Raw genomic sequence first — 61028 nt, 5'->3', positions numbered from 1 at the left:
ACAACAATCATCATCATCATAATAATAACAACGATAATAATAATAATAATAACAATAATAATAATAATAATAATAATAACAATAATAATAATAATAATAATAATAACAATAATAATAATAATAATAATAATAACAATAATAATAATAATAATAATAATAATAATAAGATTCTCATGATTTTGAGATTCTTGAGAATTTGAATAATACCATGTTGGGTGGTATTCAAATTACCTTAAAATGAGGGAAAATGAATCTCATGATAATCACTTTTTTGAGAATTTAAAAATTATAATTCTTGTACTAAATATGATGATATTGAAATGGCGCCACGGGGGAGCACGCTATGCACGCGTATATTTGTGAATCGTGTAGAATTTAATTGCAGGTTTATCTATCTAAAAAAAATGTAGAAGAGAGTATATAGGCCTACTATACTGATAAATACGACTATGTTTACTAGTGTGATGGATTGAATATGAATCATTGCTTAAGATTGGAAAGGATAATGTTAAGTAATGCTGCGCGTTGCTTTTGCTACATTAATGTTGGATTAAATGGATCAAAAAATAATTCAGAACTGTTTGGGATTGTCTTATTTTCATCAAATGGTATATATATAAGGCGCTTTTGAAACGTGAAATATATTTGACTTTGTATTACAATTGATTTGGAAAAAGTAAAAACTAATTATCATGAAATTACAATTATCAGCACGCTTATAAAATCTCCGTTTAGACTTGGCTGTCAGCACATTCATGAAGTCATCTTATTAAGACCTGGACAGTTAGACACGATCAAGAATGTTACCGGACATTGTCAGAGAATTTAAGTGTAGAGGATGAAAAGAATGTTGAAAATAAGAGGGTATAGTTTGTTTTAAGGTTTTATTTGCAATTACTTCTTAAAGTTTATTAATGAGTTTTTATTGTAAATTACTCTTAAGATACAACAAACCCTTGAACACAAAATCTAGTAATAATATTGTGTTTTAGAACATGAATTAAGTCTATAAATTATCTAGAAATTATTAAAAGACAGAAGTATCATTTCTTGAATAAACACATCTTCTTCAAACATCACAACCATTCACATAGAGGTACTTTTTCAATGTAAATGTATCTCTTCATGGATATATATATATATATATATATATATATAGAGAGAGAGAGAGAGAGAGAGAGAGAGGGGGGCAATATATATGCTTTTGCAAGGTAATATATATATGCCCTACATCTTTTGTAACTGAATAAACTGAGAGAGGATGTTCTGCCTAGGTTGCAATTCATCATCTTTCAAATTCGAGAGTGCCTACTTACTATGACAAATATTATAAAGTAAAATATTTCTATTAGATATTCAATTAGTTTTTTTCCCCCTACTTAGGCTATATGTTCAAGCTTCAAACAGATATACATATATATATATATATATATACTGTGTATGTATGTATGTACACTGTGTGTGAGATCAAAACACAAAACTCAGTCCATTTCCACGTACCGATCTTGGTCGCTAACTTTTGATTCGACCTTTACTTTTTTATCTGCATGCATGTACGCATATATCGTCAATAAAGGGAGCAAAATAAACAAATTAACTCACAAAATAATGAAAATAGTTAAAGAGATCATATATATATATATATATGAATATGTTCCAAATTAAAGATATATACTCACCATGATCAGCTGAAAAGAGAGGCAAGAGGAGGAAGACGAGGAGCATAATGAATGTGGCACAACGAATTATGAAATATTTGGCCATGATGGATCAAGTGCATAAATAATCAAAGCATATATATGGACTTGTTAGACTTAATTATAAAACATTCGAGAATAATGACCTTGAATGGGTCATTAATCAAGCAGAATCTTGTTACATTTTATAGAAGTGATTAGGTACCATTAGATATATAGTTGAGAGGTGTAAATTTCTTCACTTTTCTGGTCAGAAAGAAAATATGCATTGGTCATTTGATATTGCCAAGAAGCTAACGTTGAAATTGGTGAGAGACTTCTACCTGCCACTAAATTGAGATGATTAAGATATAGAGAGAAATCGTGTGGTTGTTGTTTTTATTTTCTAGATATAAAAATTCAAAATGAAAGAAAAGATGCTCAATCGGTATACTGGTAGAATACTCGAATGACTTTTGTACATGGAATAGCAAACTATGATTGGTTGACGATTTTATTCGTCGATCAAACCCGCCAACAAAGACACAATCCCTTCTAATACCACCTCCGCATTACGATTTAAGAATTTTGCCCTTTCTTTATCAAAGATCCCCAGTACAACTTGTACATATTAGTCTGATCAACTCGTATATAGCTACTTATCAATCATTGGTTAGCTGGTTAATTATACAGCCTAGAAACGAGTCGGGACCATCCTAATAAGGCAAAATATGGTTATTTTATGATTTTTGAAGATTTAACAGGGATGCGTATTTTTGGGCAAAATGACAGTTGCCTCTTATGGAGCACTAAAAATATAATAAGTCCTGAAATGAAAGCAACTTTCATTTATTAGGCAAACCCAAAAATTCGTATTCGTGAACCAACTTGTGTTTTTCTGTTGGATGACCAAGTTCTGTGTTAATGTAATTTTAACTAGATCAAAATTCAAAAAACATGCATCAGTACTCGATAGTGACCACTAATAAACATCGAAAACAAGTTCAGAGTTGATGTAATTTTACCGGTTCGTTTATCATATTTGAATTGAGAACTTTTTAAAATTTATATAATAGAAAATACTGTATACTCATAAACATCGAAAACCAAGTTCTAAGTTGATGTAATTTTATCCATTCATTTTTCAGGTTTGAGTTGAAGGAACTTAAACTGAAAAGTGAACTTACGTGGAGAAAACACAATAGCACAAAACAAACAAGAACTTTAAAAGTCCAGAAAGGCAACTATTCTCATTGCAGGCAAACGCAAAACTTTGTATTCATGTAACAAGGTTCAGTTTAGTTGTGATTTTAACCAAATCTAAAGTTCTAAACAAATCACTTTATAGTAGAAAGCTTCACGCTCTTGAAACAAGAAGCGGGCTTTCCCAAAACCTTAAAGACTTGTACTACATTTTAAACCAAGAACATGCAACAGAACTCTCAACTTTACTTTAACCATTTTTAGCGTTTTCAATGTCAAAGTTCAGCGACATCAAATATCTGTCCATACGCATTTAACCAATTGGGAGAGGAAAAAAGAACCTCACTCATAAGTAAAGAGAAAAATGAATGAGAGCTCAAAACGAAACATTCTCAATTACTCCAAAAGCAATCCTTCAAAACAGGAAACATGACAAATGGTGTCTAAAAAGAGCTAACATTCTCACATCACAAAACTTGACATAACAGTATTATAGCACGAAACTCAACAAATACTTAAATAAACCAAATAAGCATGGGCACTAAGAAATTTTAGGTGTTCGTTGCTCTTGTGTAGATCTGCTGGCTTGCATGAGCAGACACCAACCTGATCAAGCCTCTAGCCATCAATTCTCTAATTGCCTTCCTTGCGAGAGATCCACTAATCTGTAAAGCGCAATGCAGAAGAAAATAAGAACATGCAGCAAAAATAAAAGAAAAACGCAAAAGAAGCAACAAAGCCAACGTTAAACATAAGGCTAATAATAACAATCTTTAACCCGCTACGTGATAATATTATGTCGTAGAAAAAGTTTAACTGTATGCAAATCTTATTGTCAATAATGGTTCTTCGCAAGGTAGCATTATCAATGGCACTGACCAAACTAAAAACCAAAAGCACATAAAATTTTTGGAAAATACGCCAACCACATGGCGTGGAAGCACAACTCTATACAAATGTGTAAATTTGGCATACATTAAAAGGAGACTTGCCCTCAGCAAAAAGCTTGCCTCAAACATAAGAAGCACGCGCCTCTTGTAATCCTCTTGAGGCTTAAGCCTCGAGGCTTTTTTACTTCATGTCTCCATTGTTGTATAAACAATACTACTCACATAAAATGTTTAAAAATTGAATCCGTGGTACACCTCACTCCGAGTCGAAAAACAAGTCTTGTGTAAGCCCAAGAGAGGGGATTACATGAGGCTCCTGCCTCTTAACAGTGAGGCGGGCCTCAAGGCTTTTTCATGAGGCGTCAAGTCCTTGCCTAGAAAACAGTTTTTACATCAAAATCCATCCGAGAATTTATACAAAACCTACGAAAACCTAGAAAATGTTGCTGCTGCCAAGAACAAAAGGCAGCAGAAGCAAAAGTTATTTCTACTGAAATCAAAACCTAAAACACAATGAGTTATTGGCAACTTAAAAAAGTCTCAGTATTAGCAATTTTAAACAGTGATAATATAAATAAGCCAAAAACACATATCAAGTACTTTATATGTAGTACTAAAGCCCCTAATCTCAAAAGGGACATCGGATATTTTACGAACAAAAGCACCAACGCAGATCAATTAAAGTTCTATATCTCCCTAAAAAAACTTTTATTCTTAAGAAGAAAATTCAGAACTTGAAGCCATCATCACCATTCAACAAAGAAAAAAAGAAAAGAAAAAAAAAACATTTGCAACATTTACATCAAACAAACCCATCAACAAAATATAAATAAAAAAAGGGAAGAGAAAAGAATTACCCTCAAACGATCCGAGAGAATGGAGGGAGTGATGAGCTTGTACTTGGGAGCCTCAGAGAGAAGCTTGTCGTAAGTGGCCGGGTCGAACAGCACCATGTTGTTCACCTTCTCCTTTTGCTTTCCCTTGCTCCACTTCTGCAATTTCCAAAAAAAAAAAAAAAAAAAAAAAAAAAAAAAAAAAAAAAAAAAAAAAAAAAAAAAACCCCAAACAATAAAGGCATTACAATCTTGACCAAAAATACTCCGAAGAACAGCTAAATTTCAGATTTTGCATCGAAAACAAAAAAAGAAGAAACTTTGAGATAATTAAGAAGCGGACCTTCTTCTTCTGCTTGCCGCCGCCGGACTTGGCGGGCTTGGAGGACGGTGGAGGAGCCTTGTCCTTCTTCGGAGCCTGAAAAGAAAACCATGAATATCTCATCAGATCTTTAGAGAGAGAGAGAGAGAGAGAGATATGAAGAGAGGGAGAGAGAGAGAGATATGAAGAGAGGGAGAGAGAGAGAGATATGAAGAAAGTGAAGAGAGGGAGAGAGAGATGGTCGAAGGTTTACCATGGCTGGATCGAAGGAAAAGCTACGAGAGAGACGTAAGGCGAGAGGCTGGAGAAGAGGCAGTCGCCGAAGCAGAGAATGATGAGAAGTGGGAGAGGATGAGAGTATATTAGGGATTTTTACAGCTAGGGTTTCGATGAGACGAACCCACGACACAACGTCGTTGTTTTGGGTTTGGCATCTATCATGGCCTTGGTCATGTTAAATGGGCCTGCCCATATGGAAATTTGATGGCCCATTTTAATAGGGCTGGGATTCCCTTCGAGTCAAAGCCCAATAGGACTTGGAAAGTTCAAAAAAAAAAAAAAACAGAGAGAGAGAGATAATTGCTCTACTAGGGCAAAATTTCATACTTGAATTGAAATTTTATAAAATTTTCAAAATATTAGAAAAATAGCAAAAATAAGAGTAATTATCATAATAAGATCATATTTTGTCCTATATAATGATATAGTTATTATATTAATGATATCAAATTTTGCTATATTTTAACATTACTACTTAAATTTTGTTGTATCTGTAAATAGGCCCCAAAAAAAGTAGGAAATATATCGGCGTAATTATACTACATGATAAAATTTTATAAAATATTATAAATATAGTAAAAATGACATAATCATTATCATAATATGATGTCACATTTTATACTATATAATGATAATAGTCGTTATAATGATATCAAAATTTTACTATGCATTTAAACTCTACTTTTGAAATTTTACTATATGTGTAAAGAGCACATATATCTATGCATCCCTTGACTTACGCTCTTTACACATATATCATTGCGTCCCTTGACTTGCGCTTTTGAGTTATTCTCTTAGAATTTTGTTCTTTTAAGTTATTATTTCAAGAGAGTATGTGAGAAAAAAAAAAAAAAAAAAAAAACCCCTATAGTAATAAAGAAATGGTATAGATCTATATACTCACTAGAGGTGTAAGTTTGGGCCACCCAACCCAAGTTAGGAGGCCTAAAGAGAAATTTCAGGCCGGCCCGGTCCTGCTCAGAATTTTATAATGTATTTTTAAAAAAAACTTAAAACTATAATATTTGAGTCGGCTTTAAAAGAGAGAGGGTCAGCCCAATCCAGCATAGCCCTAACCCTAAAAAGTTTAAAGCTGGACCGGGACCAACAATAGCTCTAATACTCACTCAGTGGAAGAGCATCCATTTAAATTTTCCGTTGAGAAAGTTGGAGAATATAACACTCTTTAATTTCTTTTTTTATTTTATGTAATTTATTTAGAATTTCATAGGTTTTAAGTGAGCATATAAAGAGAGAAAATGAGTACAAAAACCTTATGATATTTAGAAATGACATAAATATTTATGCTCTCCCACTAGAGGCTAGAGGGGCATTCTTTTAGCTGCAAGTCATCTTGTCAATGCTAACTTTAAACTGACGCAAAGATAGGTTTTCATTACTCGATTATTCTTCATGTTTAATTGTATATATTTTTTTAAATAAAAACAGTATGCAGAAGGTTATATATTACGTATAATATTAAAAACTTTTGCATAAAAAATTGAAACATTGTTTTTATTTTTAATTCAAAGTCTTATTTGTGTATGATTATTTATTTATTTTTCATCTTAAAATTACCCAATCAAATAAATGTTGTATCACGAGTTAACAAGGCGAGGATGAAGATTGTTTTCCTATATTTTACTTTTGAAATTTCTTTCTTTTACCAAATAGGAAAAATATAGTATGATTAAATCAAAATACTATAAAAAATAAATGAAAATAAAGAATGTTAGTTCTTTTTTTTTTTTTTACACATCTCCTTAATTTTAAAATTTATTATGACAAAAAAATCTTATTATAAAATAGTAAAAGAGTGCAACCATAATAGTAATTAAAAATTCAAATTACCTTATCTATTATATATTAAAAATGTGTTAAAGTAACTAAGCAAGTAGGTGTCTTTTCATTTTCCTTTCTCAAATTATGTCTCTTCTATTTTTTTGTTTTCACTTTTTTCTCTGATTGACTTTTATTGTATACTATTTGTCCACTTATCTTCATTATTGAATTTATTTGTTTGCCCTCTTTCCTTGTTAATTAAGAAAAAAAAATGATACGATAACTTCTCGGAAAAGATTTAGAGGACTGCCAATTAACTTTTATTGGTGAAAAATTGGCTGATGGTTGTGTTCATAGAGTGGTAGCCGAAACTTGTAAATAATAAAAGCATCTTAAAGCATGTAGTTGTCATGAAATATTTTCTTTTCATTTTTACCTTTAATTTTTTTTTTACTTTTAACTTATTTGTTACTTATTTTTTTCTCTTACTTCGAGTTTAAGAAAAAACGGTTAGCTTTTGTTTCCATTTATGCCATTTACTTTTTATACTTTTTACTTACTAGTTAGCTACTCTTTTCTTTTCTTAGAGTTTAAGAAAAAAGGCGTCTTAAAGCATACATGTGTCATGGAAATATTTTTTTTCACTTATGTCTTTTACCTTTTCTACTTTTTACTTGTTATTTACTCTTTTTTATTACTTCGAGCTTAAGAAAAAACAGTTAATTTTTATTTCTAATCATGTTTGTCACATTTTATACTTTTTACTCACTTATTATTTACTCTTTTCTCTTACTAGACTTTAAAGAAAAACAGTCTAATTTGTATTTCTATTTATACCCTAATCTTTTGTATATATATACTCTTTATCTTTTGTACTTTTACTTGCTTTTTATTTATGGCAGGTCTAGTCTCCGAATTTTTTAAGCTGTGTGGTAGAAGAAAATGAATTAAAAAAATAAGGGAAAAAAAGGCATATAACCCAGGTGAGAAAAATAGATAAAGAAAATGATGATTTTTTTTTTTTTCTTATTGTGTTTGGTACGGGTTCTCACTTATAATCAATACTTTAAAATCCCCTAACTAATGTATTCCCTCCTCTGTTCAAACCCACCAAACAATTATGCATATCAAAATCCTTCCACTAATCCCCTTATCACTCTCCTTTCCACTTTTCAGTTTTCACTCATGTTAAAAATCTCTAAAAATTGTGGCAATTCGATCCCAATTTAATGAATTATATGAAACAAGAAAAATATAGTACGTATAAATTCAATTTTTATAATAAAAAAGTAGACTAGTGACTCATAATCTCAGTACAATCAAAGTAGCAGAAGCATGCAAATCCAATGAATTGATCAAGGTGGCAAGCGCCGAGCTTTGCTTCCTCCACCTTATGCATTTTCTGTGACACTTTGGGCTGCTAAGACACATGCCAGACCACGTCGTGCTTCGCTTGTGGCACAGTTTTGCTTCTGCCATATTTGATATCTCTGTTCGCATATTAGACCATCAAAACTATATATTATATATGAGATTAACATTGTAGATATTGTCTATATGTGTGTATGAACTCATGTCATCAGAAACAAAATCTACCTGAGAGGACTCTTCTTTTAGGACGTTTTTCTAGATGAATGTTGTCCTAACTAAAAATGGGGTACAAACGGACATTGCATTTCAAAACTTTATGAGGATATTTAACAACGATTTGTTAGAAACACTATCTACATTAGGGAAAAAACTCCTCTACTTAGAAGAAAAAATAAATATATAAAAAAAAACAACTCTACCCCTTTCAATTTTAGTGATATTTAGTATATGAGTTCTGCAACAATGTAAATCCATAATTTTAATTCTGTTACAGTGTTTTTTTCTTATAATTTTAATTTATGGGCTGAGAAAAAAAGTGAATTTTGAGGGTTAGGGTTGAGAAAAAAGATGTTCGGGTCAGAATTGGGTCGACCTGAAATTGACACGAAAAACACGGGGTAATTTCGGGTTGGACCCGCCTAACCCGAACACGACACGAAACTCGTAAAAAACTAAAAAATACATATATTTTTCATTACATATTTTAAATTTTATTATGAACTTGTGATATTGTGATAGTTATACTCAAAATCTTATACTATTATTTGCTTAATTTCAATGGATGTTATTGTAAAATCTTATACTATTAATATGTAAAAAACTAAATAAAAGTATACAATTTTCGTGTCATTTTCGGGTTCACGGGTCAATTTCGTGTCACGGGTCATTTTCAGGTCGTGTCGTGTCAATTCGTAAAGTGGTCGTGTCGTGTTCGTGTTACGGTTTTTAAAAAATTTCGTGTCACGGGTCGTGTTCGGGTTGACTGTAAAATTAAAAATAAACGATCAAAACACGACACGAACACGACACGTGACACGAATTGCCACCCCTACATCAGTCTCGTTCATTTCACCGATTCGAGTTTTCAGTTTTAGGTTTCTACAGTAAAAAGCTCTTAAAAAACGTCACATCTAACTTTTTCTGCTACAGTGAAAAGCTCTCAGAAAATGTCACATCTCAGTTCAAATTAAAAACTCGAATCCGCGAAATAAAAGAGGCATAAATCTCTTCATTTAAATACATATATAAGAAAAAACAATTATCGTGGCTTTCATGTACATTTTACAGAAAAAAAATAATTAATAATTTTCGTATCTTTAAAACTCATTAAACTAAAAAGAAAAATCTCACACACATCAAGAAAATAAAGAAGCATATTAAATAAAATAAAACAAAAACAAATAAAAAGGAGAAAAAGGCATAAATACCATTTAAGGTGATACAAAATATTATTTATGTCACACTCCATTAAAAAATTCAATTAATAAAGAGAAAATAAAAAGCCACAATAACACCAAATTATTTAGAATGAGATAAATAATATATTTGCAAAAGGTTATGACAAAAAAAAAAAGGGAGAAATAGGGAAATAGGCCAAGACTTGAGATGAATTAAAATTAATAGGTCAATATTTTACGTAAGTTAATAAATAGGCCAAATTACTGTTTTCGTCCATAACTTGTCTGGTTATGAACCATAACTTGACAAGTTATTGTCCATAAATCACGGTTTTTGTTCATAACTTGTCTGCCTATAAACCATAATTTGACAAGTTTGTCCATAACTTATATGGTTATGAACCATAACTTGACAAGTTATGGCCTATTAATTTCTATAACTAAAAGTTTGCCTATATACTTTCTTAGGCTTTTCATATTGGCCTATTTTCTACTATTTCTGAAAAAAAAACTCTATGGTTTGGGTTTTTGTGTTTTTAAAAAAAAACAGTAACAAACAAAACATGTAAAAGCATATTTAGTGAAAATGCATAAAAAAGGACATTGTAAAATTACGAGATTTATGATTTATTTATTTATTTTTTACACTTCTTTTCTCCAACATATAACATGACATTAATTATATTGGAGATGATTTATATATTAGAGTGTGAAGGAGAGATAAGAATAAAAGTGAGGGAGAACAATTATAGGTATCGGACTTTTATCTTAAAAGGTTAACATGTTTAAGTGGGAAATCCCAATACCTTATAAAGTGCAATTCTTCTCCTTCATTTTTCTTATCATCTCTCTTAAATACTTTAATAAGTTATCAAAGTCCACTGTTAAAACTAGCTGATGCGATCCATTAATATACAAGATTAGTAACTCCTAACAGAACACAATCTTGCAGGGGCATGTTAAGGGTAAAATACCTGAGTCCTACATTCTCTAAACATAAACATAACTATAGTCATATAATGATATTAGGTAACCTCAATATCATGTTACCCACTTAGACATGTTAAAATTTTAAGATGGAAGCCCAATACCTTATAAAAAAGTAATTTTTTTCCCTCACATTTCTTCTCATCTGTCGTAAAAACTCTTATACTATATATTAACTTATAGGATAAATTTTATTTACCCTTCGAACTTTGATCTGTTGGTCACTTTGCCCCCGAATTTTAAAAATTGGTATGTGCATCCCTGAAATTTAACTTTACCCACTGTTTATTTACTAACGTATTTGATGACGTGACAATTATTGGAGGTGTAATTTAATGAATTATTTACATAAATGTCCCCTAAAGTATGTATGATATTTCAAAAATGCCCATTGATATATCAAAACACATCAAAATGCTCCTAATCTTTGAAAACATAATAAAATAATTTGCTTATGTGACATATCATTAAAAACTAATTAGACATTAGATTCTAATTGAATCATTAAAAGTGATTAAATAGTGAAAACTATAAAAAATATTTTTTTATAAATGCTTCACTTCAAACAATTAAAAAATTTAATAATTTGTTTTTTCAAAAACTAAAAAACCCAAAAGGAAAGAGGAAAAAAATGAAAGACCTTCATTCTCTTCAACTCTCGAAGTGCAGATTAAAACAAATTTTTTCACTTAAAAAGAAGAAGGTTTTTCGATGTTTGAAGAGGAAGAAGGTTTTATTATTTTTTTTTGTTTTCTGATATATTTTTAGTAGTCTTTTGGATTTTATGACTTTATAGTGGCATCCTTTATCAACTAATGTTTTTTTTTTTAAATGAAAAACCCAAAAGACAATTCAAAAATCAAAAAATTCCTTTTAAGGAAAAAAATGTGTTTTGATATGCACTTTGAGCAGAAGAGGAATGAGGTTTTTGAAAAAAAAAATTCTTATTTTCTTTTGGGTTTTAATTTTTGAAAAAAAATTCATTTATTTAATTTTTGAATTTTTTTTGAGGTGAAGAATTTTTATATTTATTTTTATTATTATTTTTCAATATTTAATCACTTTTATTAATTCAATTAGAATTTAATATCTAATTAATTTTTAATGACATCCACATCAGTAAAATTCTTATTTTGTTGTGTTTTCCTTAAATTAGAGACATTTTGATGTGTTTTGATAGATCACGGGGCATTTTGAAATATGATACATATTTCATGGGACATTTATGCAAATAATTCATTGAACTGCCCATCCAATAATTTTCATGTCATCAAATATGCTAGTTAAATAAACAAAAGGGACAAAGCGACTAACGTTTCAATGTTTAGGGGGTGCGTGGACCAATTTTAAAAGTTCGGGAGTAAAATGCCAAAAAGACTAAAGTTCAGGGGCAAAAATAAAATTTATCCTAACTTATAATATGCGAACTTGTCAAAAGTGTACAAGTGAAAGTTTGCATTCGTCCTCATTAACCGATAATCAATGCTAGAAGATTACTAGGAGTGATGTTCATATTTTCTTTTGTTTTGTTTGTTTGTTTTTTTTTTTTTTTTTCAATTCTTTATAATACACGGTCCACAGAGTTATCATTTCTAATAAACACATGATTGAATCATAAAGGGAAACGTTCTTTCTTTTTAACGTTCTTTTCATGTGAAGTAGGTATGCCCCTGTAGTTATTTTTTTTTTATTTTTTATTTTTTTATGGGAGGAAAGACGACAAAGAAGAACAAAAACCTTGCTTGGTATAAACTAGATGGTAAGTAAGGGAATTAGAAAAAAAAATTGATTTGAAAAATTATCAAATTATTCTTAATCAACTGGTTAGTTTAACTAAATATTAAAATGGGATTCAACAAAGTAATTTGACACCGTAGTTAAAATAAAAGGATAAGTTACATTACGTGATTCCCACTACTTAAGAAAGAGGTCAAATAAGTGAATAAGTTACACATCCAGAGTATTCCTCTTAATTTTTATTATCACTTTTCCCTCCGACCAAAAAATCTTCTACCCGCCCTAAATCGACCCTTCTGAGTTCAATGGTGCAGTCAATTTCACCCAATTCGGCCTCTATCTATTCCGGTCAAACCTAAAAATGCTGGTAAAATCTGACAACTTTAATCTTAATTCTCCTGCTATGGGACCTCAAAATTGGTTGAGGGCTTTTGTTACACACTTTCTTCAGAGTCTTTTGACACTAAAATCACGACAATCGAACGGTTAGATCGTCAGAACCACCCCTTACCTCCTCGGATGGCAGCGGCGGCTCCGTTTTCTGGCAAACAGCGGTGGGACCATGAAATTGACATAGGGGTTTTGCTCAGCGTTCTTCTCTGAGTCCATTGACAATGGCGGTGTTGAAAACGGCGACCGGAAATGAGGTGAATGACGGTGGCGGTGGCGGGAACTCCGACCACCATGGACGGTGGTACTCCGGCCAGAATCGAGCTGTGAAAAAGGATGATTTTCTTCGTCTCTTCGTTCTGAATCCATAGGAACTGGAATCACCTTGATTAGATGTCGGACGGAGGTGATATCACGGTCGAAAGCTTTGGTTGTTTTCAGAACTTCGGCCGGCGATTGCAGCTGATTCCGGCGGAGTTGGAGGTCGTGCGACATGTCAACATTCTTAGCTCGTTGTGATCTTTACAACGAGTCGGAAGGTGTCAAAAACGGACACCGGAATCCTAATTGGGGTGTTTGGCCGGCGTGGAGAGAGAGAAGGAAAGAGAGAGTGAGCGTGGAAGAGAAAGAGAAAGAGAGAAAAAGAGAGAGAAAAAGGGACAAAAAAAAGAAAAATAGGCTTGGACTTTCTATGCAAATTTGATAATTAGACTTCAAAGTCCAATTTAAATAGAGTATGGAATGATCCATTATTATTATTTTGAAAAATTAGCTATCGACTCTTTAAAACTGTTCGGGGAACAGCAGTGTCAATTTCAACACAATCCTTTTTAAAAGAAAAGGTCCTTACGTGATAATTATAACTGAAATTCTTTCACTAATCTGAGATTAATTAACACTAATAACCAGATTAGATTAATTAATCTCAATCAATTTAATCGGGTGTTACAATGCACTTATAAATTTATTTTTCACTTGCATACTGCTTGGCTCAACTAATAATAATCAATAATTTGTGAATCCCATTCTATTACTAGAGAAGGCAGAAAGCTAGAAATGGCTCTCCTTGATGATTATCTATATCTATTGCATACATAATAAAAAGAGCCAAAGACTATTGCGAGGTTACATAATAATAAGAGCCAAAAACTCTCTTCTCCTAAAAGCTCTCATTTTTTCTTATTTTTTTAAATCTTTATGTAGCATTCTTTTGTGTTTTCTTTGTTTTAGAACTTTCTTTCATAGGATATCTTTATCGTTGGAATAAGTTTCTAACTAGGATACGGTCAAAATAAAAAAAAAAACCTTTTCTGACTAATCTAATCTAATCTAATAATAATATAATCTATTATCTATTAATCTACTAATCTACTAACTACTAAAAGAGCTAACTTCCTTGCTTCAGAGGCCACGCGTTGGAATCTTTTTTTCTCTTTCTCTTTCTTTTACTCATTTTGTTAGAGCTCACTTATTTGATATACTTAAATTTAAATTATTGATTCTACTATAATATTTTATTCTCATGAGAAATTTAAATTCCAAACGTCAGACTCGATAATCATAATTTGACTATACATTCTAAACGACTCATTAGTTTCTTTATTTTTAGTATTTTTGCCTATTTTCTTTTTAGTTTTTTCTCAAGTGCTTTATGCTCCTAAGCATTGTAATTTTTTTACAACATGTTTTCTTGAAGTTCTTTCTTTTTTCTCCTTTAATTATTTGTATCAATTATTTATCTTACTTATTTTAGTAAAAATAATTCTTTTCAAATATGTTTCTATTTAAGGCTCTTTTTTTCCTTAAAAAAACTCCTAAGCCAAGAATGAATCCGCCCTTAGAGAGGCGATGTGTTCGTCTCATCATTTTTCTTATTTATTTATTTTTTGTTTTTTAGTATTTTTGCTTATTTTATGTTTAACTTTTTTCTCAAGTAGTTTATGCTCTCAAGGATTTTAATTTTTTTTACAATATGGTTTTTTTGAAATATTTTTTTTTCCTTCATTTATTTGTGTTAATTCTTTTTCTATACTTTCCTTTGATAAAAATAATTCTTTTAAAATGTACTTCTACTTTAAGGTTTTTTTCCCCTTAAAAAAAATTCAATGCAAAAGTTTTAACTTTTGGGATATTGTGGTAGTATTTTGAATTTTAAGTAGAAAAATTTCTCCCTCCTTTCACCAGAAACTTCTCTCTCGTTACTTTCTCTTTCCTTCTCTCTCACTCTAAAAGCTCCACTGCCTTTCCCTCAAAAAAAAAAAAAAGGCTCCACCGCCACTAGCCCACTACCTTCGTGAACCACCACCGTCCGGCTGCCAAATTCCGCCACGTGCCGGCAGCCCACGAAGCCTACTGGCTGAAATCGCTGGATCCGGAGTTTCGTCGCCCGTCGCCTCATCGTTTGCCGGAAAGCGCCGGTAAAAGTTTTGAAGCCGTTTTCTTCAACGTCGGATTCCGGTACCATCCGGCCTCCATTTCGCCAGCTAGCAATGCCATTGCGTTATTCTCATTGTGAGGAACAAAACCATGTAGCCACTGCTCCGATCGTCGCCATAAAGATTCCGGTGTGCCTTCGCTACCAAGTTTAGGGTTTTAGGGGAATTTGGTCGTTGATTTCCATAGTCAATGCAAGCTGTAAATTCTTGTATATTAGGCCTTTATTTGTAATTAGTGCTGAATATTGTGTTACCATAAATAGCTCCTAGGTAGACTGTTTTGTAATCTATAAATAGGCTATACAGTTTATAAGAAATATATCAATCAGTTCATCAATTTGTTCAAAGAGCAAATAAAGGTATCTCATTTACAAAACTGGATAAAGCGGTTGATCAAGGAGTTTTTTGGTGCTTGGAAGTTGGAGAAGAGCAAATAAAGGTATCTCATTTGGAATTTGCTGATGACACTCTTTTCTTCATGGATAATGAGGACAATTTTTGATCTTTGATAGCTATCATTGCTACATTTTGTTTGGTTTCTAGACTTAAAGGTTAATTTGGGAAAAAGTGTAAATTTGGGCGTTAAAAGTGAGGCGGAGGATGCGGTAAGTTTGCCTGCCCTTGGAGGTTGTTCGATGGGGGAATGGCTGATTAAGGTGGGAATCCGACTAGATCGTCCTTTTGGATAAAGGTATCTCATTTGGAATTTGCTGATGACACTCTTTTCTTCATGGACAATGAGGACAATTTTTGATCTTTGATAGCTATCATTGCTACATTTTGTTTGGTTTCTAGACTTAAAGGTTAATTTGGGAAAAATTGTAAATTTGGGCGTTAATAGTGAGGCGGAGGATGCGGTAAGTTTGCCTGCCCTTGGAGGTTGTTCGATGGGGGAATGGCTGATTAAATGTCTTGGCCTTCCTTTAGGTGGGAATCCGACTAGATCGTCCTTTTGAAAATTGGTAGTTATGAAGGTGGCTAATTGACGCTAATTAGATCGGTATTGTTATCTTTGCCGACTTATTCTATTGATCTTTAAAATCCCTATAGGAGTTGCAGCGAAGGTTAAAAAGTTGACGCGGGATTTTTCTTTTGGGGGGTTGTGAGGAAATAAAATCAGAGCACTGTGTGGCGTGGGCTGAAATTTGTAAACCTATGGAGAAAGTTGGTTTGGGGATTGGTAACTTGGTCCTTTGCAATAAAGCTCTTTTCTCGGAATGCCTTGTCATGGGAAGAAAATTTGCTATGGTGCAGAGTGATTAGAGTGTAGTTTAGGTCGAGCTTTGGAGAATGGGAATTAGGTGCAGAGTGATTAGAGGCATGTCCTTGGAAGGCCATTCAATCTTTGTTGCATGAGTTTAAGCGAACGTTAAGGTTACATTGGGCGATGGAAGGAGGAGGTTAAGGTTTTGGGAAAGATGTGTAGTTGGGTGAGGAGTCATTTTCTAATTGGTTTCCGTGTGTTTATAGAAATTAATCCCCTCATAATTTAGCTATCCCTCCATTTTACACTGATGGATAGGGGAGTAATTTATTCTGGAATTTTCACTTTAGGAGGGAGCTTAGTGAGGGAGAAATGGGAGAAATTTTGGAGTTATTGGGATGTCTAGAGGGTGTCAGATTGAGTGAGTTTATTCGTGATAGGTGGGTGTGGAACTTGGAGGGGTCGGGACTTTTTTCTTGTAAATCCTTCTTTAAATTTCTCATTGATGATCAGTCCTTTCCTCGTTTGTCCTTCATCCTTTTATTTGGAGTGTTTTGGTTCCTGCTAAAGTACAAATTTTTAATTAGTTGCTTGTGTCAAGTAAACTTAACACTTAGGATTTGTTGCAAAGGAGAAAGCCGTACCTTTATCTTTCGCTCGACTAGTGCGTTGTATGTAGAAATGCTAATGAAAATGTGGATCATCTTTTTCCTCACTGTCCGTTTTGGATTTGTATTTGGGATCATGGCCTGGGAGAGTCTGGCGTTGTTTGGGCAGTCCCTATTACAGTTATATAGCTTTTTGGCAATGACTTTTATTTGGAAGAATTAAGAACATTAAGAGAATGTGGCAAGTTGTTGCCCTTATTGTTATGTGCGCTCTGTGACTAGAAAGGAACAATCAAATTTTTGAGGCCGTTCACAGAAACACTAGCTAAGTTTGGGATAAAATCAATTACTGGGTTGCATTGTGGTTGGCTTGACCGAAAAATTTTAGTGGGGTCTCATTTTCATATTTTCTTAGGGGTTCGGACATTGTTTTGCACTGAGCAGGGATTTTGTTTGTACTTTTAGGCCCTGGGGTTCTTTCTGGTTTTGCTCTTTTTTGGTTGTTGCTTGAAAAGGGGGCTTGGGTATTCGAAATCTGTTGAAGAAAAATCAAGTGCTGTTGGGTAAATGGCCTTGGTGGTTCCTTGTGGTAAATGGCTCTTTTTGGGGTTCCATAAACAGAAGCACGTGATTCAAACCAATGGATAGGAATCTAATATTGTAAGTAGAAGCACTCATGGGAAGCCATCAAAATATATCTCTTGGGGTTTGAATTTGTTACTTGATAGAGAGGGGTGACGTGGGGGATGGTATCAAGATAAGATTTTGGGAGGATAAGTGGTGTGGTGATTTGCATTTTGCAATCACCTTTCTTAGGCTTTACCGTCTAATTCGAGTTAGGGGAGTGAAGATCAAAGAAGTTTCAATCACTGGAGTAGACTCTAGTATTAATTGGGATTTTGGCTTTTGGAGGAATTTAAGTGACAGAGAATTTGGTCAACTTTCTATTTTTCTTGTTGTCTTGTGGACTTTTTCTCTAGACCTCTTAAACCTGAAGAAAGGATTTGGTCTTGAGTACAGAGTTTTTCATGTAATTCATATTTTGTCTCTTTGGTAAAAAATTCAAACCTTTTTCCCTTTCCTACCTTATAGATTCATTTGGAAATCTTGTGCTCTTGTGAGAGTTAAGGTTTTTGCTTGGAGTTAAGAAGGCCCAAACTATTTGGCTCGCTATTGTCTTGGCTATTCTTTGGGTATTCTGGTTGGAGCGTAATAGAAGGATTTTTGAAGACAAGTATATGGCCATTGAAGATTTAATTGAGAAGGCTAAATTCTTAGCTTCATTATAGGCCTCGACTGATCCTTCACTTAAAACACTTTCCTTTATCCTTGATCTTATTTAGTTGGGATGATGTTTTGAGATAGGTTTTCTTTCTGTTATCGCCTTGGTTGTACTGAATTGTTTGTTTTTTCTTTCTTTTTTAGATGGATTCCTCATTTGTAATTCTTCTTGAAAAAAAAGAAAAAAAGAAAAAAAAGGGATCATTGATTTAAGCAGTTGTACATTGGAGGATTGTAGAATGGATTTGTATTGTGATCTGTTGTTCTTGTATGTAAATGTAAATATATATATATATATGTATATATATTATCGGAAGATTAAAAGCTAAGGTTGGGAATAGGCAGCACCGATTGGGAGTTTAGTGATCTTTTGTCCTAGAGGTGACCTTTTAGTTGGCTTAATATTTGAAAGTGTCGCTTTTAAGACTTTAGGCTATATTCCAACGGACCTTAATGGTGATCCTTTGGTTTTGATCTTGGGACTCTGTGTGTTTTACGAGCATGGAATGAAATGCAGAGGATTTTGATGATAACCAAAATCAGTAGGTTGTGGCTATTCCTTTGGGAATGTTGGCGTTTTTGGGAAATTAAGCTTATGATTAACCATTTCACTAAAACTTTTGCCCCTTGGTTTTTGAATTAGACACATTGAAGAGTTGGTGTTGTAATCTATCTTGACCGCTTGTCATCAAATAATGAGACTATGTTAGTCTAGGATTGATTTTGCTTGCTTGACATGAGTTGGCTATTACATATTTCTTGCAAATCATTCATGGTTGTAATATTGGTTGAGGTGATTTTTCTTTTATTAGGAATTATTGATATTGGTTTATGAGTCTTGAGAGAGGTGCTTATTGCCTCCACTTTAATAATCATTTAGTTTGTTTATAGGCTTTGATTCAGGAATAAGTGAATGATTTGGGAATTAGGTCTCATAGGATTGTATTGTTGATGTCTTATGGTATGAGGTCACACACAGAAAAATAGTAGGTTGTTTTTGTGGATATAGGTATAGATTGACGTGATATGAGCCAATGAGACTTATGGGAGATTGGTCCTTAACTTGAGGTTTTACTCATTAATTTTGGTTGTTTAGTCTTTGGGGGAATGTTATTTTGATATACATAGGGTGGTCCAATTCAAGAATGGTTTGAGACCTGACATTTAAGAGAAAAGAGGTAACTACTCAGAACACTTCTCTTGATGTAGTGACAGCCGCTCAGATTGCAGAAATAGTAGTGATGATAAACCAAACCAGGAGAAGGGAAGGGACACAGGAAACAATCTAGAGACAATTAGGGAAGTAGTAGGGGTTTTATTTTTATGTTCTCCGATTTAGAAATTGACTTTCTCGCTTTTTGATATGTTCTTGTTTTGTTTTCAGTTTTATATAAATGTGCTGATAATACGAACCTATTGTGAAATTGATAAAAGCCCCTTGATTTTCTTCAAGCTGTGTATCTTTATTTCAATATTCCTCCTTCCACGTACAAGTTTAAGTATCTTTCTCCTAATCTGACGTTCTGTTAATACTGATTTTTGAAATACTGATTTTTGTGGAGTTTTAGGAGACTTTTCGAGCTTTATTTCAATTTGCCCTCTTAAATTGACTTATGATCAGAGAACTTACGTTTGATTGGTCATTAACCTGATTTCCTTAGTAATACTTCTGGGAGAGGTTGTGGATTCTGTTAGTGACTTGGATATCTATATAGTTAGATTTAGATCAAGAACTTTAATCTGCATTGAAATGTGCTCAATATTAAAAGATGTTAAATGAGTGATGTATGATGAACACTTCATTTCGATATTATGTATTTTGATCTCGTTTGCTTCGTGGATTCGATTTTTTAATTTTAGTTGAGACGTGATATTTTCTGAGAGTTTTTAATTGTAGTAGAAAAAATTAGATGTGACATTATCTGAGAGCTTTTAATTGTAGAAATTTAGAACTGAAAACTCGAATCGGTGAAATGAACGTGACCTTTGTATCTATGTTTGACAGGTGAACAAATCAGTGTGGGTCTTATTAGTTGAATTGAAATAAGAGATTTTATTCCAAAAAAAGCTTTGATGGCGGTGTCGTTGTGGAGAGACGAAGAGGGAGAGGAAGCGGTGTCGTTGCGGCGGTTGGCGAGATTGAGAAGAGAAAATGGGTTGGGACTGAGGCGGCGGTTTTGATGGCAGCTGCTTTTGGTGGGAATATACAGAAATAGGAATTAAGGTTATGATTTTTCATTTTTTTTTTTCTTTTTTCCTTTTCTTTTACACGTAATTCACTTTGATGATTTTTTATCGATTTTTTGGTACTGATATTTTTTTTTGCTTCTTAATTTATTATTTTTTTTAAATTATTTTCATAAATACCCCTTATACTATTTACTCTATTTTAAAATACCCTTTAATTTTTTAAAACCGTTCAAAACACTCCTTAAACCTGCCACTTCCCAAAATCCCCTTTTCTCCTTGATCGAAAACCCAAAACCCAAAACTCCCCTCCATCAAAACCCACAACCCACTCCTCAGTTAGAATTACCATTGACCACGGTTTTGGGTCGTGACAGATTCCATATGGAATATTGGTTGAATTGAAATAAGAGATTTTGTTCCAAACCAATTTCTTATGCAGAAACCCTACTTATCAGAATAGCCATTGGCCTCGGTTTTGGGTCGGGACAAATTCCGTATGGAACAACCCAATCATTTGAATCATATACCATTTTTTTTTTAATGTTTTCGCCATTATGCATATTCCCGCTACTATTTAAAAATGATTAGCACTTCTAGATTGCGGAGTCTTAACATTAGGTGTCAGGGTGTGTTTGGTTGGAAGTAATGGAGTGGAAAGGAAAGGCTATTCTACCCAATTTCATTTTTGGTTCCATTTTTTTGTTTAGAAAGGGCTTTCCTACTGAAAGCCGATTCACTCAATTTGAGTGAATCCTCATTCCCGTTGGGGGGCAATGGAAAGGTCTTTCCATTCAGGCCTCATTTCTTTTTTTTTTCTCCAAAATTTCCCCGATAGAGAGAAGAAACCTTAGCCCGCATTTCCTTTGCGATTGCTACTCCATCGAGCTCCACAAAAGCTTTTCGCTCCTCTCCTTCTCTCTTCCTTTTCTTCCTTCCCCCAAACTGAATCTCTGCGTCTTCTTCCTTTTCGTTTCAATCTCCTCCTCAGATTCCGATTTCCTTTAGAGCTGGTTCTAGCTTCACCAGTGCCTCAATTTCCGACCAAAACGAAGAGGTTCCCGCCGGCGTCCAATCTAATTTCGCTGGCGTGCGATTGGAGGAGATGGTCGCGGCTGATTCCGGCAAGGCCAGGCTCGATTCTTGGATCTCTTCTCGTGTTAGCGGAATCAATAGGGCTCGCGTGCAGTCTAGCATCCGACAAGGAGGCAAATTTCTGCAGCGAAACTTTTTGGAGCTAGCAGAAGTCTCGTAGAGATCATTTTGAGGTACTATTTTGATTTAAGTTCTTATGTGTTGCTAACGATTATAAAACGTTGCATTATGATAGGTTTTGGAGTATGTTCTTATGGAAAAAAATTTACGTTTATATATATTAGAAGACAAGCGGTAAAGTGAAATTGTAGGCTTCTAGTATTTTTGAACTAGTGCTTATTTCAGCTATGTATGTCTCACTAGTGTGCCGTAAGTTTTTGAAAAATCATTTAAGATGATAAGTCTGCAGTAGATTGGAGGCAGCTGGTTCAGTTCTTGTTTTTTGTTTTGTTTTGTTTGTCTATTTTTTTTTTCCAATTGCTTGCTACTGCAATTTCTAATGATCCACGACTTGAAAGGTTGAGTTTATTCTGATAGATAAATAACGTTGAGATTATTGCCTTTCTACTTGTTTTTCTTTTCACTTATTCTTGTGAAAGAAGAAAATTGTCGGACACTGATAAGAAACTAAACAATTTTGTTATTTTTGTCCCTTTTGTTTGTTCCTAGGTGACAGCTATCGGGATATTATTCACAAGAGAGGCAGTCTAAATGTCTTTTTTTTTTTTTTTTTTTGGTTCTCGTTGTTCTGAATAATTTTTGATAGCTTCTTTGTTGCTCGTGATTATACTTTTATGCTTAGTGTTTTAGACAAGAGTTTAAATGTACTAATTTAGTTGTTTTATTGTAGAATAATGGCTCACTTAAGATCAGGCAAAAGTGAAACTTTGAGAAAGAGGAAGATAGTTGCTTTGTTTTTACATTGGTTGAATATTATACATATTGTGCAATAGTTCTTTCAATTAATTGAAAGAGTAGTGATGGAGGATATAGAATCAAACTTTGTACAGAGACAACTTTCTATGCTTGACGTCATATGGGATTTAGACAGGAAAACGGTTACTGCTGAGAAGTCGATGTGGGAAGCATATCTCAAGGTACTTATAATATAATTCAGTAATATGGTTGATAATAATAAAAGTTCATCTAGTTTAATCTTTTTTTGTATAAAATTAAGAGTCACAGGGAATCAATACCATTTAAGACCAAGGCTTTTCCCTACTATGATGACTTGTGTATGGTTTTCGGCAAAGATCGTGCAACCGGTAGGGGTTCCGAGATTGCTGCTGATGTAGTTGAGGAAATTGAAAAAGAAAGGTGACGGCATTAATATTGATGATGATTGTATCAATAGCATTCACAATATGGGTGTGGATGAAGTACAATCAATGTCTTTCTCACAAGCATCAACTATTCCTCAATCTCAAGGGTCTTCTAAAAAAAAAAAAAAGAGCACAAACAATGCAGAGGTTTATGATGCCATTAAGGAGTCATTTAGTTTACTTGTTGGTGTTATTGAAAATGCATCTGAACGTTTAAGTCGCGCTATTGGTGAAGACATGATGAAAAAACATAGCCGGATTAGAGATGAGCTACAAAGGACCACAACCATTAACATAATAGAACGCCATAAGATAGCTCACATGATGATAAAAGATGATGTTTTAGTTTCATACTTTTTTAGTATTCCTGATGATGAAAGAAATGAGTGGGCTAAAGCTCTTCTTGCTAGTGATATTTAGGAGTGGTTTAGGGCTTGTTCTTTTGATGTTTTTGAGTTAGGTAACTTGAGTGTTGATTTTGAGTTGAGTTTGAGTTATAACTTGAGTTGAAGTTGTAATTTGAGTTTGTGTTTGGTTGTGTACATTTGAGATCAGAATCTTTTTAAATTTGTGTTTGAGTGAGTCAAAACTTGAATTTGTATTTAGATAGTATTTTAATAAAAATTCAATGCTAATGAAAAATTTTAATAGGGTATATGGGTCGGGTTTTATTCGTCTTTTCGTTGTCAACGCATAGAAAAAAAATCATCTCAATCAGAATTAAAACGAAAAAGTTATAGTATTTTTAAGAATAGAAAAAATACTGTTCATTAATTTGAGTTCAAGTTTTTGAACTCGAGTTGAAAGAAAAACTTGAACTCGAGTTTTAGTTCCAAACTCGAGTTCAAACTCGAGTTTGAATTCGAGTTCAAACTTAAAAAAATATGAACTCGAATAAAGTTGTAACTCGAGTTGCTTTTTTTGAGTTTTTCACTCAAAAACACCACAGCCGAACAGTCCCTTAGTTTCATGGTTACATTTATCATTTGATATTGTAATGTATGTGATATGCATTTCTTTTTTGATAGTGTAACTAATTAAGATTATGCTTCACTTTATTAAATTATACTAATTAGGATTCTGCTTGATTTGGCAGATGATGGATGTTGTATATAGGTGAATCTACTAGTTATGGTGTTTGACTATATTTTGGAATTAGATGAGCATCTATGTTGTGTATTTTGATGACTTAAATATTTTTATATATGTAGTTTGATGATATATTAGTTCATTTTTACTATTTATAGGGGATTAAAGTAATCATTTTACTCGATGTTTTGTACTAACCTATTTATAGAGTACATGTTTTGTACTAATTTAATTACTTCACACAAGGATATTTTTTTAATCACACTTATTTTGTTTTGATTCATTATGATTCTTTACTAAGTAAGCCACAAAATTAGAATTTGATTCCCTAATAGATTAAAATAATGAATGAAAATTGAATGGTTAGTGTGATAAGTGAAACAAAGTGGTCAAGAATTGATAATATTATGAAATAGTTAGGATAATTTTAAAATAATAAGAATGTGTAAAAAATAAATTTAATCATTTTAAAATCAAGCGGGTGTATTTAGAAGGGAGCTAAAAAGTAAAAAAAATGTGAATAGAATCATTTCTTATTTAATGCTTTCTTAAAATGATTCAAAATGGAATTTTGTAATTTAATTAAGAGGAAAGATTAAGCATTCCTCAATTATATCTTGGACTTTCTATTTTGACAATTATATCTTTTAGGAGTTTCTATGTTTACTTATTCAAAGTTAGGTTTTGTATGCTTACATGTTTCGTATTTTACATTGCGTGTTACGTTGTTGTATTAAGTATTAATAGACCAATTTTTTGTCTCGAAAGCAGTTTAAAAAGTATGAGAAATTGACTTAAAACACCCAGCCTTCATCTTCAAAATAACAAGTATACCAAGTCCACTCCAACACTCCACCAAACACAATCGGTTATATTTAATGCAAACCAACAGTGGGACGGAAAAGTGGGCATAAAATTTTATAGTTATATACCTGTTTATAAACAAGCTTTCCTAAAAATCGAAAGAGATTAAGGGGTTATTTTTTTGTATTTTTTAGTTAGGATAACTTGAGTGATGATTTTGAGTTGAGTTTGAGTTATAACTTAAGTTGAAGTTGTAACCTGAATTTGTGTTTGGATGTGCACATTTGAGTTATGATTTGAATTGAGAATCTTTTTGAGTTTGTATTTGGGTGGGTGGAAACTTAAATTTGTATTTAAATAGTATTTTAATAAAAACTCAATGGTGATGAAAAATTTTAATAGGGTATATGGGTGGAGTTTTATTCGTCTTTTCATTGTGAATGTATAGAAAAAAATCATCTCAATTAGAATTAAAACGAAAAAATTATGACATTTTTAAGAATAAAAAAATATTTTTAATTAATTTAAGTTCGAGTTTATGAACTCGAGTTGAAGGGAAAACTTAAGGGTTGTTCTTTTATATTTTTGAGTTAGAGTGATTTGAGTGATGATCTTGAGTTGAGTTTGAATTATAATTTGAGTTTGTGTTTGGATGTGCACATTTGAGTTATCATTTGAATTGAGAATCTTTTTGAGTTTGTATTTGGGTGGATCAAAACTTAAATTTGTATTTATATAGTATTTTAATAAAAACTCAATGGTGATGAAAAATTTTAATATGGTATATGGGTAGGGTTTTATTCGTCTTTTCGTTGTGAATGCATAAAAAAAATCATCTCAATCAAAATTAAAACGAAAAAGTTGTGATATTTTTAAGAATAGAAAAAATAATGTTCATTAATTTGAGTTTGAGTTTATGAACTCAAGTTGAAGGGGAAACTTGAACTCGAGTTTAACCCCAAACTTGAGTTCAAACTCAAATTTTACAAAAGAACATGAACTTGAATAATGTTGTAACTCGAGTTCAAACTTTGTCTGAGTTTCGTTGCAAAAGAACAACCCCTTAATGTCCGAAGGTATTGTTATGTTTTATGGTATATTATAACTAAAAATTTCTTCTCTGGTTAGTCGATATTTGTGGAGTGCCAACTTAATAAGGTTTTTCTTATTATACGATAAACTTTTTGTTTCGTGTGTAGTTATTGTAGAGAAGACCATTTTGCTTTACCAATAGAAAGTAGAAAATGTTTTAGCAGTTGAGTTAGTTTTATAACTGTCATATTTGGAACATGAACAGTCTTGTGTTATGTGCTGTAAATTTTTAATGTAGACGTTCATAGATCAAACAATTAAAAAACTAATTTAATAGTTTAAAATAACAGTTTTTACAAGTGGAGAAAAACACATGTCTTATCATAAAAGTTCCCTTTAGTTTCATGCTAAAATCTTCTTCTAGGGGAAAAGTAATTACTATATGAGAAATTTTCATTAGCATATTTTGACTGATACGCCATGCACTTTTCATCAATAAAATTGAGGGGGTGTTTCTGTTACTTTTTAAAACTTTTCGAAGAACGGGATAAGACCTTTCAAAATTTGATGAGCAATGTGTTACAAATGCTCAAGGTTGGAGGGAATTTGCAAAAAAATGTCCTAACATCAATCTTCTAAAAATTGAAGCCTAGTTAAATATTATGAGTTTCTATATATAATTCGAAAAAAAATATATTTAAACTAATAATTTCAAGTCCGCTCAGCATATTAACGAAAAAAACGTAACTTTCGTGTCACTTGCAATTTTTTTTTTTAATAGAAAAACCTGAAATAACTTTGATGATAATATGGGAAAACTTTGAAAAGGAGAAGCATATTATTGTGGGAACCGTAATATTTGACTTTGAATTTTGGTAAATCTAAACTAGTGATTAACTTTGGCCTATGCTTACTATGTAATATCCATATGTTGCCGTGAGAGTTGATTGGTTTCACCCATAATGAATTTTTATGAAAGATTGATGTGAGAATACATTAAAGTTAAGAGACTCATATTACTCACCCAAGCAATTTGTGAGGAGGAGAAGGAAAGCAGAAATGAGAGCAATTGTAATGAAACCACCAGAAGACTTTGCCATTTTTTGTAGCTTACTTTAGACAATGCGGAAAAGGCTCTGGCTTAATTAAGGGGGAAACCAAAAAAAAAAAAAAAAGATCATACTTGTAGAATATGAAACTTTGGCTTTACCTCTCGAGTTTTGTGTAAATATCCCGCACAATAACAATAATCAATAGTGTGTGTATATAAATATAATATCTGTGTTTTTTTTTTTTTTTTTTTTTTCACAGGGTGGTTATAAAAATATAATTTTTTTTTTTTTTTTTTTTTTTTTTTTTTCACAATTCGTTAGTATTTAGAGTAATAAATTTATTCCGACAAGTAATCTGGCCACTGAAAGTGCCTCTCAAGAAGCATTTGTGATTTGTTGTATCCTTAAAAATTGACCAATTGATCAAAAGAATGATTTTAAAATCTAATTAATGAAACACGAAAACAGCTAAAAGAGTGAAACTAAAGCATGATTGTTTTTGGTTGATATTCTAATATACACATGTGAGATGATCATTGTATTGTACTTTCAAAACTACCATATACATAACTTTAGATTAACTAAAATAAACACGAAAATTTCTCGAAATCCAATTTTTCATTGATTATTTGCACTATTTACTACGAAGAATGTTGACTATAGATACAAATTATTCCATAAATAATACATGACACCAAAATCTGCCCAAAAACATTTTTTTATTCCTCTCACTAATTTCTCTGCTCAATATATATATATATATATATATTAATAATTACTAGTGAGAATAACTGATATCTAAGGCAACTTGTGCTCACTACTCACAGCTTCAAATTACTTCCAGGTCTATTATCCAAACAAATTAAAGATTCTTCTCTTGCTTAGTTTGGATTGAGACTACTGATCATGATCTCTCCATTCTGAATGAGTCTCCACCATGAACAGGTCGAGAAGCACACCTTCCATATAATCATCAATCAATTGCAAGCCTTGAAGAGCTATCAAGCACTCGAAATTGCAGAACTTTCGAGTTCTAATCGGCGGTTTTTCCCTTCCTTTTTTCCCCTTTCATCCACTTAAGCGAGCAGTAAGATTGATGAAGATGTCTTCTCCGCAAGGAATTGTTAGACCACCCATGGGATGGTTATATCCATATTCTTCTACAGCTTGGCTAAGCAAAACCTTGAACTCTTGGTGGTTCAAATACGACACCGGGATCACGAAACGTTTCTTTTCACTTTCTCCAACGTAAACTGCGCAATACCCCTTTCGAACATCTTTAGAACCAACCGAAGAAGACCTTCGGAGGAACTGCTTAGCGTGAACAACGCCAGGCAAGCGAATCGCCATGATCGATGTTTTTAAGAAACTCAGAGAAATATAATGCTTGCTATTGTGATGGCTGATTTTTTGTGTTTGCTAATGACTAACTCGGAATCATATGATATATATATATATATATATATATATAGATAAATTATATGTGCGTATATAATGGAATGTGGGGTATCCATTAATCCAATTTTAAAATGATGGGGGGCCTAGTTCGTGCAAACGAACGAGTGAAGAACCACATGGAGATGTCTAGGTACAACTCACAATGAAAAATTAAAGATTGATTCAAGGTGTCATTCATAGTGAAAGACAAAAACACTCTGCCCTATCTCTTTTGTAAGGCAGCTATTAAAGGACCCAGTAGTACTTCTTTATGTTGTAAAGAGATGTTTAAAGTTTTGAAAACGGCTTTTTTTTTTTTTTTTTTTTTTTAAAGAAAAGTAAAGGAAATCTAGTCACTTGATTGATCAACTTGCATAAAAATCTCAATGGAAGTGGGGAGCCATGTCATTGCCACATCATCGATCAAAGATGATGATCAATATTCAAAAAGGTGAAATCGGTTTTGTGTTTGGGACGTTATTATATATTGTATAAAAGATAAAAACAATGAAAGTTCAAATAGTCCTTGTGATGTCCAATTCCATCGTATAGAAGATCATCAATGAATTTATCATAAAAGTTTTTGTTTTAGCTTTAGTCCCGTGTTAGAGTACTACCACGATAATCATATTGAATAAAACCTAAGCAAATCCAGAATTTGAATGCCGTCATTTGTTATAAGCAGATAACACTCATAAAACAATATGATAATTATTCGGCGGCAAGCATATATATTAATTAATCTCGTTCTAATGCTTTTGCACGACATTTAGCATATTGCATTTTGCCAACAGTTTTGAATCATACACCATGTTGTGATGATGAGTTCTTATAATTCCATATTCTGATCCTGAGAAAGATATATATATATTATACACACACACACACACACACAAGACATTATTGGATTAATTTCAAAATGGTATATAGAGAAGGAAATTGACCTCTATAATTGGCTTTGCAGGAAGGGGTTAAAATTATAACATGTAAATTAAAACAACATGAATATATGCTAATTGATTAATCAAAAATCTAGGAATAAGAAAAAAATAATAATAATAAACAATATTTGGGAGTGCCGGCTTTTTGCCTTTCGGTGTGTAGATATAGAGAACACAAGATTAAGCTGCTTTATGGTCTGAAAATAATCACCTCAAAATTAAGGATATATACATATATATATATATATATATATGATTTTGCGCAGAGGTATTTATATAAGCTGGAGTCATGGGAATTGGTTGGTAAATATGTCTTGTAGGAATCACAGTCACATGGGTTTGTCTCCCATTTTATATTGGATTGATAGGATATATATGGTAAGCTATCCGTACGTAACTAATTATCTTGGCCTATCTGATCAATAAGAAAAGACATGGATATATATAGTACAGCTAAGTAGTACTATACTTTGGCAAATGTTTTTATTTTTTTTATTTTTTTTGTGTCACTGCTGTATTATTGAGCTTCTCACAAATAATGCATATATGGTGGCTGTTGTCTCATATTATCTCAGATTTCTATATGATTCTATAATTTTCCTTGAAGTATAGCAGAACTGATTCTGTAACATGCGCGCATGCAGTACTCAGATAAAAAAGAAAAATAGTACATTTAAGACCATTTGGAAATTGTGTATGTAAGAATTCTTTTATAGTGAATGGTGATCAGAATTCTATATATATATAATGTTTGGGACACACTTATAAATCTTATTATGCTGCAAGATTTAGGAGTTGTTCTTTTCACGACTCAAGTTGAGAATTTGAATTATGTATGTGAGAGAAAAACATTATAGTAAAAAAATTAATTTTAAATTTGTATAAAAGAAAACACTATAATAATAAAACTTAAGTAGTAAAAAGAACACACCTTACTTTCTATTAATAATATGAACACCACGTTGCACTATTAAAAAAAAAAATTATTTATATATAATCACCTAGCTAGCCAACCATTCATCGTACCTACTTTAAGTTATAGTTGAAGCCCTACTCCGTACGTACGTCAACTAAAACAAAGACCATCACCCACTTGTTATTATATTAAAGTCCTTTAAGTAATTATTATTATTTGTTGGACTTTCAACCATTAATTTGAACAGGAGATATTAGCAATATTTACAAAAAATCAATGTATAGCAGCCCGCGTGACGATGCTTTTTGATAACATAACAAAAACCAACCACGACACGGTTTATGAAGTTTGGCGACTCGATTCGGTAGGTTAATTTGAAGGAAAAGTGGCGCTTATGTATTAGAGCACCAAAGACCAAACTTGTTCTATAATAACCATGAAAATGAAACTGTCGATTTCTCGATAGTCATCATGTCTTATGAGAGTACTGAATTGTAAAGAAACTAGGAAATTTCCTTTGGAAATCTGGCGAGCTCTTCATTGCCCCATACAGTGTTTCTGATTTCATTGGACTGTTTCATATTATATATATATATATATATAATATGTATATATGCCAATCTAATTTGATATAAACCTTATCTTATGTCGGTTGTAAAGTTTGTGTGTTTGGTCGCGTTGATAGAATTTACAAAAGAGGACAGACTTAATTGAAATGTTTATTCTTTAAAGTTGATTATCAGCGTACCTTATTAAAAAGAAGTCTTATATATACGTCGGTTGAATGATGTAAACAATTATCAATTGTTTACAATGGAACGGGTACAAAAAAAAAAAAAAAAAAAAAAAAAAAAAAAAAAAAAAAAAAAAAAAAAAAAAAAGACTACTCTCAAAGTACTATAGCTGCACCCATCTTCGGTCATTTCCACGACATATATAATTATGATTGTTCTTAGGTTAGTGATGAATCCTTCTTTGTGGATCTTTTGACATCATATATAGTGTATGGTCCAAGCATATACGTACATAGAAAGAGTCAATTGGCTTCAAAGAATGCTGTGGGTGGAATTATTTTAGATTTATCACTTCTTTCATATTAGGAATGCATTCAACTAAGGCCTAGCCGAAAGAAGTTCTTTTGATGTCATGAGAATCAAATACGTACCCCAAAAGACATTACGTACTACATAAAACAACTTTAAAATTTAAAAAGTTAGGTAAGGCGTGCGGTTCAGAACCAATTTAGGGCTGAGCGACCACAAGTGAATGTTGTGGAGTTGAGTGGGATTCTGGGGTTCATTTAAATTTGACCAATTGGGTGTGAAATGTAAATGGATGTTCATACATATGGAAAAAAATAATAATAATAAGTGAACTAGTGATAGAACGTCTATATTCTAGAGGAAAAGTTGTACAAACTTTTATGTTGTCTCCATAGACGCCAATCGTTCTATCCGTGGTTATATCATAGAGGCTAAAGTTAGGGGGAAAAAAACTATGTAAGAAGTTCAAGGAATACATTATTTTGCTTATTGACAACAAATTGACAAGGAAATTAAGAATGAACACAAAGAAATCCTTCAATAGAGTTTTGTGCCCCAATTTTGCGGAACCAACAGATAATATGTAAGATTTCATCTCATTTGGTAAATTTTTAAAAGGGTGTTTGGACATAGAAGCTTTATACACGAGATTCGAAGAAGATGCAAATATGAGTGGCACCACTATCTATAATCCATTCAACAGAAATATTATTTAAAGTGAGACGAAACAAATTTGGAGAATACAGACTTGTAACATTTTAATTTCGGCTAAGATTTATCATCATATAGAAGGATGTCACGACCTCAAAGGAGGGACCGTGATCGAAAATAAATACATAAATATCAAAATGTATTGTTTCAGAGTTTTTTTTTTTTTTTTAACAAATAATATTAAAATAATCCACAAAATTTAAAATAATACAACTCTGAGATAATGTCGATCAATACAATATATATACAGAAATACAGTACAACTCAGAATTAAAAATTGTAAATTCAGAATAAAAAGAACCACCTCAAATCTCGAGCCTTCAATCCATTGGCATCAACTTGCCACGCTGCAAATCACTTGCTAACTCTAGAAGGGGGAAAACATTTAAAGCAGGGGTGAGTCAAATGCCTAGTAGGGAGGAAAAGGGACAACGACAATAAAACAAAGAAGGTGAAATAATTATAAAGACTCGAACACCATCAAAAATAAAATGCATAACTCAAATGCAGGAGATGATAATATGTGAAAAACACCTAATCATGACTGATGCAGTCAAATGTAGAGTCAAGCGGATAATCAAGTACTTAAAAACTCTTTCAAAATACTATATCATTTTCAAATCCATTTCAAAAGTGATAAGGTACCCAGTGTCTAAATAGTTTACAAATACTGGGTATTTATAATTCTATTAGACACTAGAATATCCAAAAATTTTCAAAATAAGTAAAGATAAAATTCATATGCCGGTAGTTTGAAATACTCTTTCAAAATACCGATGCGTAGTTTAGTGCAAAACCAAATCACCACCCACACTATGGAGTGGCCCGTATGGGTTTCGGGACCTGCCCCAAAGGATACGATCTCCATATTGTGATCTCTATGGCCATCATGCTGAGGTCAACTATCTAAAATGCTCATTAAATAGCGTTTGAAAACTCATATATATCATGCTCAAATTATCTCAATTTGAGACTTGATCTGTTTTCTAAAATTCACTTTTGAAAACTATGATTCGCGAAAGTCAGATTTTCGGGAACATTTTCCATCTATATATAATCGCTATATATATATGTATACAAATATACTTTTTAAAATCCTTTTTTAAAATCTTAACATCGATAAAAGACTAGGTTTTATACCGAGAAGTGATAAATATATTTGAAAAAGGAAGATGAAAGTAATCTCAACCTCAAATAAGTCCAAAACTCAAGAAGTGAACGTGCTATGTTCAATTTTCCATAAGGTATTTGTGTATGCACAACCAACAATGTAAAAGTGTAATTCCAATAAAATCTATTATGTTTCCAACACGTATGTCAAGTGTTAATTTGTCCTCTTTTAACACTTTTTCCGTATTCCATTAAGAATCTCATATGTATTGTCAAAACAACCTCAAAGACTCTAAACCATCAATCGTTACGCTATAAATCAATTTCTAACTCAAAACCGTATTTTAATTAAAACAGTAGATTCGCAAATTCATCGACCAAGACGGAAAAATTCATAAGATATTATTCAAGTCTCCAAAAATTCCAAAATGGACTCAATAAGAAATTAGACACGTAGATCTTTCTAACGAGCTATCATATATCCAAATCCGAGCTCTTTAAATGCCTCAAAAACAATTTTTAAGAAATTAAAATTCTGTTCTTTCCTAGTTTTGACAGCTTTTGGAAAGTTTCTACATGAAACTTCCAATGCGCATAACTCGGATTATAAAACTCCACATGCCGTGATTTTAACTCTCACACATCACTAATAATATGTTCTAAATGGTAGTAATAGTTGTTTAGGTGCAATAACTCTATTTCAAAAAGGAAGGGTCTCAATTCTTGTTTATCAATTTCTAGAAAAGACAACTAACGACTGTTACGGAAATAATTATAAAATATTTTACACAGCCCTGAAAATTACAAAATCAGTGCCTAATCGAATTAGACATCTAGGACTTTCTAAAGAGTTATCACAAGCTTGATTTCAGATCTATTAAGGTCTCCAAAAACACATTATTTCAGATCAAAATGTGACTATTTTTCTGTAAAATTTCTAGAAATCATGCTTAATTTTAAAAATGCATAACATGAGTTATATTTGTCCGTTTGAGGTGATTCTTGCGGCTATATAAAGCTTAAGATGTCTAGTTTCTAAATATGTAAACCATTTATTAAAATCATCACCAATAACTCTCAGAATCCGAAAGAACCGATCATATCCAGCAAGTACATTTGACTGTTTTTCCATGATGTTCAAAAATTCACAATACTAGAAACTATAATCAAGGTAAAATCTCAATTTAGTAAATAAATATAAAAATCAAGAGAAGGATAAATAAACCCTACCTCTAGCTTTCTTGATTCTCACATGCAATGCTTCCAATCCAAAAGTTAATCTTCTTAAAATCTCATGGAAATCCACGTTTAAATCTTGAAATCAACTTTAAGGTTAAATTACCTATAAAAATAGAGCAAAAACCCTCTATTTAGAAGCTTCGACAGCACATCCCTTGGAATACCGTGCCTTTGCGGGAAAGAGAGAAAACCGAGAGGGGGGGAGCGAAAATGTGAGAGAGAGAGTCAGCGTGAGGGAGGAGAGAGAGAGAGAATAAATATCAAGAAAGGAAAGGAAGAGAGAGAGAGAATAAATATCAGGAAAGGAAAAATAAAAAATGAGTTTTGAGTTTTTTGTGCAAATTTAAGGATTAGATTTTAAAGTTCAATCTAAATGGAATAGATAATTCTGGAAAATTAATTATTGACACCTAAAACTGATCGAATGACATAAACGTTAATTTTAAAAATAATTATTTTTTTAAAGAAAAAAAGTTTTTTATGTGATAATTATAATTAAAAATATTTTATTAATATCATATTAATTAACACTAATAATTAGATTAATTTAATTAATCTCAATTAATTTAACTGGGCTTTACAAAGGACTATCGCTTTGAAGTGAAATTTGGTGTCTTTCGGTGGAGTTTGAATATGTTGGCACCAAATTTTTCATTCTTTTTATAGGGAGTCTCTTCTATAGAATTAGAAAAGTGAAACTGCATGTACTTTTATTTTTTTTAGTGTTTTTAGCTTTCAAATCTGCATAAAAACTATCTATTTTATATATTTTTTTAATCTTATTTAATTTTAATTAGATTTAAAGCTCAAAAAAATAATTTTACTAATAGAACAACATACCCAAAACAATCTCCTTTTTATACGGGAAAGTTTGTCAACAATGTGGTCGTTGCCGCGCTGTTATAATGAGTGCAATGGAACCTTTTTTTTTTATTTTTTATAATAGTATATTATTATTGGACTCTTCAATATTTGAATTACAGTGACTTGAGTGTAGTTTTTAAGTTAAATTTGAGTTATAATTTAAGTTAAATGTGTAATTTAAGTTTTTATTTAGTTGTGTATATTTGAGTTATAATTTGAGACGGGAATCTCTTTGAGTTTGTATTTATGTGAGTCAAAACTTGAATTTATATTTATATAGTATTTTAATAAAAAATTAATGGTGATGGAAAATTTTAATAGGATATATGGGTTAGATTTTATTCGTCTATTCGTTGTGAATGCATAGAAAAAAATCATCTTAATCAGAATTAAAATGAAAAAATTATTACGTTTTTAAGAATATAAAAAATATTGTTCATTAACTTAAGTTTGAGTTTAGCAACTTGAGTTGAAGGTGGAACTTGAACTCAAATTTTAACTTCAAACTCAAATTAAAACTTAAATTTAAATTTAAATTTTATAAATAAAATTATAATTTGAGTTTAAATTTTTTTTAAGTTTAGACGTAAAAGAACGCTTCTTTTTTTTTTTTTTTTGACAGTACAACCAAAGTATTGATATAGATCAGTGAACAAATATTAAACCGATAGTCCAAAAATAAGTTTTATTTCGGGACTGCAAATTGATTAGACTGTCCATATCTAATAAAGCACTTGGGAAAAAGGTTAGGTACCATAGGATATGACCCTAGTTATTAGGTAAGAGTGAAAGTTGATTATGTGTACGTCCAAGTAGAATCACCAACATCAAATAATGGTTGATACTCATTTTTCGTCTCCTATAGATGAACATAATATTAAGAAAATAAATAAAAGAAAAACAGGTGTTACCCGTTTACTTCCAACGCCAATTTATAAATGAACATAAAGAAAAGAAAAATAGTGGTTACCCATTTGATTACAACACCGATTAAATGGACGACATCCATTTGTTAATTATTTATTTATTTTTACATTTATGCTAACGATTTTTGTTGGCAGATCTTTTATTTAACTGATGTACGACACCGTTTGGTTTCCAACTAGCATATTTTAATGATATTTGGTTGTTATTTTAAGCGTAAGGCAAAAAACATTAGAGATTATTTTTACTCTTTTGCCTACATATACATACATAAATTATATTATATGATAAATATATAATCTGAGAGTCTACACACAGGTGTTTCTGATTGCTACACATTATTCCATTTTAAGGAATAAATATAGTTTTCTATGTCATCATAACTACATCCATACTCTCCGTTAGTGATCAGATAATTACTAAATCTGCTTATATAATTTGGGTTATGGTCGTATCTATCATTCTTAGAGACGCCGGTGAGTATTTTTCGCTATATATACTTGTATTACTTTTGTTTCCCAAGCGTCAGTCAATGTTGTCGAATTCATAAATGATAATAAGTCGTGATTTGAAGAAGAATAAGTCGTTGTGTAGCTCTTCAACAAGACTTTGACACTCACTACAAGAAAATAAAGCTTTCCCGACGACATTTTTTGTTGGAAAATATAGGGCCTGTTTTTTTTAGTGTGATTTGAGTGTAGTTTTTGAGTTGAATTTGAGTTATAACTTGAGTTGAAGTTATTACTTGAGTTTGTGTTTGGTTGTGTACATTTGAGTTATGGTTTGAGATGAGAATCTTTTTTTAAGTTTGTGTTTGAGTGAGTTAAAACTTAAATTTGTATTTATATAGTATTTTAATAAAAACTCAATGGTGATGAAAAATTTTAATAGGGTATATGGGTGGGGTTTTATTCGTCTTTTCGTTGTCAATGCATAGAAAAAAAATCATCTCAATCAGGATTAAAACGAAAAAGTTATAGCATTTTTAAGAATAGAAAAAATACTGTTTATTAATTTGAGTTCGAGTTTCTAAACTCGAGTTGAAGGGGAAACTTGAACTTGAGTTTTAGTCATAAACTCGAGTTTAAACTTAAAAGAACATGAACTTAAATAAAGTTTAAACTCGATGTGGTTTTTTTTTTTTTTTGAGTTTTTTAGACAACCGAACACACCCATAGAATTTCATCATACAAACATTTATTGGTGAGAAAATTTCGTAGGCAAGTCGTAGGGAAAACACCATAGGTACAGTATTTTCCCCGACGATAATTGGGTACTATTTTACGCATGTTGAGGCCGTGTTTTGAAGATCAAGAAATCTACGGTTTCTATTGTTGACGTTGGAACGATCAATTTTTAATTATTCTTTCTAGGTTTTTTTTTTATTTTTTATTTTTTTGTTATATGAAGTCGTTTTACTAAACTTGACTCAAAAATAGCTGGCACGTATGCTCGTTTTCTATTCGTGCATTATCAATTTGACCAGATTCACCATCAAATTAGGCGTTCAGGGACTTCGTTTCTTAAACTAAACATTTGAGGTCCAAGTAGTAACTTACTATAAACTTTGAGGACTGAAGACGCCAATTATACCCAAAAAAAAAAAAGTAAAAGAAAAAAAAAAACGTTACATCTTTTGTAAGGATAGAAAGGAAATACCAGAATTATTTTACTTTTATCTTGCTCGATACTTGGAGATTAAGGAAAATAATCTATCCAGTAGCTGGATAGTTAATTAAGATTATACTTATATTCCACCCACGCAGTCTTCTCCTCTTCCAAATCACAACAATTGTACTTGATTATTCTCCTCCTATATATATATATATATATATCCCACTACTTTTCATCTTTCCATTGGGTTTCACCTCTAGAGATACAAAATCAAGGATTAACTCTTAATATGCAGTTCCTCAAACAAACAAAAAAACAAAAAACTCTCAATATGCAGTATAAATTTAACTCTTAACTGGATGACATATCTTTTTCAGATTCTTTTTTTAAAATGTGTGTCTATATATATATATATATATATGTATATATATGTGTGTGTGTGTGTGTGTGTATATATATATATATATATATATATATATTGGAACAAATAATATTGAATGAGTAACAGGACCTGCATGCAGTTGCAGCTGCTGATCAAGAAACAGTACTTTGCGAGCGTTTAAGTAAAACATGGCACAAGAAATGTTTGTCAACAGGAAATTATAACAAGCAGTGCATGTATAAAGAGAAGGCCAAGTATGGAGCATGCCACGGCTTTAGACATGCTCGTTGCTATTGTTATTTCGATGTATGCCCCCCAATATGAGATTTAATAGAAATATATGATCTAGATTTGCATTTATCTGATTAATCTGCACTGAGCTAACTGAAAATATGGTTTCGCCAATAATAAAAGACGAACTGTATATCTTTAAGATTTTTAAGAAATTAGATTACAGAAGGATCCAATGTAGTGTAGTTTTTTTTTTTTTTTTTTTTTTTTTTTTTTTTTTTTTTTTTTTTTTTTTTTTTGTTGCTATTATGTGCAAACATTTTTTTTTTTCAAGTTACAAATTGAACAGACAAAATTGCTATTGTATGTACGACCTTTTAATGTAAAGGGTGGTTCTATTCAAATCCTTTTTTTTTTTTCACTCCACAATTTGCTTTTAATTACATATCCCATATAATTTTTAAGTGATAATATTTAGTTTCTGCATAGTGCTATTATTTCAAAATTACCTCTAACTGTTTTTATGAATTACTAGTTGTAGACCATTTTACTTTTCTTTTCACGCCCACAATTTTACTTTAATTTGTTATTTTAATATTATCATTTCTCCACCTCTAATGTGTATAAATCTGAAATTGTTAGAAGAAAATTCTCATTTACAACGAACACACCTCAAAATTACATTCTGCTCACAAAACATGAGTACTAGCTTAAAAGCATAGAGGTACAAGTCATTTACTCAATACAAAGGCATTTTAACTAAATGAGAAAGAAGCTAAAATAAAATTAAAGAAACGACAAAGCATAAAGTAAAAGAAAATACAAACCAGTTAAAACAACATATATCATAAGCATAAACATTAAAAAAAACAAAAATTAATTATGTAATTAAGTCTATCATAAGGGTCCTTTTTTGTTATTCTGTAAGAGGGTTCTTTTATAATAAGAAATTTTAGTTTAAAGAGAGTGTGAAGAGAAAAAAGAAGTGTCCGAATAGAATCATCTTAATATCACGAAAAATAAGAGAATTTACTCATGTGAGAGTGTATAAATCTGAATCTTTATCATTTATTCTTGATAAATATCTTTTTATTAGTATAATTATTTAATTAAAAATATTATAATAAAAAATAAATGGTAAAAATCCTATATCACATAGGTGTTTTGCAGTGGCTGGCCCAATGACCCATTTTACAACTTGGCCCAATAATATAATTTTTGACATCTTTCTCCTTATTTGCCCCCACTCAAATTTTTTTTTTTATTGTAACTTCTCCATTTTTTTTAAAGAAAATTTCAATTACATCTTGAGTTTTGTTTTCTCAATATATCTTATTTCGAACTTAGTATAAAATAAACTAAAAATCAACTACACTATCATATAAATCACAAGGTTTTACACTTTAAATATTAAATTTTAGGCATCGTTCATTTTACCGATTCAAGTTTTCAATTCCAGTTTTACTACAATTAAAAGCTCTCACAAAAAGTCACATCAAATTTTTTTACTACAGTTAAAAGCTATCACTTAAAGTCACATATCTCAGCTCGAATTAAAAACTTGAATCGGCAGACTGAACAATGCCTTACTCTATTAATTCTAAATAGAAAATGAACTCTATTACGAGATTAATTCATTTAGAATTAAAAAGAATAATATAGATAAATAGAGGTAAAAAAAATTACTACACTATAGTTTTAATCTAAAATTTTGATTAATCGCTCTCTATTAAACGAGTTTTCAAAAAACTATTTAAGGTTTAGCAAAATCGTTCTACTCACTAATATCGATTAGTTGAAGAGTCTGAAAGAGAATATTTTAAGAGAGGATGATACCCATTGGTACTGAATTTAGAGAATTAGTGCACCGTTAAAGGCAGCATAATAACATTCCTTTGATAATAAAAAAGAAAAATTTATTTGAGTGCAAAATAAGAGATATTTTTTTCCACCACACAAAGAATTATTTAATTTTTACATTTATGATAAATGAATTTGGGCTTGTTGAAGATGGGCCTTTAGGATTGTTGGGCTTATTAGGCTCTTCGCATTTTGCGCTTTTTAGTCAAAATTTTAGGAGTAATGTTAAAATAATTACTATGTCTAAATATAAAATGACATAAAATGATAAATTTAATCTGCCTCGTAAAATGATATTTTAATGATATTTATTAAAATGATGTTTTAATGACATAACAAAACAATTACGAGACATATTAAAATAATTAATATGACAGAAAATAAATTTAATGTGACTAAAATAATCACTATATCATTTTATTATAAAATTAAATATCATTAAAATAATTAATGTAATTTTTATTTATAAAATATTTTTAAAAAATTGCTTTATTTCAACTCAACTTTAATAAATTTACCGTAGTGTCATTTTTTCTAGGATTTTATTAATAGATTTGTTACGTTCTTTAATTGGTAGATGCAGCAATACACTACGGCATTAGTACATAAACTAGTTAAAAACGTGCATTCCGTGCGTGTGATTCATTTAAAACAACAGTTATATAAATTGTCGAAAAAGAGGAAGAAAAAAAGAAAGGATAAAAAAATAAAGACAAAAGAGGAAAAAAGTATGAATCATAATCTTTTGGTGTTTAAATCTTCTACATTATAAAATGGAGTATTTTCATCACATTACCAAAAAAAAGTACATCATATTTTCTAGAAAACAGTATTCAATATTCTAGAGAGAAACTACAGTTCTCTGAATGAACATTGTCCAGCAAGACGCCTCCCGACTGCATTATAAGTCCAAATAAGTATGAATCATAATCTAAAATGGAGGATTTTGTCGTTTGGTTAGAGGATTCAAACCATGTGATTCGAACCATTTTTAATTTACGTGTATTTTTTGTGAGAGAAAATACTGTAGCGAACCACGAATCATGATTCGAATCAGGGAACGAATCCCTCTACCAAACGCCCTCAAGACTCAAATAGAGTACGGTTCGAAATGTGATTTATAATAGAATAATAGAAAAAGAACACTACTATATATTTCTATGCAGATAAAAACTCTACTAGTCTACTCACGTAAAGTGAAGCCACTAAGTAAATAGATGAGAACTATATCTAATGGAACCCACCATTATATGAGTATGAGAATTTATCTCTATGGGAGAATTCTAAATTCCATTGAAGAATAGTCTATTCCCTTCTTTTGTTGTAGTAACACATAATAAAAACTTCGAATTATCTCGAATAATCACCCGTCTTACACGCGTGATATTTAAAAAAAAAAAAAAAAAAAAAAAAAAAAAAAAAACTACTAAGTGTCATACTTTCCTAGTTTCCCCATGAGAGAAAATATCTTATTTTGTGCAATGGAATACCCAACCAACTTATTGCCGAGACATGCGACATGCATTATGAGTTTCCTACTATAATCATTAAGATAAAACGAATGAACACCTCTATTATTCTGATGGGATTATAACCCCGCTACTCATAAAAAGTGAGTTCCGCTAGATAAGTAGGTGAGACTCACTTTTTTGAGAGTGATGAGAATTTATCCCCATCTAGATAAATATCATTTTTTTTTTTAAAATGAACTCAATCGGTCAAAGCAGGTGAAACCCATGCACAATCCAATCGAACAAATGCACCTATCAATGCAACAATCATCCGTATTTTTCAAGTCTTAACTTAAATCATCTCTAATCTAAATGCTAATGTCAATTGTATATTTGACACCAAAAAGTATGATAAGGCGTATTATTTTTATTTGTACTCTAATGTATAATTCTATTTGAAATACTAAATTTACTTTTTTCTATTATTATAATGCTTTAAAAGTTATAAAAGTAAACTTTTAATTTTAAAATAATTTAAAAATGTAAAAATTGCAATGATTAAATGAAAAAAGTAAACATATCAATTAATAGTAATCAAATGCTAAATTTATTATATGCTAAACTTGGTGGAAAATTTGTCACAAAATATAGCATATGTGAAATTTAACACAATAAATAGTATTACATTAAAGAGTTACACTTAAATGTTAAATTTGTAATTAACACATCAATTATAATATTGTATTAAAGATGCTCTTAATTAGGCATGGAGTCCCCTCAGCCTGTACCAGACTTGTGAGCGTTCTGACCCTTCTTTTGGGCTTCATGTGCTGGTTCTAAATGTTAGGTCACGAATTAACAAGTGGGTATTAACAACATATATTCTCAACATTTCCAAGAACATACATTTTTTTCCGGGAATTATTCAGTTTTTAATATATATATATATATATATATATATAATTTGTAAGTAGAATTTTTTTTTCCTATTTCATTCTTCAGTGGAAAAAAATAAAAGCTAGTTTGTAACCATTAATTATATCGGCATATTACTGTAATAATGAATGGTGATAATAACATGTATCCCGATAATGAATGGTGATAACAACATTTATAACAAATGTTTTCTTAAATAATTATTTACATCAAGGTACGTATATTGTAAAAATAACAATATTTTCGATGCTCAAGTTATAAGTTAGGTTTGGTTCATCTATCATGAGCTCAATTCTAATATAAAAGCTATATCTTATTAATTTTCATGCAACTCTTTGATGGAGACTTGTTCTAATATCTAGCTCTATATATGCTATCTATATTAGCATCATTGTTTTAATACTCTTTCTTTTGTGCAATTACGTACTGTACATATATATACAATATGTACATGTGTATAGATTTGTCCCTTACTTATTTCTCATTCGACATAAGTGGAGAAAGTATGGTGTGGAAAAACATGGTTAAGATGATCAATACAAAATCTAATGATAAGATCCTAATCCTATCATCTATGTTCTTCTTGCAAATAGTATGGATGAGTATTATTGTCGATGATTTTCTTGTGGATTTACTTGCTGGGAAATGTTAGATACAAGCAATTATGTCATTCGTATTTCGTTTGTTTATAACTAAATGTTCTTGCTCTTTTTTTTTTTTATGAATATTTAGGACGATGAATGTTCCAAATATTATTGCTTTCATGCATAAAAAATAATAGATATCGTTCATAACTTTAAAGGTCCCTTGTTATGTACTAGTCTTTTTCCTCACCTCAGTAGCGACTCAACATAAGGTCACTTAGACAATTGCCTAAGAACCCAAGTTGAGCCAATGCCCCAAAATATGCTAAAATTTATTACTTTTAATAACGTTTTATAAAAATAAAAAAAATAAATAAAAAAGCAGCAAAAAGTTTTGGAGAGTACAACTACTCTTTGATGCTGGAGTCATGTAGCCTAATTTTTAGGCATTAATTAAACAAAAATAAGTTATTGCCTAAGTTCATTTTTTTTTTTCCATTTGTTTGATTGAATAACCTAATTTATTGTTTACCAACTCCTCTTATTAATTTAAAAAAAAAAAAAAAAAAAAACTCCTCTATAATAAGGTTTGTTTTTTAAAATTTTTGAAAACTTATACAAAAAAGTTAATTTGTATTTGCTATTTTAAATTTTTTTACGCGTGATATTAATATTAAAACAGCAATCGCCGACAACAACATGGCCTCCGGGATGTAAGCAATTGAACAAAACATGGCATGGAAGATGCATAAATGTAGGACATTGTAGGGAGAACTGCATAATAAAAAGAGAAAGCAACTTTCGGAGGTTGTTTGGGGATTATTCATGCCCATTGTTACTGCCTTTTCAATTGCCCTTTAGCTTAAAAATAAGGAATTAATTTAGAATATAATATGCTTGATGTGTACACATACTTAAAATTTTTGTTGATGTTAGAATATAAGTATTTGTGACGGATTAATTAATAAATCAAATATATTTAGGTCATGTTTGTTAGCTTCTATTGTATTGTATTGCATTGTCATAATACATTACGGTGTTCAATATCATGACTTATTGTATAAGTTGTAAAGTTTTAAAATGTTGAGTCAAAATGCAATTTTTGAAAAAATTTTGGGTTGAAATATAATTTTTCAAAAAATTCAGGGTTAAAATTTATATATTTTTTTAAAAATATAAATTTGCATTATGTCCTCTCATTTTAAACAATATAAGTTCCGACATGAAATTATATCCACCCGACTTTGATTCCTAATCGTGCCGGACGCTTACATAAATTATAGAATTTGGGCTTTAAGATTTTGGAATACCAAAGGTAAAAGTGGGTTATTGAAATTTTTCAGTAATTACATAAAACGTCTACTATGAAGGGTCTCGATCTAAAAATTTCTATTATTATACAATACTATAAAAATATCTGGTTTTGCTTAAAAATGAATATATTATACCGGATTTACCTTATAGAGTATTTTGAGCATGCTCCTTATATGGTGTTCTTTTATTTTTTATTTTTTTGTGGGATTATTTTTCATAATGATATTAGGATATTTTTCTGATTATTTCGAGGATTTGACTTTGCTTTTAAGTCTCATTTAATATTTTGTAATTATTTCAATGATTTATTATTGATATGGCTTTTTGAACACGAGTTTCCCTCTCCCTTTTTCTAAAAAAACTTTCGTGCCTTGTTTTACTTGTTATGACGTAATCAACCAAGTTGTTTTTTTTTTTTTCTCCATTGTTTGTTGCGGCTGGGATTAATTTGCAGAGGTGCAAAACTGTAGGTTTATATGGTTTCTATGATATTAATTTGCAGAGGTGCATTCCTTCTATGAAATTACATCTTGAAAAAATTTTATAGTTTTGATTGCTCATGTTTTTTCCTTTTTTTTTTTTTTGTTTCAAAGTGATATATCATCCATTGTTTGTAATGATGTCCGTATTATTATAATGAATTGAGCGCATTTTTGTTGATATGTCCTGTGCTTTTTTATTAAATATTTGATTTATTATAATGATGTTTTAATAATTGAGTTCTTTTTTATTAATTGTTCATAATAATGAAATTGAGCTTTATTTTATCTCTTACAATCATGAAATATCTTTTTATGTGTTCATGTATTGTGTATTCGTGTTGTTTCAAATTTTTTTTAAAACTTTTATATTCAATCTGTTTTGTAATTATATCTCTATTAAAACAACGAAATGCTTATTATTAAGTACATTTTCATGTTTCTAACATATAACAAGTTATATTTCATAATGATATTATCATTATGTTAATGAAAATGCATACTCATTTGTAAATTATCATGTTTCTTTGGTATTATATAAATATATATTTATTTATTTTGACAATAAAGATTAATTTATCACATCTCAAATCTTCCATATTTTAAGAACTCGCTAGGTGATTGCTATTTCATTACAAATTGTTATATTCATTGTTGTCTACAATAATGAAAAATCTTTCTTTATAGGTTCATGTCTCATGTATTATTATCGTTTAGATTTCTCACAACTTTTATCTTCAGTTTATTTCATAATGACATCTCTGTTAAAATAATAAAATGCTCATTCTTGATACATTTTCGTGTTTCTTATGTTTGACAAATTCTATTTCATAATGATATTATCTTATCTTAATGAAAATGCATATTCATTTGTATATGGTGGAGGGGATTATGGAAGGACGTCATTTTATGGAGCTGGTGATTCTAGGATTTTTTTTTTCCTAATCAAAAAGTGTGTTTTATGTTTTCCAATATTTTTTGAAAAAAAAAAATGTGATCTTTTATTATTATTTTTTTTAAAAGAAACGTTACATGATTTTATTTTGAAGACTTTCCTATTTTGATGTTTTATTTTTTTTATTTATTATTATTTAAAGATATAAACGTCTTTATATGTATGCTAATGTATAGTTTTGTAGATAAATAAAATAGGTATATATTTTTAGATTCATAGTGATCAAAGTAAACGTTTATGTAGATAACCCCATTTTTTCCATCACCCATCTATACTCGATCTAGTTTGTTTAAAACCCCTCGAGTGGGATAAAGAGAAAAGAGAGAAAGAGGAAAATATGCCAAGACTTGAGATGAATTAAAATTAATAGGCCAATAGTTTACATAAGTTAATAAATAGGTCAAATTACTATTTTTGTCCATAACTAGTCTGGTTATGAACCATAACTTGACAAGTTATTGTCTATAATTCACAGTTTTTGTCCATAATTTGTCTAGCTATGAACCATAACTTGACAAGTTTGTCCATAATTCATTTGGTTATGAACTATAACTTGACAAGTTATGGTCTATTAATTTTTATAACTAAACATTGGCCTATATGCTTTCTTAAGTTTTTTATATCGGCCTATTTTATACTATTTCCGAAGAAAAGGACCAATTTGGGCCAAAGATGAGCGAGCCCATTTCATTACTTCTAGCCCAACCAAACCATAATTCATGAGGGTTCCTCGAACGTGGGTTGAATCCACGGATGAAGCCCATTCACGTGATGAGAGGGGATGTTGGGCTTGGGCCTTAGGAGAAGGTTGTGTTTGCAAAATAAGTATCGACAATATTGTGCTCCCTTTTTGTTGTAGTTACACGTGAAAGAAGGTTACCCTTATAACACGTATAATGATCTGACAAAAACAGTCCGACACATTCTACACTTTCGTTTAATTCGCATGTATAAACTTATATGCTTTGAACCTATTTGGAAAAAAAAAAAAAAAAAACTAATTTTTTTTTATATGATTCAAATTGCCAAAGAATCCAAAACTAGGCGTTTAAATCGGGGGTTTTCAATATTAGAACAGTAAGAACTTTTTATAATCGGATGAACTCCGCCCTAGCTTGTCAAACCCAAATTATATAATTACCTGATTGAATAATGCATCTATATATGTATGAATGCAACACGCATCAACCACCGTGGATATAAATATTTTCTAAGCCTTACAAAAACTTGGCTTCCTTAAAGACGCCCTGTAGTTTAGGCAATATCGGAGTCCCCTTGTCCTATACTACAACGATGAAACGATGATCGTCCCTCTGAGCCTCTATTGAGCTTTTTGTCATGAGTTCTTAAGGGTTTCATAAAACATCAAAAATGTATATTAATTAGCAGGTTTTATTCTTAAAATTTTCAGGAACATATTATTCGTTCTGTGGAAAATTCATTTTTCAATATATATTGCATGTAAATAGAATAAGTTTTCTTTTGACTTCTTGTTGTTGGTGTGTGTTTTTGTTTTTTGTCTTTTCAGCTAGTTTTTTTTTTTTTTCTCATTATATATAATACTACCACAATAATGAGTGATAGTAACAATTATAAATTAACGTTGTTGAAATTTTAATTGGTTAACGCGAATTTAATGATCTAAATCACAGTTAAAAGCAAAATTAAAGTAAGAACACATAAAATTTTTAGTGGTTCACTCTCGGGAGGAGAAAAAATTCACTACTTTGGAAGATAATACACACACTGATGCTCAGAATGAGACTTAGGGACTTTTTGACCTATAATCCCTTATTTATACCTTAGGTCACCGTCCCCATTTGTTTTCCTATTTAAATTCGGGGATATTTTTCTTATCTTTTGGGATAGTTTTCCAAAAGATAGAGATCACAATCAATCATGTCAGTTTTCTTATTTAAATTTTTAGATTACAAATAGTGAATCTCGGAGAGAATCCTCCGGATCTTTATCTTGGCATAGCTTTGACTCCTTAGACGCTTCCTTTCCGCTCTTCGTTATCACCAGTGAGTGTGATCAATCTCATGTCCCCTTCTCACAACGGTCGACCTCTTATTCATATCATATGCTTCCTTGTAACAGTCGACTCCTAAGAAAATTATCTGCTGACGTGGCTCTTAGGGTTGAGTTGTTCTTGATCATTTAATGCTCTTCTATCCAAAAGACATCTAATTAAATTTCATGCAACTCTTGGACTGGGACTTGTTCTATTATTTAGCTCTATGTTATCGATATATCGCACCATTATTCTAATTTACACATATTTTTTACGTGCAAATTTACGCACTATCCATGCAATATGTACACGTGTCTATATTTATCTCATACTTATTTTCCTTGACATAAGTGGACAAACTATGCAGTGGAAAGACATGTTATACGTGATCAATGCAAAATCTGTTAATATCATAATTACCATTATATTGTTGCTATTATATCTTTAATTATTCTTCTTGCAAATAATAAGGGTGAGTACTATTTCTCGTTGCTAGGAAATGTTAAATACAAAAGCAATTGTTTCCCTCTTAGCATGTTTACTTATTCTAACTTTTCTTTGAGTATTTTATATGATCTTTTCTATGAATATTTAATACTAATAAGGATGTTCCAAATAAATTGTTTTCATGCATCAAACATAATAATCTCTGTCATAATTCACGCGGTTTAGCCCTTGCTTTTTATTAATCCTTTTCTTCACGCTTTGAATATTACTAACTCTACTTTTTGTTTGTGATATTAATATGAAAACAGTATTTGCCACAACAACAACCTATGCATCAAACATAATAATCTCTGTCATAATTCACGCGGTTTAGCCCTTGCTTTTTATTAATCCTTTTCTTCACGCTTTGAATATTACTAACTCTACTTTTTGTTTGTGATATTAATATGAAAACAGTATTTACCACAACAACAACCTGGCCTCCGAAATGCCAGCAATTGAGCAAAACATATATAATGGAAAATGCATAAATGGAGGACATTGTAAGGAGAAATGCATAGTAAAAGAGAAAGCAACTTTCAGATGGTGCCTAGGGATTATTCATGCCCAATGTTACTGCTTTTTCGATTGTCCTTATCTTAAAATTGAAGAATTAATTTAAACTATATTAGGGTTGATGTGCACAATGCCTAAAACTTTGTTGATGTTAGTATATAGCTATTTGTGATGGCTTAATTAGCAAATCCAATATTGTTATAAAAAAGTTAGTAAATCCAATACATATTAACAGTTTTTACACATCCAATGAATTAGCCAGCTACGAGGCCGCTCATTTGTAAGATTATTGACAAGTCCTTACTTGAGCTAGCCTAGGCCCTATCTTTTTCTTAATAATCTCACGAAATTTTTTCATTAGAAAAATGGATGAAAGAGAGGATTGCCAGCTTAGAGAGCAGCATTTGAATACTCCACTTTTATTAAAAGATATGAATTTAATTCATACATAAAAGTGGTACGAGAGAATAATTAGGCATCATATATATTTTAGGGAGTTCTTTAATAGGACCATAACAAATGAATTACCGGTGGTTTTCTAATTTTGCAGTCGTCATATCTATATTAGAAACCATCTATTCTGCATTTTTTTTTAATCTGACGTGATTTTGACAATATCCAACTGTCAAAAACTGATACTATCGGTAGGGAGACTTACAGGAGAAATTTCCTATATTTTATTGCCCAATTTACATTAAAAAATTTATTTGGTTATCTTTAGGCAAGATTTATTTCCGAATACTTGATATATTAACATTTTTTTTTAAAGTTACATAATGACGAGGCCAATATAATAAAAAAAGAAAACTTTTAATTTTAGATCATAAATTGATTTTATTAAAAAGCCATCATTAAAAAAGTAGAAAATGAATACTTGAAACTTTCTGAGGATATATGAGAAAAATTAAGAGAAAAACATAACAGCATTTAAAGTTAATTAGCCCCTTCAATTAGTTTTTGTAAAAATTACACAACTTGACTTTTTTAGGGGTGAATTAAAATGTAGCTTAATTCTAAAAATATTACTTATATGGGTTATTTTTTTAATTGCGTTTTCTCGACAATCGATCTAAAAGTACCCCTTTAAGTTGACTTTACTGTATTAAATTTTGATGACTAATTTCCATATTTTTCTCACAGTTGAATTTCTTATATATGTGTGTTTAAATATATATATATATACATACATACATACATAAACGAGCACTTATCATCTTTTTTCCTTTTAATGTTTGTTTTCAAATTCGTATATCGTTTGTGTAGGTGATGTCAATACACATCAGTTAGTGTATAATGATATATTCATTATTGCAATGATAATACACAAAAAACCACATATGTTTATGTTCGGGTCCTAATTATTCTTCTTATGCTTTTTATAATGATATATGCATTATTGTAATGATTTTTTTTGGGGCTTATCAACCTGTATTTGTCTGTATATATGTATATTTAATTATAATGTTTCTAGTATCTTAATTATGTTATTACTAGTAGATCAAAAAAATTTATGTTGCTAAATTTTAAATTGTACTTTTTCGATACTTATGTTTTTGGTATTGAGCAAGAAATGCCATAATTTTATGAATTTGATTCATTTAAAGAAGGCAATGATCCAACATATTATGGGATAAATACATACTGAATTTTTATATACTATCTTTAGAATTGATTTATATAATAAATGTAAATAAATAAATCATTATCAAGTTCAATCATGTCATTAAATATATGCATTGAGCCATATGTAAAATATTCACAAATTGCCGCCATATTTTAATTTCACAACATAATCAAGCCATATTCTTATTAACCCTTAATTTTTAATTTCGCAAAAAAACCATATGTATGCATAACATCTTCTTGTAAATTTCCGAAATTTCTTGAACTTAAGAGAGTTATATGTCACGTTTTTTAAGTGGTGTTTTTTACTACGACTATTAAGTAATCATAGTAAAATAGATATCATCTAATGCATTTTCAAATAAAATCTAAATGAAATGAAACAACGAAAAATTAGGTTGATGGCCCGGTTTTGGCAATCTTTTAATTAATGGATGAATTATTTTAGGTAATAAATTACTTTTTTCTTTTGAAAAAAGTACATAGTTTGCCATGATTAATTAAATGACAATTTTTTATTGTGATGATTAATTAATTTAGGTGCTATTGTGTTTTTTGTTTTATTTATTTATTTATTTATAAGTGAAGTGACATAAATAATATTTTTTTATCATAATGAGTTGGTTTTTTGTTTTATTTGTTAAGTTTTATTATTGTCAATCACTGATGTAATTTATCATTGATTTACCAATGATTTATCAATTATAGACCGGTAAATTAATTGGTTAATATGGATAATTAATCATTAAGTGATAAACCAGCCACCAAATTAATGAATAATAAACCATAAACCAATCAATCACCGATTAACCGTTTTTTTAAAAAAGATTAGTTTTCTAACTTAATAAAACTTGAGTCGTTTACCTAAAAGAGACTTAAAAACACGGTCGTTTACTCTAAAACCCCATCAAACAACCATATTGTATCCTCACTTTATCTTTTGTGCATTCAAAAGAGCCAGAATGTATATATGTTGGCAATTATGGTTTTATAACACATTTGCCCAGAAATTAGCACACTACTTTGATTCCGTTTGTTTCCCACTTTATCAAAGGAATTATAACGAGGAATTGGTGGTCTTGCCTTTAGGCATTATTTTGTAGTAAATATTTTTTTCAAGAATAAAAAAGACGAAAAGGAGAAACATAAATGGTGGAATCCAAGTCAATAATCCCGAATCCAACGTGTTTGATATGTGGCAGTGAGAGCAAATTGAGAGAAAAGTAGTTTGTAAAATTAATACTATACTTTATGGCACAAAATCAAGGCGAATCAATTCCTTATAATACATCATCCAATCTTACCCAACTAGACAAGGGAAAATTAATTGAAGGATATATTTTCATTGATACCAACATTAGCAATAATAGGAAGAATAAAAAAGAGCAACAATAATATAAGTGAGGGTTTAAAGCAGAGATTGATGTTCCGTCAACAAATAATAAAAGGAATAAAAGGGAAAATGGAGGTTATTTATGACTTGTTGAGAAAAGTACTAGATTTTATATATAGCTTTTTGAGTTTGAATTAAACAATATTTGTAAAGCCTTATCTGTTCTCTAAAATCTTCAGCAGTAAGAAAAAGTAGCATTAACTCCCATAAAGCATATATCGACTTTGAATCAACGGCAGATTCCCACATTATTGTATTCTTGGAAGATTTAACAATTTTGTAGGGACTCCACCTGCAACACTCTCTCTCTCTCTCTCTCTCTCTCTCTCTCTCTCTCTCTCGCGCGCACACGCAGAGTCTCAAGTGGATAATAATCAAAATTATGGAGGAAATGGAGCCCAGAGATCTAGCCCCATTTCAAACGAAAGCCGCCCCCATCATAAAGCTGTTCAATCATTCGTAAACTTTGTTTTCCAAGTGCTCTTATATTAGACCACATTACACACACATATATAAATATATATATATGTATATAAATAGAGCATTGCCACGACCCATCCAACATAACATATTAAAAAAAGATATAATTAAATGATAGCCATTAAATGTAACATTTATAGGTGGAGGAAATGGAGCCCAGAGATCTAGCCCCATTTCAAACGAAAGCCGCCCCCATCATAAAGCTGTTCAATCATTCGTAAACTTTGTTTTCCTAGTGCTCTTATATTAGACCACATTACACACACATATATAAATATATATATATATATGTATATAAATAGAGCATTGCCACGACCCATCCAACATAACATATTAAAAAAAAGATATAATTAAATGATAGCCATTAAATGTAACATTTATAGGCAAACATTGATCAAATTACACCTCTGTGGTTCAATTTTATGTTAATTGACTATTATGTTTCATTTTTCACTCATAAATGTTACGTTGAATGAACCGTTCACAGGATGAAAATTGACTATTATGTTTCATTTTTCACTTATAAATGTAACGTTGAATGAACCGTCCACAGGATGGAACATAGTAATATGTAAAAGTAAGAGGTGTATTATGCTATTTAATTTATGAAATAATTATGTCCGAAAGATGTAATAACAAGAATTTATTTAACTCATATCAGTATTCTACCTTTATACATCATTGTTATATAAAACAAATATCATGTTATACACCTTATTTTCATTTGTTATAGTGTAGGAATAATATATATGCCTATATATAAAGGCTCTAATACTTTTCTCATCATTTTCTTATTCAAATAGTGCTTGTAGTTGTTAACAAAAATTATTAAGAAGATTCATCCAAGCTTTCCACTAACTTGCCCTAGTAAAGTGGAGCCGATTTTGCTAAAGAGATTTCTTAATCAGAGAACAAACTTAGTAGTTAGTAATGGACTATTCCCTCTCAACTTTACGAGTTTGGCAATTTAGTCTCTTAATTTTTTTACTTGGTAATTTACCTCTTAAACTTTAAAATTTGTTACAATGTTGGTTAAAGTGAAAACGAATTTAAAAATTTGGACAATATCTTCCACTTGAGTATTTAATAAGGGTAATTAATATCTTTTTGCATCAAATTAATCTTCATATATGCATCACTCACGAGCGATTTTTTTTTTTTAAATTGGGAGTTAACTGTTTTGGGAGAAAATGTGGGGGTCCCTTAATTTTAAATTTTTTTTATCTATGACGTATATAAAGGATTCAATTTGATACAAAAAGATCATAATTATCCTTATTAAACACTCACGTGGAAGATACCGTCTAAATTTTTAATTTCATTTTCAATTTAACCAACATTGCAACAAATTTTAAAGTTTAAGGAGTGAATTGCTAAAAAAGAAGTTAAGGGATCAATTTACTAAACTCATGAAGTTAAAGCCTTAGTAATGTGATTTTTTGAGCCCACTATAAAAGTAAAAGGGTAATCTTGACAAATACCTTTTAAAAGTGCATAGGTCATGATTTTTATCTTTTATTCTTGATTCATAACCTTTTTAGTTAAATAATTATACTAACAAAATGGTATTTATTAAAAATAAAGACTAAAGATCCAAATTCATACGCTCTCAAAGTAAATTCTCCCTTTTTTAAAAGTTTTTTTAAAAGGGTTTTTCTGGACCGTCGATAAAGAGGTTGTTGGGGCCTGTGGGTCAGTTCTATAATTGGAGGAGAGGGACTAAGCCTAGTAACACCAAGACTTGGACATTGCCGAATGGCATTTAGTCCAAAAGTTAAATAAAGACATGAGTAAGAATTGTTATTATCAAGGGACGGAAGAGTAACTGAATGCCACTTTGTTAAAGGAGAAAGTTTGACAAATATCTAAACACACTACAAATAAAATAAAAATAAAAACTTTGCCAAACATTTAAAGGCTTTCACAGAAGAGAAATTAGCCGTTACGTGGCATTTCCTTAGTAAGTAAGAAATTGAGACAAAAATTCTAGAAGCAGAACGATAGTGATACGCTTCTGTTTAGGTTTGCCACTCGGACATCAAGTATGTAGTTTAGTATTTTGGGGTTTAGGATTTAGGATAATATTCAACCTATTATATAAAATATTCTGAAAAATTATGAACTTGTACAATAATGTTTAGGGTAAGGATGGCAATTCGTGTTAGTGGGTCGTATTCATGTCAACCCGTTTATTAATCGTATCAGAAAACATTAACTCAAACATGATTTTTTTATTAAACGTGTCAAAAATGTCAACTCAAACACGACCCATTTATTAATCGTGTTAATTGTGTCAACCTGTATAACTCGTTTAAATTAATATGTTAAATAAATAACTAATATAATAATGACTTATTTAACACGGTCAAGACATGTTTAACGTGTTTATTGGTCAATTTATCCTTTTCTTTAAGAAAATTAAATGAATTTTACCTACAAATATTAAAATTCACATTATTTATATTTAATATGTCATATAAACTTTCATTTTATATCACATATCATTAGATTGCAGATAACACATATAGTTAATCGTATCAATTTTGTTTGATTGGTGGATTCGTACCCTGATTCGAATCATGGTTCATGATTCGCTACAGTATTTTTTCTCACAAAAAACACACGTAAATCGAGAATGGTTCTGAATCATGATTCTGAATCCATGAACCAAATGTCTCTGAGTGTTAGAAGATCAACCCTAACCCAACTCATTTATTAATCGTATTAATAATGTCAATCTGATTATTATCTAAACCCATTTATAGTAAACCCAAACCCGCTAAGTTTGTGCGGGTTTCGAGTTGTGTTGTCATGTCGCTATCCGGATTGTGAGTCATAATTTAGGAGATGTTTTATTAAAGCAAGTGTTATTTAAATCAACCAGTAAAAATTATTTTTTAACTGTTAGATTAGTTTTTCTTTTTTTGCTAATCCTGTTGAATTAGTTTTTCAATAACAGACAGGTTTGCATCGCACGTTCTATATTTTAATATAAACACTCATAAACCTAATTGTTAAAAACTAATCTAACAATCAAAATAGTAGTTCTTACCAATAAAATAATATAATAGTTCATACCGTAGAATTATCCATATTTAATGGTTCAAAAACAACCCCTCTCAATAAAGTATTTTTCTAATTACCTAAGACATACTTTATGAAACTGAATTTTGAATAACGAACTTTTAAAAACCTTGATTGTGGATAAGGCCTAAGGGTCTCGATAATTAATGATTTTTTGCTCATCAGCTGAGTAATAATTTACATGTGAAGAGTTATACACCGTATTCTTTTTTTTTTTAACCATACATTTTATACCATGTTTTATATATTAGACAAAACAATAATTAAAATAATTGAAACACTAAAAAGAAAATAATAAAAAAACAAGAAAAAGAAACCATTTCATATACATACATACACATATACGTAAAAAACGTAATCATTAAAAACTCGTCCATATATATACTAATGTGGCTTTACTATCTTTACATACTTTGGGGGCGTTTGGTTTGTGGGAATCAATAGGAATCATATTCCCAGAAAAGTGATGGAGGGTAATATGATTCTTAGAAATAATACATTACTGTGTTTGGTTCCATACATGAATCTTTTTCAAATTCTCAGGAATATTACATTACTGTGTTTGGTTGTTCGCATAGAAGAAGATCAGTAAATATAATAATAATAAAATAATATTAATAATAATAATAATAGTAAATATAATAATAAAAAATATAATAATAATAATAATAATATTATTATTATTATTATTATTATTATTATTATAAGATTCCCATGATTTTGAGATTTCTGGGAATTTGAAGTATTCAGATTACCTTAAAATAAGGGAAAGTGAATCCCATGGTAATCACTTTCTTGGGAATCTAAATATTATAGTTTTTGTACCAAACATTATAATATTGCAGATTCTCATTCTCATCTTTAAAATTACTGAATACCAAACGCTCCCTTTGTTATCAGTATTGAACATGATGGACTGTGGCCGGAACATAGCTCTCAAAGCATAACAGAAACTGAAATAATACCCAAGAAAAACCTCCCACTTGCAATCTTAAAATAAAGTGAATACATGGAATATAATTAAAAGGAAAAAGTCCTCAAAAAAATTAAAGGAAAAGCTCAATATTCCAGACTCTATTCCCTCCCTTTCGCTTTTAATTTTTCTTTTTTGCTAATATACCCTTCCAGCAATTCAGTGTCTGTACCGTGTAAACAAAATCTAGCAAAAGAAGGGTCTAAAAAAAATCTCCAAGGCCTATAAAAACACATACAAATTACAAAGGACTTGAACAACAATAACATAAACAAACATTCACTCTTCAATAGCCCAAAAAAAAAAAAAAAAGAAGCTAAAATAGCTCACTCTGTTTCATCTATTTTCTCTCTTGATTTCCCATGCTTCTAATCACAAAAATCTTCATAAAACCTACTATTTTCATAGTAGCTTCACTTTTCTCTCCTTTACGAGAAATGGTCGCTGCTAAAAACTCAAACACAACCTTCTTCGACTGAGAACCAGAAAGATTCTCAAAACCAAACAAAAATATTTTCTTTTTTTTTTCTCACCAAAAATGGATTCCATCAACTTCTACAACATCAAGGCCGAGAAGGCGAACGCGATTCTGCGGTACAATCAGCTCCGAAAGATCGCGAACTTGTTCCGATTCGTCGAAGTTCTCGTCATTCTGATCTTGGTATCAAAGCTCTCTCTTCACGTCCCACACGCAGTGAAGAACTCCGGCGGTTACGTCAAGGACATGACACTGGTCCTCTTTAGTCCTCGCTTCGTTTTTGTTCTCGGGAACGTGATTGTCATCACTCTGTTCGCCAAGGCCGGGCAGTTTTCTTCTCGAGATTCTGGGAAAAAGTTCTCGGAAAACGATCTCTACGACGAGTTCGTGAAGAGTAGCAAGAAAAACCGGAGAGTTTTTGTCGATAACCGGGCGGCGAAAAAGCATAGCGTTCCGGACAACACTCGCGTTGTTGTCGCCGAGAAGAGTAAGAATCAAATTGTGGAGATTAAAAGGAGTAATTCGGAGATTATGGAACGACCCAAGAAGCCGAAAAGTGTGTTGAAGCGATCGGAGACGGAGAAATTCGGTGAGATCAAATCGGAAAAATGTTTGTATCCCGAGGATTTGATGAGCAGTGAAGAGTTTCGTCTAAAAGTTGAAGCTTTCATAGCAAGGCAACAGAGGTTCAGAATGGAAGAAGTCTACTCTGGTGATGATCTAGAGTGAGGGGTAGGATTGAGAAAATATGTTCAAATATCACACTTTTCTTGTTCTCCAGTGTTAATATATGAGCTTTTATTTGTACATTTCTACGTCAAAATTGTGACGAAAATTTTTCCTTTAGTTGTTCTCTTCTTTTGCGTTGAACATCTAGAATTGGGTGTATATATATATATATATATATATATATATATATATTTGCTGAGGGTTTGGGAACATTTATATGCATTTCTGAACATGGTATAATATTTGAGTTGTATTAGAATTCAGTATTAGAGCTTATTTGGGTGCATTTTTATTTTTAGTACTCAAGTTATGTTAGAATCGAATATTAGAGGTTATTAATTTGGGCGTATTTGTATAATAGTTAGGAACTCTTTACTGATGAGCAGATTTTTTTAACTTTAGATCTTAATCAAATAATAACAAAATTTGACGAAAATTTTTCGATCTCTATAATAATTGTGTTCATACTTTACCATAAAATTATCATAATAATTATTGTTATTTATTTGTTTCAGAAACGAAATAAGTAGAGATTGTTTAGAGATTTCTATATTTATTTTATTTTTAAGAACATAAAATAAAATATAAAATACATATGATTTTTTGTAGATCAAATAAAATATCATGAAATTTTTACAATTTTAAATATTTTATATTCGTAAAGTTGGTTGTTTTCCTTTTTTTCTCTTTTTTCCTTTTACTTTACAGTAGAAATTTCTCGACGTGCAAGACCAACAATTGTTTTTGGATTTAAGACTTCTTTAGAAGAAGTAGGTAATAAGCTTTTAGTCATGTATTTGGAATCGGTTCTATACAAGACAAAAATATGCCTATTTTAATTGGCCCACATGTCTAAACGACATTATTATTGTCAATCAGATTCTAAGAACGACAGTAAAAGAAAACTTTTGAGTTAATGCATATGTTGAAGAATAATAAAATTGTAGATAAGAGAATTTCCAGATGGGCTACCATTTTCAGGTATGGGTGAAACGATGGATGAATTTGTAGGGGGGAATGGATTCTGAATTCTGTCCAAACAAAATTTTATGCTTTGATTCCAACTTTCCAGATTGAATTGTAATTCAACCAATCCAACACACATTCTGCACATTATTGCAGTTCTCCATTTAGATAAGCATCTTTATCTTTACTCAAGAATACAGTCCATAATGGGAGAAATGGTTGATATATGAAAAAAAAATCAATAAACATGTTGAGGTGGTCTCCACTACTTACGTAGCACAATTATTCGTCACTTTCACTCATAATATAATTCAAAATTAATAAATGTCAAGTTAATTTCATGTCAATATGTTATCAATTTGGATCGAATTCTAGTACTGTTGTCGTATGGAACCCATATTGTCCCCCTCCTTTTTTTTTTTTTTTTTTTTTCATGAGCACGAGAATTATATATACTCTATCCTCTAACTCCCTCAATGAATATATAAATGAATCATCTAGCATCCGTGGAATTCATTAAAAGAAAAAAAAAAAATTCTAGCATCCCTGGATAATGGCCAGCGTGCAAGTTTTGCCACGTTGAATTGTTGGTGGAAAAAATGGCGTCTGTGGATACTCTTCGGAGAGGAGTGGAATTTGGAAACGGGACTGGAGTGGGCTAAAGTTGAGGCATTGGTCTGGGCCTTTCAAATCAAGTATTTGCACCCATCTCAAACTTAGGATTCGACTCACATGTCTCCTCTCATTTTAATTGTTCATTTTCATGTCTCCCAATAATATCACGTTTGAACCTATTAAAATATTTTAACTCACACAATGCGCTCGCTATTTTAATTGATATGTCATCATATTATTGCAAGGTTATAAAAATGACAACAATGAAAGTACGCAGGAGTTGAAATTCTCCAAACTTTTAAGCCATGTTCATTTCACTGATTCGAGTTTAAAATTCGAGTGTTATTACAGTAAAAAATTCTTAAAAACAGTCACATCTAACTTTTTTATAAAAAACTCTCACATAAAATCACATCTCAACTCGAATTAGCGAACTAAACGGACCCTTAGAGTTTGAGAAATACCACTTCTGTGTGGCTCATACATAGATATACCATTTTTACGTAAGTGGATATACCATTTTTTCCTACCATGAATTCATTACCCAATCTACCACTGAGCATTGAGATTCGAATCTCTCTGCCCTACTTGACGTTGTCGATTCTCCCCCTCCGCGCCTCCTCATGTCCACGTCACCGCCGCGGATTTCACTAGCAACAAGGCATTGTGACCAAGCACAACCGTGCGAGGGTGATTTGTCATAGCCAAATTTGGAAAGCTGGTCTTGAGCGAAGTTGGTTTTGTCATGTTTCTTTTTGTTTTCCATATCCCAACGGACATATCCCAGGAGTTAAGCATCAAAATTAATACCAGGAGGGAAATGAGCAATGAATTAAATTGTGGGAGATGCTCCAGATCAAAATTAGGACCTTTGGATCAATTTCTTCAGACAGATCACCGAGAAATAAGCTTTGGCTTACTTCCGAATTTATGCTGTTGTCTCCTTCAAAATCCTATATAAAGGGCCCTGCACTCCTCATTTGAATACACTTCTCTCTCGTGGTTGCTCTCTAGCGTTCTTAGGTTCAGTATGATAGAGTTTAGAGGCACTTTGGTTCGCTGTCAAAGTAGTTTTGCGGTGTCATCTAATATTCATCCGCCGCCGTTGTATCCTGAGAGACTGAGCCAGACAACCTTGTGCACTAGATGAATCAGTTTTAAGGACACTGTGTGAACACAAACCTCGGTGTTTCTACGATTTCGATTCCAGAATTTCAACATTGTTTTTATATTTTTCCGTCCTATGCTTTGTTCATATAATTGTTATAATCAATCCATATTTCTTTAAGGCCAGTTTACTTGTTTCTGTTTGCCATTTTGTCATATTTAACTTTCTCACAGTTACATTCGGGTCTTGGGGTGATTTAACGGAGCTAAATAATTTGAGAGAGCCCATATAATAATTGTGGAGAAAGGCATATGCTATTCGTCTTTAAAAGTGAGAAGATTTTCAAAAAAAAAAAAAAAGGGTTTTAAGTTGCATAAATAGTTAAGTGTTAATTATGATTAATAGTGACATTTAGTGCCTTTTTTTTATTGACGATCTTATTTTTGCAGTAGGAGATATCAATCAAAGTTTCAAAAATCAGAGATCACGCAATCATTTTCTTTTGGATGGATTTTCCTATAAGGTTTCACCATTTAAGTCTTAAGGCTCGTTTAGTAAGGGGCTCAAATTAAGGTAGTTTGAAACTTTTGAGTTTG

General features: G+C 31.0%; 3 protein-coding genes and 1 long non-coding RNA gene across 4 annotated transcripts; 2 read left to right on the top strand and 2 right to left on the bottom strand.

Annotated features, from left to right (window-relative positions):
* Positions 1 to 3248: 3248 nt before the first annotated feature.
* Positions 3249 to 5334, bottom strand: LOC21392113 (40S ribosomal protein S25). The gene is made up of 4 exons (XM_024171486.1): positions 5178 to 5334; positions 4946 to 5020; positions 4627 to 4761; positions 3249 to 3544 (listed from the first exon to the last, which is right to left on the bottom strand). Exons 1-4 carry the CDS (start codon positions 5178 to 5180, stop codon positions 3431 to 3433), a joined length of 327 nt encoding a protein of 108 aa, XP_024027254.1. The 5' UTR covers positions 5181 to 5334; the 3' UTR covers positions 3249 to 3430.
* Positions 5335 to 21147: 15813 nt separating this feature from the next.
* On the top strand, positions 21148 to 22643 carry LOC112093311. Its single transcript, XR_002902992.1, has 2 exons — positions 21148 to 21850; positions 22347 to 22643. It is a non-coding gene; the product is annotated as an uncharacterized LOC112093311 (long non-coding RNA).
* A 5250-nt stretch (positions 22644 to 27893) lies between these two features.
* Positions 27894 to 28383, bottom strand: LOC21392112 (auxin-responsive protein SAUR24). Its single transcript, XM_010107058.2, has one exon. The coding sequence runs from the start codon at positions 28324 to 28326 to the stop codon at positions 28045 to 28047; it is 282 nt and encodes a 93-aa protein (XP_010105360.1). The 5' UTR covers positions 28327 to 28383; the 3' UTR covers positions 27894 to 28044.
* Positions 28384 to 56808: 28425 nt separating this feature from the next.
* Positions 56809 to 57821, top strand: LOC21392111. The gene has a single exon (XM_010107057.2). It carries the CDS (start codon positions 57075 to 57077, stop codon positions 57741 to 57743), a length of 669 nt encoding a protein of 222 aa, XP_010105359.1. The 5' UTR covers positions 56809 to 57074; the 3' UTR covers positions 57744 to 57821.
* The last annotated feature ends 3207 nt before the right edge of the window (positions 57822 to 61028 follow it).

This window comes from Morus notabilis, unplaced genomic scaffold, assembly GCF_000414095.1.
Source record: "Morus notabilis unplaced genomic scaffold, ASM41409v2 Scaffold326, whole genome shotgun sequence".
NCBI classification, from domain to species: domain Eukaryota; kingdom Viridiplantae; phylum Streptophyta; class Magnoliopsida; order Rosales; family Moraceae; genus Morus; species Morus notabilis.
Note: the sequence above shows the minus strand (reverse complement) of the source record. Positions and strands in the feature narration are given on the sequence as shown.

What these genes read in the sequence shown, in the direction of transcription:
- LOC21392113 (XM_024171486.1), bottom strand. An exon ending in GCGGCAAGCAGAAGAAGAAG is followed by an intron (nt 4,762 to 4,945) that starts GTCCGCTTCTTA and finishes TGGAAATTGCAG; the next exon opens with AAGTGGAGCAAGGGAAAGCA. An exon ending in TTCTCTCGGATCGTTTGAGG is followed by an intron (nt 3,545 to 4,626) that starts GTAATTCTTTTC and finishes TGCGCTTTACAG; the next exon opens with ATTAGTGGATCTCTCGCAAG.
- LOC21392111 (XM_010107057.2), top strand. Translation starts at nt 57,075, where the DNA reads ATGGATTCCATCAACTTCTACAACATCAAGGCCGAGAAGGCGAACGCG.
- LOC21392112 (XM_010107058.2), bottom strand. Translation starts at nt 28,326, where the DNA reads ATGGCGATTCGCTTGCCTGGCGTTGTTCACGCTAAGCAGTTCCTCCGA.